Source organism: Rattus rattus, chromosome 4, assembly GCF_011064425.1.
Source record: "Rattus rattus isolate New Zealand chromosome 4, Rrattus_CSIRO_v1, whole genome shotgun sequence".
Classification (NCBI taxonomy): domain Eukaryota; kingdom Metazoa; phylum Chordata; class Mammalia; order Rodentia; family Muridae; genus Rattus; species Rattus rattus.
In genome coordinates this window covers 164,382,364-164,453,129 of record NC_046157.1, presented here as the reverse complement: position 1 = coordinate 164,453,129, position 70,766 = coordinate 164,382,364, and the positions used below count along the sequence as shown (strand labels likewise).

General features: G+C 48.3%; 2 protein-coding genes and 1 pseudogene across 2 annotated transcripts; all 3 read left to right on the top strand.

Moving 5' to 3' along the window:
* The first annotated feature begins 4,106 nt into the window (after positions 1–4,106).
* LOC116898269 (olfactory receptor 6B2-like) lies at positions 4,107–5,045 on the top strand. The gene has a single exon (XM_032899621.1). The coding sequence runs from the start codon at positions 4,107–4,109 to the stop codon at positions 5,043–5,045; it is 939 nt and encodes a 312-aa protein (XP_032755512.1).
* Positions 5,046–12,662: 7,617 nt separating this feature from the next.
* On the top strand, positions 12,663–48,380 carry Ndufa10 (NADH:ubiquinone oxidoreductase subunit A10). The gene is made up of 10 exons (XM_032901654.1): positions 12,663–12,803; positions 15,176–15,344; positions 16,097–16,312; positions 18,954–19,040; positions 24,309–24,430; positions 25,668–25,747; positions 26,445–26,499; positions 28,221–28,306; positions 36,252–36,360; positions 47,461–48,380. The coding sequence occupies exons 1-10, from the start codon at positions 12,729–12,731 to the stop codon at positions 47,527–47,529; spliced, it is 1,068 nt and encodes a 355-aa protein (XP_032757545.1). The 5' UTR covers positions 12,663–12,728; the 3' UTR covers positions 47,530–48,380.
* On the top strand, positions 16,347–18,632 carry LOC116899646 (annotated as a pseudogene).
* Positions 48,381–70,766: the final 22,386 nt, after the last annotated feature.

Genomic DNA, 70,766 nt, shown 5'->3' with positions numbered 1-70,766 from the left:
CCAGCTCATTACCAGTATGGGCAGCTTCATCAGCTGCAAGGGGGTAATTGGGCCCTGGAGACGCTGGGCTCAAGCTAAAAAGCCATAACTGTTCTTTTCCTCACTTGAGGAGCCCATGTCCTGATAGCCCGTCTAAGGCTCATCTGGTCACTGTGGCCATTCTCAGAGTCGCCAGCCAGGAAGAGATCCCTCCTCATTCCCAAAGTCTGTCCAAGTGAGGCTTCCAGAGACACAGGTAGGATGAGTACTTCTTGTGCCAGGATGAACTCACAGGGTAATTTTAAAGTATGGCATATAATATGCATCATAGAAGAGCTACGTATGTAGCATGTCTGAAGTCCCATCATACATGTCCATATTGAGGCTGGACTCTGAGGATTCGCCCCTCCCAGCTGCAGCACCCAGCATGATGGATGGCTCAGAGTGCTACAGGAAAGGCGCATTTGCAGCTTCTGTAAGTGCGATGCAGAGTGGTCATCTGCGGGTACCACTGCAATATTGTGGGTACTGCAGTATTGATGGGCACTGTGTGAATATGCATCTCTGAGTATCGTGCTGAATGTGTATCGGTGGGTTGGGTGCTTAGTCTGATGAGTACATGTTCAGGACTTCAAGTGTATATTGATGAGTCCTGTGTTGAGTAAGCATGGATAGGAGTCCTGTTGAGTACGGATCTGTGAGAACTGTACTGAGTGCACAGTGTCCAGGACCAGATGTTGAGGTTGCAATGAAAAAGCTATTACTGAGTTAGCTAAAGAGGTGTGGGCTGGTTGACATCATGGAGGTCATTCTACGTGCTGCTGAGGTCGATTCTCAGCCTTGAACTAGTGTTTTATGGTAGGAAACTGCTACCATGGGACAATCCACAGCTGTCACAAGTTTGGGTTGTTTCAGGACACTCACCCTTGATGGCGAGAATCCCTATGCCAACTGCCATGTCCCTATCCCTGTGCCATGTCGTTTCTAGATGTCTCTTTTCCATCCCTTCCTGTGAATTCCGAGCTTGCTGAGCCAGCCTTATAGACAGCCATGAAGCTATTCAACAAGCAATCTCCCCCAGGCAGAGTTTAGATATGGGGAAGCCACAGACCCTCTCTTACACTTCCATCACCACGATGACCTGGGTAGGCTAAGTAACTGGGCTCATCTGTCTCTTCTTTTCCTCTCCCTTTGCTGCTAGTATCCAAGTATATTGCCATTAAGGACCAGAACCTGTGGCTTAAAACAGCAGACATTTGTTCTTTGAACATTTTTGGGGACCAGAAGTTCAAAATCAAAATGTGGTAGGATCATTCTCCCACCTGACTTCTGGGGAGAATGCTCTCTGCCTCTTCTTCCGTCTGGTGACCTGCAGGGGTCCTCAGGCCTGTGGCTGCGTGGTTTCAACATGTGCCTGAGTTTTCACGTGGCCATCCTGTCCCACGTGTCCGTTCTTTGCTGTCCTTCCTAAAGTCATTGTCATTGAAGTGGAAATCCATTATCAAGAGGTCAAAACTTTGTGAAACCTTTTGCCTTGTGACCATCATGGGTGTGCTATGACAGCCAATGGGAAGGAAAGGACTCCTTCCATACTCACTGCCCAAGACTCCCTTATTGGGGGTCTGATGGCACAGCTTCCTAGGAGACACTATCCCTTCCCAGCAATCAAGGAGCCACTGATGTCGGCTAGACATCTAAGTGTTCATACGATGCCTTCTACTTTTGCAAACCAGATTTCTGGGGCTAGAATCCCAGTGCTTCAGGGAACACCCTAAAAACTGCTTCTCCAGACTTACTTTACCCACAGCCTATAAGCCTGCAGCTGGCTGGCCATCATTACTGGCACAGCTTCAGTAGCCTGAGCAAGTGCCTGTCCTTCTAGTCTGCCTTACTGTGAGGTGCCAGGGGTCATTCACAGACAAAGGAGAGATATGAAGCCTGAAATGAGAAAGTATAGCTGTCAGTGGGTGGTGGAGGAGAAAGCTGGAGACCAGACCCAGTCACTGGGCCAGAAGTCAGCAGACACAGCAGGATAGAAGAGCTGCCAGCCTGTAGTTAGGGAATGTGAATACATCGGTGTTTGAGAGTAGCTGTATGACCAGCCGACACACTCAGTCTTCTATCCTAGAGCTCGCATGTGTTTGGGATGCTTGTAGGAAACAGGTCTGTGCCTATGTTCGTTGCCACTCTGGCAGGTGCAAGAACTATCTGTGGCTGTGGGTGCCCATCTGGAACCAGATCCATCCTCCTGAATGAGCAGTGGCCTTGGCACTGGTTCCTCCATTGTTGTGAGCTGGTGGACATTTGTTGTTCCATAACCTCATGCTCAGGATCCTTAGCTGAAGGGGACAGAGCTCCTGACTTCCTTCCTACCTGCCAGTTCTCTAGAGCCTGAGTAGCCTCTAGAGTCTCCTTCTGCTCCCTGTTTCGTTTTGGATCGGCTTGATTGCCTGGTATCTAGACCTTGTACCAAAGCTTCCTGTCTGAGCCATAGGAATCTTGGAGGCCAGCACCATGTGTGCTCACGTGGCTATCTCTCTGTCGGTGTTCATTGTCCACCCTGAGTTCAGTCTGCTCTGGAACCCTTGTCCAAATCTCAGTGTTTCTGAGACCCTGGCCTGTGCTCTGTTCTTGGGAGTAGAATAGCTTCTGCAAGTGGCAATGCTTAGCCCTGGCTGACTTTCTTGCGTTTCCCTTCATTGGAGCTGCCATGGGCCAGCGTTTGCTGCATGAGTCCCCAGCTGCACCTCAGATCACAGCTCCATCCTGACCTATTCTTACTCCACCTAATGTTTCTGGTCACACCATGAGGCCTCCCTGCTCTAGGGTGCTGTACCCAGTCTCTCTCTCTCTCTCTCTCTCTCTCTCTCTCTCTCTCTCTCTCCCCCTCCTCCCTCCCTCCCTCCTCCTCCCTCCTCCCTCCCCCTCCAGCTCTCTGATGGGTGTGCTTCAGAACTGCAGCTGTTGCCTTGGAGAGGATTGGTTTTTGTTGTTGTTTGTTTGTTTGTTTTAATCTGCTAAGAGACTGATGCTCCCCCAAAGTGCTTCCAGGAACTTTCCTGAACCTCCTTTGGCCTCAGCTTTCCTATGTTCAAATTTAGTTGGCTACCCAGCCCCTTATGTTCAGATTAAGCCAGCTTCCTAGTTGCTGCTCCAGTCTGTAGTCAGGAAAGGCAGTGGTTCCATTATGAGCCTGTGGAGCAGTGGTTCTCAACCTTCCTAACAGTGCAACCCTTTCATATGGTTCCTCATGTCCCGGTGACCCCCCTAAAAAATAATTTTGTTGCTACTTTGTAACTGTAATTTTGCGACTGTTATGAATTGTAATGTAGGGATCTGATATGCAGGGTATCCCATATGCGACCCCCTGTGGGGGTCAAAACCCACAGGTTGAGAACCATTGTTGTGATGTGTCAGAGTGTGTGAGCAGATGTGAGTTCCTCCTGGGTTAGGCTGGGGAGGAGGTGGTCACACAGTCAAGGAGCCTTGGAGAACTCACTGAGTTACCGCAACAGCGCCAGAGAGGCAGAATCACAGTCCCTCTATCCTCTTTCTTCCAGACTAATGAGCGAGGCCCTGTCTGTATTCACCTCTACAGGACAGCACACCCGACCCTGTCTATGCCAGCTTTCTTTCCCAATGTTAACCATTTAGTGTACAAAAGCACAGCAGAGCAAACACTACTTTAGCACCTTGGATGCCAGGGAACATATATAAAATAAGCATTATCATGCTTGCCTTGATTGAACAGGGGGCTGGTGCTGATAGTGGCTGGGTAAAAAAACAAGCACACCCTGCCTAGAATATAAAAGCCAAACCCAGCACTACGCAAAGAGACCCATTGGAGATCCCAGCTATCTTCCTGATGGGCCACTGTGTAGGTTTCCTACAACTAAATAACTATCCTAGACAGTTCCTTTGTCTGTCCCCTCTTCAGTAGGCACCCAAACACAAGTGCACAGGTCTTCCCAGTTCAAGACCTGGCAGAATAAATTCCTGTCCTTGTTGCTCACAGGAACCAGAGCTGTCCGTCTGTCAGCTGAGATGACTAGCTGGCTCCCCGTTCTCCCATCAGCTGGTGCTTGGCTCTTCCTATTGGCCTCTCGGTCTTTTGCAGGTGCACAGGGATGAGAGGGGAGAACATCACCAAGGTCAGCACGTTCATCCTTCTGGGTTTCCCCACCGCTCCTGAGCTGCAGTACCTGCTCTTCCTCCTGTTCCTGCTCGCCTACCTCTTTGTGCTGGTGGAAAACCTAGCCATCATCCTCACTGTCTGGAGCAGCGCCTCCCTCCACAGACCCATGTACTACTTCCTGGGCTCCTTGTCTTTCTTAGAGATCTGGTATGTGTCAGACATCATCCCCAAGATGCTGGACGGCTTCCTCCTGCAGCGGAAACGCATCTCTTTTGCTGGTTGCATGACTCAGCTCTACTTCTTCAGCTCCCTGGTGTGTACAGAGTGTGTACTCCTGGCTTCCATGGCCTATGACCGCTATGTGGCCATCTGCCACCCCCTGCGCTACCAAGTCATCATGACCACAGGGCTGTGTGTCCAGCTCGTGGCCTTCTCTTTTGCTAGTGGCTTCACCATCTCTGTGATCAAGGTCTACTTTATCTCCAGCGCCACCTTCTGTGGCTCCAATGTCTTGAACCACTTCTTCTGTGACATCTCCCCTATCCTCAAGTTGGCCTGCACTGACTTCTCTACCGCGGAGCTGGTGGACTTCATCCTGGCCTTCATCATCCTGGTGTTCCCTCTCCTGGCCACCATCCTCTCCTATGGCCACATCACCCTGGCTGTGCTACGGATCCCTTCAGCCACAGGCAGGTGGAGAGCCTTCTCCACCTGTGCCTCCCACCTCACTGTGGTCACCTTCTTCTACATGGCCATGATCTTCATGTATGTGAGACCCCAGGCCATCGATACCCGGAGCTCCAACAAGCTCATCTCTGCTGTGTATACTGTCCTCACGCCCATGATGAATCCTTTGATCTACTGCCTGAGGAATACTGAATTTAAGGATGCTGCCAGAAGAACTTTGGGATTGGGAAATACTCCTCAGTAGATATCAGGTATTCTCAAGAGTAATTCAAATAAAACCTCTTTTACCACCCAATTCTTTTTAACATTTTAATGAGATTTAACAAACCTGTAAAACTACCTACAGTCATGAGCCTTCATCCAAATATGTTTTCCCAGTGTGGACTTGGGGAACTAACTCCCAGGTAAATCTATCATTAGTGACCCTCTCTGCCTCAAGAGAAACTCTATGCTGGTTTCTAATGCCAGGGAGTGAGTAACTTGGGTGTTTTGAGTTTCATTATTGTAATCATGAACCACTTACATTTTCATGTTAAGCTTTGGCTCCGCCATGTCTGGGTATCTCCTTGTCTCTGCATGTAGCAATTCATGCATTATTTCTCATATTCACATGCATATCAGCATGCAGTTTTATGCTTTGCTATTGGCTAACAGTATCATGGATACTGTCTAAGATGTGGAATGCTACTATATGAAATCCAGGTAGTATTTTTTTTTCTTTCCGATATCTACGCAGTTCGTTGAGCTACACAGAACTGTTATCTAGGCTGGACCTAGGTACATGTAAGGCTTATGTGCCTGTAACTGCTGCAACACAAGGTGTGTGTATGGCCGGGTTTAGTAGAAACTGCACCGCTGTTTTCCAAACTGCAGGCACCAGTTTAGCTCCTGTTGGTAGTATAGGAGGATCCCAGTGGTACCAAATCCTGGGCAACCCGTAGTTGTCCATGTTCTTGTTTCAATTCAGCCTCTCTTCTGAACTCCAAAGATATCTCACTCTGACTACAATCTGTATTTTACAAATGCAAATGGTTTTCTGCTGTCGTCAGTGGAGTCTCTCCCTGTCCATTTGGATATAAACTCTCTGATGAGCATCTTCTGCCCATGTTCATATGGAGTCTCATCATGCGTAGGCTTCTTACATCATCTGATTCTGAGCTCCCGTCAGATCTGAGCCCTCTGATGCAAAATTCCTCCAGTTAGCTGTATGCCATGTCCTCATGGGCCTTACAATAAAAAAAAGTTCTTTATTTTAATGTTTAATGTGTACATTTCACCTTATATAGATTTTCCTAAGAAATATTTGCCTCTGCTAAGTTCATGGAATGTTCTCCTGTGACATTCTAGAAGCTTTGCCTTTTAAATCTGTAATCTATCTGAGATTGAATCCATTCTCTGCATGGGAAACTGTTCTAGCCCTCACCCATTGTTTGGAAGATCACACTCTGCTCTAGGAAGTGTCACCCTTTCATACATCAAATCACTGAAAACATGATCCTTGTGCTTGGAGCCATCACCCAGTTGGCTCTTTGTGTCTACTTGTTGGAAACCAGATGGACCCAAGATTCTATCATAGACTCTGATGAAAGATCAAATGGAACATTAGTTCTGTGTCCATGTCCAGGAGTGGACTTAGCAAGGCTGGTCTGCAAGAAGTGTTCTTTAGCAAGCACTCAAGGCAGTGCCTTGAAGGAGTCAGGTAGTGGTTTCTCTTCTCCTTGGGCTATGGTTATCAGTCCTAAAGTAGCTGTGTCTGAGGATCCTGTGTTCTCTTGCCAACATGGTCTGATTTAGCTCTCTGTTGACTTTTGTCATAAACCCCCTGAAAATAATATATAAGATGCTATGCTTCTTAATAAACTTGCTTGGCATAAGCCATCAGCTTATGTAAGACCTCTTGGTCCAAGCTTTCATTTTCTCTATCGTTTTTAATCTTGCTCTCTCCTTCTCTTTCTTCTCCCTTCCTCCCTTCTTCCTTCCCCCTCCCTCCTTCCCTCCCTTCCTCCTTCCCTTCCTCTCTCTCTCCTTCCCTCCCCCTGGCACCTCTCTCTCCAGACCCTGTTACTGAAGGCAGACCTGGTTCGTGCCAGCCTGTCTCTTCCTGCACCAGTACTACAGGGCTTTCTGGAATGTGGCCTTTCATGTACCACGAGGTCAGTTAGCATGTCCTCCGTTCACCTGCTTCTAGTCTAGGTCACTTTTTTACTCCTAAGTCTTCCAGAAAGGAGGAGTTACACATCTTAGAATCTGTTTGTCAACATCAACCGAAGAAAAGCTTGTCGGTTCGTATTTGTGGGGCTGTGTTGAATCCACAGATTAATTTGAAGAGAAAAGCTTGTGCGTCCATATTTGTGGGACTGTGTTGAATCTACAGATTGATTTGAAGACGAATGCTATATTCACAATTTTGAGATTTTTAATCAGAAAACAACGAGCACCTATCTTCTGGTAGCATTTCAGCTTCTTAAAACTACCTTGTAGCTCCAGTTAACAGTCCTTCTTCCCAGTGCTTGAATTTCTAAAAATGATAACACAAAAAGTATTTCTCAAGTTTAAATTCTGAAATCCTGTTAGTTTATTATACTGCACACAATATAGTTTCAAGATTTCCTTTAAAGATAATGGTAGATTTACAAAAAGTTGCAAAGAAATATGCCAGGTAGTGGTCCCATGTGTCCCTTGCCTATCATCTTGCATGACTAAGGTACAGCTCAGTGGCAGGGCATTGACTCTGGGACACCCTGCTGCACTTGTTCCATCAGTTACACAGATTCATGTGTCGCAGAATGTGCACGTTTCTGATGACTGTGGACACAGTGTACTCAGGGGCTAGAACATTTCCATCACCGAAAGATGTCCTGTGTTGCTGGCTTGCAGTCGCATCCTCATACTGTAGCCTCTAGAAGCACCCAACTTGTTCTTCCTGTAATTTTATTTCAACACATAATACAGTACAAACCATGCCCAACCCTGGATTATTTCAGATGTGAAACTGTTTATATATTGTAGACACCGGTCTGTTGTCAAATACGTGCATTGTAATTACTTTCTCCACCTGTAGTTTGTCTTCCCAACCTAAGAATGTCTCTCCCAGAGCAGGCATTTCTGGGTTTGATATGTCTAGTTAACCTGTTTCCTCTTTTGAATTATGCTTCTGATATCAAGTTAAAAATATCTCCCTACTCCTAGGCCCAAAATGTTTCTTTTATTTTTTACCTAAAAGCTTTGTGGATTTACATGTTGTATTCAAATACAGGATCCATTTTGAGATGTCAAGCTTGTTTTTGTTGTTGTTTTGGGCTTTGTTGTTGTTGTCTTGTGGTGAGGTGACTGAAGGTTCATTTGCTTCCCCAAAGCTACCCATCACTCTCACACCGCCCGCCATGGAACTGTGTGCAGAAACAGCTGAGATATTTGTGCTGGTTCATTTGCGGAAGCTCTCTTTTCTTCACTGGTTCTTGTTCTGTGAATACCAGAACCTTCACTACATGTCCTTGATTTATATCAGCATGTAATAAAGCTCATCAATGGAAGAGTAATTCCTTTGACTTTATTCTTCTTTTTAAATTCATGGTGGCTATTCTAGCATCTTTGCATTTCTGAGACTTAGGAAATCTTGTCTCTACCCAGTAAAACATCCTTGTGGAGGATGTTTTCCTCCTTGGAACTCCAGTAAACTTAGAAGACTTGACCATTGCCTATTTCTTCTAATCTGTGATATATAGATATAGATATAGATATAGATATAGATATAGATATAGATATAGATGCCTTTTCTCCAGTCTTCTTTGATTTCTTATATCAGCATTTTAAACATTGCAGCCTACAGACATGTTATATTTAAACTCAAGTACTACAAGTTAACTTAGACCAAATATAAATTGAATTCCATTTGCTCTTCAGCTTTGACAGGATACTGTGTAATTCTCTTCTGTGTGTGCATGTGTGTTTGTCTCTTTTAATTTTGTTTGTTTTGGCAGACCTTGATATTTATTCTAGAAGCTTTTTTTGTCAACTCCTATGCGTTTTCTGAGTAAAAATAACACAATCTACAAATAGTTGTATCTCTTTCTTTCCTATCTGTATTCTATTTACATCTTTTGCACTTATGTAGGTTAGGAGTTCTATTGTTGAGTAAGTGTGGGGAAAGCAGAAGCCCTTTCTTTCTATTCAAAAGGCAAATCCCATGCTTTCTCTATTCACATGATGTTAGCTTTAGGATTTTGTGGGCATGCTTTAGGACGAGGAAGCAGTCACCCGGTAGCCTTTGTTGGAGCAGATGTGTTCTTTTATTTTAAATGAATATTGAGTGGTGTCAAATGCTTTCCCTGAACCAGGCAAGCTGGTTCCTCGTACTTCTTTTGCTTAGTTTTTTTTTTTTTATATTAGTTGATTTTAAGACATCAGGTACCTTTTCCTCTTTGGATGATATCCCATTTGCTTGTGGTGTACCACTCATCTTATGTGTTGCTGGATTCAATTTGCTGATGTTTTCTCGAGGCTTTTCCTGTGTAAGTTCTTAAGAGATACTGATCTATGGTGGCCTTAAATTGTCGTACTGTCTTCAACAGTTATGGCAGCATAAACATGAGTTGGTAAGCATTATCTCTTCTGCTCTCTGGAGGAGACTGTACATGTTTAGTATTATATATGTAGGTATTAAGTAAAATTCATCAGTAAAATGTATGTGCTTAGGAAATTTCTCCTTTCGGGTTGAGTGACTTTTGAATTACAAATCCAATTTCTTCAACATACAACTACTAAAGTTGTCATGTAACTCGAAGGCTTGGTATGATGTTTTCATTTTAATGATTCAAAAAGGCTGCATGCTTTTACACAGGCTACCTCACGAATGTGTGTGATATACTTTGAACACTCACATACAGACACCTCACTACCCTCTCCTCACTTCTTACATCTTATATCACTCCCTCTGTTCCCAGTTTCCCTTCTACTTTTATATCATTGGTACATACATGACTTTATCTATCCATGCATTCTAGGACCCAATAGGAGCAAAGCTATTTGCCTTTCCAACTTAATTTGCTTAATATGATGATGTCAGTCTGCAGCCCCCCCCCCCGCAATGATACAACTTTAAGATTCTTTGTGGTTACACAAAATTTCATTTGTATATCCAACACATTTTCTTCATTCCTTTATGCTGGACACTTAGGTTGGCTCCATAACTTAACTGCTGTGAGCAATGTCACAATAAACATGGTGGTACAGGTCTTTTTGTGGCAGGTTGACTTGGAAATTTTGGGTAAGCACCTGGACGTGGTATAGCTTAGTCATATGGTAGCTCTAGGTTCAGTTTTTGGAAAAAAAAATCTCAACACCGATTTCCATACAGACTAGATTACATTGTATATATAAGCGTTCTTTTTCTTTTTGTAAAGTCCACATCATCATGAGAATTTGTTGTTATTCGTTTTCTTCATGACTGCCATGCTGGCCGGGGTGAGGCGGAATCTTAATGTCCTTTGTACTGCATTTCTTTGATCTTTGATGTCTTTACGTTTTTCATATGTGCATTGGCCACCAGTGTTTCATTGTTTGAGAACTACCTGCTCATTTTACTGGTCGGTTTATTGAATGGGCTGCTTGGTGTTTGGTGAGTTCTCTGTATGTTCTAGACATCAGTCATCGGCAGGAATGGAGCAAGCAAAGACTTCCTCCCACTATGTAGGCCATCACTTCTTTCAGGTGTTTCTCTTGCTGTGCAGAGGGGTTGTAGTTTCGTGAAATCACTGTTTTCTGTCTCCTCTGCTTGTCCTCCACCTCCCAATGGATACCTTGTGCACATCTTTGAAAAAATATTATCATTATTTGCTTAGGTTTGGGGACCAAGATTTTGCATTTTTAGTGGTGAATCTGAGTGTTATAGTATGCAGACAGATTTACAACCTGCCGTGGAGCTGATTCATTATTCCTCATGCTGAATGAAACATTACTTTCATTTTGGCTCTTCTAGCCAGACCCCCCATTTTCTAAATATGATTGTTCCAAGTATTTCCTGTACACACATGAAGCACTACACTAATGATGCCACCGTTTTGTTTCAGTCACCAAATGTGAGTTAAAAACTCATTCGCCAAGGGCTAGATATGAAACTTCCATTCTCCATCATTCTTTCTGATCGTCCCCAGCCTTCTGCTGTCATTTGGAAAGCATCCATGACCCAACTCTTTTACAGAAGAGTCCCAATGGGGATGAGTGATACCACCCACATAGGTTTATTCTTCCTCTGAATAGCTGAAGAGTTCCTCCGACAGTTCCATCAGGAAACCCACTCCCTGGTCACAGCATCCAGGGAAAATGAAATGGGTGGAAATGCTCCCCAGGTGGCTTTGTTGAAGCCTATAGTATCTTGATATTAAGGCGAGACAAAGAATTCCTAACTAATATCCATAGACCATTATTCTTCATAAGTATGTAGATAATTCTTTTTAAAAGTTCAAGTACAATTCATTACTATAAGAATGACACATAATCAAACGGGGGGGGCAGGGGGGTGTGCTAATCCAGGGATTCAAAGCTCACAGTGATTAAGAGCACTGACTGCTCTTCCAGAGGTCCTGAGTTCAATTCCCAGCAACCATATGGTGGCTCACAACCATTTGTAATGAGATCTGATGCCCTCTTCTGGTGTGTCTGAAGATGGCTACTGTGTACTCATATAAATAAAATAAATAATTATTTTTTTTAAAAATCTCACGGTTAACTAAGAACAAAAGCTTGCAGCAAACTCGGGGCAGACGGACGGACTGCGGCTTAAGTAGTACCTTGACTTAATTACATGCACCATTTTTTTTTTCATTATGCCATTAGTAGAAGTTGTCAAACACAGAGGAAGGACACTGTCTTTCCTTAAGGGTGAGCCTGAGACTGACACCTAGTGGGAGGGGAGTTGAGAAATGAGGTGATCAGGTTGCTAGAAGAATGTGGAGTGGGTTCCCCCCTTCTGTTCTCAATGTACTGGAAAGGACTCAGGGATTTCTAGAAATCGAGAAATGCAGAGGTTTTGTGTCAACTACCCGGAAGGTAGTCCACACCCACCCAGAACTCCCCTTGTCTTGGGGATCCTCCCCCTATCAGCATTTTCCTGGCTTCTTCACACTCTTCCACCTTAGCTTCAGAGGGTCTTGGCACTGAAGAGCTTTTCAGGAGGTGACTATAATGTCGGTAGCTGTGGAAGGGAGGCAGGGAGCTCTACACTGGAGACATAGTGGTACTAGACCTGAGGCCACCTCAGCTCTCAGTACAAGAGTTCAGAAACCGGTCGTGAGCACCCACAGGGCTCAGGCCGGTAACAGGTCCTTCTCTCTGAAGCAGGCAGGGAAAATGTGCTGCCCATAGAACTCAGATGGGGAATAGGCTCTCTCCACAGCGCCCAGGAGGGCAGTGAGCAGATCCTCCCCTCAGTCTGGGAGTGGGTCCATGCAACCCAGGAAGTGAATCCTCTTGTCAGAGCTCGAGCGTGGAGCAGAGAGGCAGCAGGTTCTCACTGCAGAATCTGGGGAGCGAGCGAATCCACCCCACAGAATACCCAGAGAGAGGAGGGGGTAGTCACACTTTTGCCACACAACTCCAGCATCTGCGAGAAACCCGAACTCAAGACTGGCAGCCTCCGTGCAATTCACAAGGCTCAGGGTGGGTCTTCTCGCCCTTCCCCAGACTTGTACTGTATGGGTCGAGGAAGTAGCACGCTTCCCGCCCAAACAATCTAAACCCACCGGCCCAGAGCCGCAATCTAGACCTAAGCCCCGCCCCTTCCCTCTGGCTCCGCCCCATCTCCGGTAGTTTTTTCCGACAGGCGCCGCGGACACTCGGTTGTGACGTCATGTCAGCGCGCCGCTGGCAGGATAGGACCCTGTCGCGTTCACGTCCCTCTGGTCCTTGAGCCGGCGCAGGCAGCGAAGCAATGGCCTTGAGGTTGCTGAGACTTGTCCCGGCGTCGGCGTCCGCGCGCGGCCTCGCGGCCGGAGCCCAGCGCGTGGTGAGCGGCGGGTGGCTTTCCTCGCTTGGATCCTCGGCCTGTCCGAGACCTGACACTCCGGCATTGTTGGTCAGACCCTTGAGCTACGAGCTCTTGAGGCCTCCACCTACAGCTCAGGGTGCAGCGGGACTCACTTTCCCTGTTGCACTTGGGGAACCGAGATGCCAGAGCCGTGGAGCCTGGGCCCGCGTGCTCATCCGTTCAGTGATTGGTGAAGCTGCTTTGTCGAACTCCTTGTAGACTCGGGTGTCGTGACGTGGAGCAGGAACAGAGATTTGGGGTAGATTGGGGGAGGAGAGGACTTCCTAAGATGCATGCAGAATAGTGGGTGATAGTAAATGCTTAGGGGAACGTGACTGGAAACAGGACACATTTTATGACGACATCATAGTTTCTTTGCTTTCTAGTAGCTAGAACTACACAGGTATTCAATTATAAAGGGGTTGACAATCATGCTAAGGTTTTTTATTTTGAACAGGAGTGATCTGTGTGTGAGAGAGATATGGATGTGAGCCAGAAAGAGATGTGGTGTGTGTGAATGTCACTGTCAGCCTAAGCCCCATTATGAATTAGCACTGGCAGCATAAGCCCTATTAGGATCACACCAACTAGAGCACAGAGTATATTCACAATGCACTTTTGACCTTGACCCTTAGAGACTACACTCATCTCCCTTTGTCTTCACCACATCACCCCTTCAGTGAGGTTGTCTCACATATTTATATTTCGGGAGTTCAGTCACATCCTGTGTTCCATCCTAAGTAAGTTTTGTTTGCATGCATTGAGTTCGTTCCTTATGCTGTGAAGTTGTACTGTTTTGCACAATGAATGGTGTTATGTCTTGGCCTTTACAGTACCACACAGAGTAGTTCACAGCTCTGAAACATCTATTGTCCTCCATGTTCATTTATCTTCCACCCTCTCATAACAGCCATTGTGCTTTTGATGACGTTTTCATTTTGCCTTCTCTAGACTTGTGTATGGTCACTGTGCTTTCTTTACATATACTTTTACAATTACACTTACAGGTCATTTATGGGGGTGCACAGCTGTTAAGAGTACTTGTTTCTCTTTTTACATACACACTAAATCTTAATAATAATAATAAATCTTAAGCCAGACATTGTGGAGCTCACCTTTAATCCCAGCATGAGACAGTCAGATATGAATTCTAGGACAGCCTGGTATATAGGGAGTTCCAGGCCAGCCAGGGCTACATAGTGAAACTCGTGTCTTAAAACCAACCCCCAAAAACAGCAAGGGGGGAAAAAAAAGATTCACGTCTTTGTGGCTTGTTTAGTCATTCCCTTAGTTCCTTAGTTTGGTTATATTGTCATTTATCCATTTACCTGTTGAAAACCATCTTGGTAGTTTCCCCTCTGAGGCAATTATGTAAAAAAGCTGATATAAGTATGAGTGCACATTTCTTATGGGAATGTTTCTTATCATTGGGTGATGTGTTGGCTGGGTCGTTAGTGAGGCTATAGTTTTATAACCATCTGACTCTGACTGTCCCATTTGCACTCCTTAGCAGTGCAGAGCATCCTACTGTATGCTATCTTGCTGACATTGGTGCTGGAAGTCACTTGCATTTATGAACATCTAGTGAGCACACAGCTCATCTGGTTCCTGAGGGAGTATCTTAGGCACTTTTGTGCCTTCTGCATTACCTTTGCCCTTTCAATCATTTACCTTTTAATTATGTGTCCCCTACTGTCCCCGGATTGGTGATTTTCATGTGGGGAGAGTGGGTTATGTTAGCTTCAGTCTGAGACTGGGAGATGACTGCTGATATGGACGTCCCTTGCCTTGTGGATGAGAGATGTGAGGAGGACCTTTGCCTCTGTGCAGCAGGAGAGGGAGGTGATGCTTCTCTTCCACACAGCCTGGGCATTCAGCTTCCATGGGTGATTATGGAACTGAAGAAAGGCAAAAATAATGCTTATGTTGCTCTGTTTTGTGGATTGGGGACAGTTTCCACTGCTCGGGGCATCACACTTGCAGTTAGAGCATGGAAGCTGTACTTAAGCTCAGGTTTTCTAGCTTTCTCATACTCAGTGGTAGAGTAATTGGGTAACAGGCCGAAGACAAAAGCCTGAATCAGAGAGGTACTTTGATTCTGTCAGGTCCCCCTCCCTGCTGCCATTTGTGCCTATCCATCCTTCCGTCCATCTGTTCATCCATCCATCTGGTTTTCCTTAACAGAGAAAGCGTCCGTGTTCTGAGACCCAAGGAGGTAAACCGCCAGCTCTCAGAGAGCTTGCACTGGGGAAGAAGGGAGTCAGGCCATTAAACAAGAGGGCTGGCCCTCCTAGTGCTCTACATAATAGGTGTTGATGTCGCAGTAACCAGAGTGATGATGTGTTTTTCAGGGACGAATTCATACCAGTGCGCACTGCAAGCTGAGGTACGGGCTTTTGGCTTCCATTCTCGGTGATAAGACAACCAAAAAGCTGCATAAGTACAGCCGAGTGATAACAGTAGATGGCAACATATGCTCTGGGAAAAACAAGCTCGCAAGGGACATCGCAGAGCAACTAGGTATGCGCCGTACAGAATGGCCCTGGCTTGTCAGGCATGTGGCTGCATATCCCACTTAGAGTTTGCTGGGCTATTGACTAGGTAATTTTGACCTAAGGTAGGTCTTCTACATTTTTTTTAATTGTTAGTTATATGCTTATAGCATTAGTGCTTGAGAGGTTACAGCAAGAGGATTGCCATGAGATTTAGTACACTTGGGCTATGTAGTGAGTACTAGGCCAACCAAAGCTTCATGGGGAGACCCTGTCTCAAAAAGACCAAACTGGGGGAAGGGTATTAGTCTTTTAAAGGTGACATTAAAACAGCGTGGCAGTTACCAATTGGAGTTGGACTTTACCTGGGAGTGCAGCAGAACCCTCAGCTGAGGATGCCCTGCCAGAGGAGCTGTCACTGCACTTGCTTCCCCGTAGGGTGATGGGAGAAAGGCTGACCTCTTTAGTTCCTCATGCAGCCACCTGCCTGCTTGCCTTTGGGGATGTTGGACTGCAGCAAGCAGTGGGGTGAGGGTTGGAAGGGGATGTGCTGGGGCACCTGGTTGTAGAGAACGGAGAAGCTTTTTAGCTGTTATGCACAGCACAGATTGTGCTTCCTGAGCACGTGATGAAGTGTGGGCACAGAGGGGACTTTTCCTGGGATTCTGATGCCCAGCCCCGACAGTAACATTCAAATTTTCTTTGGGTTTCTGTCCAACCGCACACTTGGAGTAGGTGTGAGTGGTCTGCCCAGGCTTCATTCAGACCTTCTCTCCTTAGGCATGAAGCACTATCCAGAAGCAGGGATACAGTACTCAAGCAGCACCACGGGTGACGGAAGGCCCCTCGATATAGAGTTTAGTGGCAACTGTAGTTTAGAGAAATTTTATGACAATCCCAAAAGCAACGACGGCAACAGCTACCGCCTACAGTCCTGGCTCTATGCCAACCGCCTCCTGCAGTACTCAGACGCCCTGGAGCACCTCTTGAGCACAGGTATGACTCTGTCCTTGGTCGGGGTAGAGAGCCTTCTTCTTGATTATTTTCTGAGGAGAGGTTTTCTGAAAAGGTACTTTTAGGTAAGTTATGTGTTTGCAGTAAAAGCATAAGTCCTCAAAATCCCTGTTGATACAGGCTCAGAATAGCACAGCCTTATCATTCCTACCCACAGCAGGAAGATCTGCAGCTTATAGACGGTATGACACTGCCTTTGGAGGGCAGCATGCAGGTGACTGGGAGAATGTGAAGTCACACTCGTGAGGATGGACTGCATGCCTAAAAAGACATGGATGACAGCCAGCAGGTTTTTGGAGGGACAGTGGTCAGGTTGAAAGTTGCCATAGAGTAAAAGTTAAACCTTGAAAAGGTGGCAGACGTTGAGGTCTTGGGGCCTATTCAGTTAAAAGTGTGTCCTCAGATTTTCTCCAAGTAAATGTTTGGGCAAGCAAAGTGTAGAGTAGAAGACCGGCAGCAGGGACCAGGAAACAGTTAGGACATGAGAGAAGAGTAGATGACAGAACTAGAGTGTGTGTAGATGAGGTCAGAATATAGCCCTTCCCTGTCCTGGACCCAGAATGCCCTGAAACCCAATGGTAGATATCCCATTGATCTGTAGCCAAACTGTGTACCAGGAACTGTATTCACAGTAGTGTATTGTGTAGGGGGAGAAAGGATGTGGTTGGTATTTAAGGCTGTGTCTGGCTGCCCTGTGGTTGATGAGTGGATTGTGTGGAAGAAGTGTAGCTGGTGTGTAAGGCTGTGTCTACTGTGTCTGGCTGCCCATAACTGATGGACAGATTGTGTGAGAAAGACCGGGTGGCTTATATTTAAGACTAGCTTTACTTCCTGTAGCAGTGGCTTCCTTGTGTTGATGGTGAGTTTAGAAACAAGTTGAGCTGCTGCTGGGAAGTTGGCTCAGTAATTCTGAGCTGTGAGAACAAGAATGTGTTGTCAGCAAGGCCACAAGATAGCTGATAAAGCTGCTTCATAAATTTGAGATTGGGACCCATTGCCTGGGACTCTCTGGATTCCTGAGGACAAGGCATGTGTCCATAGACCCCAAGTCATGTTGAAGTTGTCACAGAAGTTTCTGGTTTTTATTTTCCAATTGTATTAATGATTATTTTCCTTTCTGGAAGCTCCGATCTTAGTGTTATTGCTAGAAATTTATGTTGTCTGGAATCTTCCTCTTGGGTTCTGTCCCAGGACCTACCTCAGGGAAACCCAAGCATTAGCTGGGAGTGATATTGACTTTCAGGGCAGTTCATTTTCTTCTAGCAGCGTATTCTACCTTACTTTCTAACTACTTGTTTCTTAAGTGAAAAAGAAACGCTTTACACGTTAAGTGCACGGTGATTGGTTTCATTTTATGTTGTGTTCAGTCACTAAATATTTTGTGACTACCTGTTGTGTGCTAGGCTTATTCCAAAAGCCAGGAACACAACTACAGGAAGGAGGCTTATATTTTAATAGGAGGATAAAGACTGACTGGAAATCTGCATGACAGTGAGTTGTGAGTGCTCTGGGGAAGCTTTTCTCTCTGCAGTGAGTGGTGCCCCAGGGCCCACTCTTCCTGAGGGGAGAATTCTGCCTGGGCCTGGCAGAATGGATTGCAGGGACTCTTGAGCATCTCGAGTGGCTATATTGCAGTGAATAGAGCAGACGATGCTGGCAATAAAGTAGGAAAGAAGTTGCCAGCTGAGAGTTTTAAACTTGGAAGTCTTTACTCTGAAGGAGAGAGGAGACCATTGGTAGGTTTGAGCACAACTTCATCAGGCTGAATTTGGAAGTATCCTGCTGCTGAGAAGGAAGGACCAAGATATAATTGTGAGATGGTATCTTCTATGGGCTTCCAGTTCACCTTCTCACTGAGTGTGATGGGTCCACTCACCTTTGGCTCCTTCAGCACGACCACCTCAAAGACAGGAGTGTCCCCAGGGAGCTGCACTGTCTCAGACCATGCTGAAAGATGTAGAAGACACTGGACCTAAAGAAAGAAGTGATCTGGGATTGTTACCTAACTGCTGGTCTAGAAAGCATATTTGATTGGAGTGTTAAGCCGTTCTCTGTCAACAAAACAGAATGCTCTGAACCAGGGTGTCCTTTGGGCCATGATTGCTCTGAGGCAGTAATCTGAAGCTGCTGTTGAAAGAGAACAAAACATTTTCTTTATTGGTGGAGATGGTCTCAAGAGTTCAAGGACTGTTGCTTTGACCCTGCTGTACAGCATTGTACCAAATGCTGGAATTCCTCATCTTGTGACAAGCCCATGAATTTGTCCCATTTCCAGACACATGAGATAACTAAGAGTTATTAAACTATCCTGAACATTTTTGTACTTAATTCTTTATATTCAGATGTTGGGAGGACTTGATGGCTGGGAAGAGTAGGTGGAGTGGAGGAGGTGGCCTGGGGTTGGAGAGGTCCCAGTGATCCTCAGGAGAAGACAGTATTCCCCAGACCAAAAGAGCACTGGGGTTTAAAGGGCTTTCAATTCGTAGATAACATGGTCTTTGAATTTATTTGGTAAGAACTGGGATTGTAAGTGGCTGAATATTTTTATTCTTGGTTCTAAAATGGAATTTCTAGTTAGTACTTTATCTGTTTGGTTCAGATTTTTCTTTACCTGTTTTGACAGGACAAGGTGTGGTCTTGGAGCGTTCCATCTACAGTGACTTTGTCTTCCTGGAGGCAATGTACAACCAGGGCTTCATCCGAAAGCAGTGTAAGTTGTTTAATACGCCCAATGGCAGAAGGTGAGGCCCTTATCCTGAATTAAATAAGTGCTTTGGTATACCATATTCCCCGAGGAGAAGGGAGCTCACCAAGTTCCCATTGTCCTCTTCTTCCCAAGTATCTATTGTCCCTTCACTTACCCTGTAAGCAAGGTGGAATCCTGATGCTCAGGAATACTCAGGCATCCCACAGCTCCCACAGCCCTTCCCTAGGAGACCCCTGACCCTCAGTTCAGCCTACAGCCTCACTAGTTTTCCTTGGCCTGGGTAACTAATTGTGCTGAACTCTCTGGTTTCCAGCATCTTGGGTTGTTTTCCTTCCCCCTCTGTTCTGCACAGTTGCCAGTGCCACTGTTCCCTCCAAATTGATGAGCCTATCTTAGGAGCATTGGCAGTGGTTGTGTCATTGGCAGATAGCAAAGGAGAAAGATTAAAAGGCTGTTGGTTAAAGTAGTCTGGCCTGGGAAACCAAGGGAGGTTGGTGTATCTGTAAAGTTTGGGCAGTGCTGTGCTTGGCCTGGATCAGTTTCAGTGTCTCGTGTGCCCCATGGCTGCATCAGTGGGCACTGAATTCTGGAGGTTGGTGTGACTGTACTTCATCAGGGAAACTGAGGCGAACAAAGGAATGGTTGCATTCTGAGACTCTGGTTCTTGCTGTGGCCCTGCTGGTGACTAGAGGTCATTACTTATATGTGTGGAGACAGAAAGAGTGGGCAGAAACATTTTGCTTCTGCCTGGGGAGAAGCCTGCCCTGTACGTGCCCAGCAGCTGTGGAGGTTGGTCAGAAGGTATTTCTGAGAGCCACTGTGTGAGCTCGGTTCTGGCTACTAAGCAAGATGTTTGCTATCCTAGGGCAGGGCATTAAGGCAGCAGAAGCGAGGAGTGGCAGAACAGCACCCCTGACTCCCCTCAGCTGACCCAGAGTGCTGTAGAGGAGCACCCCGCAATCTGGCTAATGTGTGGCAGGGGAAGGAGTTATTGCCAGGGACAGCTCCTGTGGTAAATGGTCTTCAGGGATCGTCCACTGAGTGCAGAAAGGAGTGAGGACAGTGAATCGTCAGCATTAGGCGAGTGCTGTTGTAGGGGAGCTGGAGGCTGGCCAGTGGCGGTGTTGGAGTGGTAATCAGGGTGGGAAAGTAAGGACTGGCACCTCATTAGGGTGGGAAGCTTGGATAAGTTCTGGAAGTACTAAGGGGCCACTGAGCATACAAGCGTGAGAAGGAAGATTTGCTAGTTAAGTGGTCACAGGGATGTCCGGAGAGAGCATGTGTGGCAGGGGAAAGTCTAAGGGAAGGAGGCCAGCTGGGAGGAAGTGGGAAGGGAGCAGGTGACCTAGGTTGGAGGACACTGGTAGTAGGAACGATCGACTCCCGAGGCTGAAGTTGACAAGAAGGGGACAGTGGTCACTCTTGCAGAAGCACAGCAGGAGTGCGATGGAAGACCACTTTCTAGGATGAAGAGGAGTCAGGAGGCTGCACGGTGGGCTTCTGTTTTCTTATGTTGGATGTAGATTCTCTGCGATGGCTCAGGATACACCTACAGACAGATTCATGCTGCTGAGGCCTGAGGAATGGGTGTCAGTACTGACAGTGGGTGGGCTTGTTTCAACTTGACAGTGCCCATGAGTGACAACAGGCAGCCAGGTCCTGGATACAGTATCTGAGGAGGTGGAACCCCAAAGGGTGAAGCTCCATGGCTACATGTGCACAGGATAGCTGAAGGGAGGGAGGCCATGCCGTGTGTGCTGTGCACAGGACAGCTGAAGGGAGGGAGGCCATGCCGTGTGTGCTGTGCACAGGAAAGCTGAAGGGAGGGAGGCCATGCCATGTGTGCTGTGCACAGGACAGCTGAAGGGAGGAGGCCATGCCGTGTGTGCTGTACACAGGACAGCTGAAGGGAGGGAGGGCCATGCCGTGTGTGCTGTGAAGGGGTAGAGGGGCCATGCCGTGTGTGCTGTGCACAGGATAGCTGAAGGGAGGGAGGCCATGCCGTGTGTGCATGCTGAAGGGAGGGAGGCCATGCCGTGTGTGCTGTGCACAGGGTACAGCTGAAGGGAGGGAGGGGCCATGCCGTGTGCTGTGCACAGGGTAGCTGATGGGAGGAGGCCATGCCGTGTGCTGTGCACAGGGTAGCTGAAGGAGGGAGGCCATGCTGTGTGCTGTGGGGGGCTGATGGGAGGGAGGCCATGCCGTGTGTGCTGTGCACAGGACAGCTGAAGGGAGGGAGGCCATGCCGTGCTGTGCACAGGACAGGGAGGGGGCCATGCCGTGTGTGCTGGGTGCTGAAGGAGGAGGCCATGCCGTGTGTGCTGTGCAGGACAGCTGAAGGGAGGAGGCCATGCCCGTGTGCTGTGCACAGGACAGCTGAAGGGAGGGAGGCCATGCCGTGTGTGCTGTGCTGCACAGGGTAGCTGAAGGAGGGGAGGCCATGCCGTGTGTGCTGTGCTGGGACAGCTGAAGGAGGGAGGGCCATGCCGTGTGTGCTGTGCACAGGATAGCTGATGGGGGGGAGGGCCCATGCCGTGTGTGCTGTGCACAGGGTAGCTGAAGGGGGAGGGCCCATGCCGTGTGTGCTGTGCACAGGGTAGCTGAAGGGAGGAGGCCATGCCGTGTGTGCTGTGCACAGGGGGTAGCTGAAGGGAGGAGGGCCCATGCCGTGTGTGCTGTGCACAGGGTGGCTGAAGGGAGGAGGCCATGCCGTGTGTGGTGACAGGGACAGCTGAAGGGAGGGAGGGCCATGCCGTGTGTGCTGTGCACAGGGTAGCTGAAGGGAGGGAGGCCATGCCGTGTGTGCTGTGCACAGGACAGCTGAAGGGAGGGAGGCCATGCCGTGTGTGCTGTGCACAGGACAGCTGAAGGGAGGGAGGGCCATGCCGTGTGTGCTGTGCACAGGGTAGCTGAAGGGAGGGAGGGCCATGCCGTGTGTGCTGTGCAGGACAGCTGAAGGGAGGGAGGCCATGCTGCTGAAGGGGTAGGATGGGAGGGGGCCCATGCCGTGTGTGCTGTGCACAGGACAGCTGAAGGGAGGGAGGCCATGCCGTGTGTGCTGTGCACAGGGTAGCTGAAGGGAGGGAGGGCCCATGCCGTGTGTGCTGTGCACAGGGTAGCTGATGGGAGGGCCCATGCCGTGTGCTGGGGGTGCTGAAGGGAGGGGGGCCCATGCCGTGTGTGCTGTGCACAGGGTAGCTGAAAGGAGGGAGGGCCCATGACAGGACAGCTGAAGGGGGGAGGGCCATGCCGTGTGCTGTGCACAGGACAGCTGACATGCCGTGTGTGCTGTGCACAGGGTAGCTGATGGGAGGGAGGCCCATGCCGTGTGTGCTGTGCACAGGGTGGCTGAAGGGAGGGGATGCTGCGGTGTGCTGTGCACAGGGGTGGCTGATGGGAGGGAGGCCATGCCATGCCAGCTGAAGGGAGGGAGGCCATGCCGTGTGTGCTGTGCACAGGGTAGCTGATGGGAGGGAGGGCCCATGCCGTGTGCTGTGCACAGGTAGCTGAAGGAGGAGGCCATGCCGTGTGTGCTGTGCACAGGACAGCTGAAGGAGGAGGGCCCATGCCGTGTGTGCTGTGCACAGGGGAGCTGGGGGGGGGGGGGCCATGCCGTGTGTGCTGTGCACAGGACAGCTGAAGGGAGGGAGGCCATGCCGTGTGTGCTGTGCACAGGGTAGCTGAAGGGAGGGAGGGCCCATGCCGTGTGTGCTGTGCACAGGACAGCTGAAGGGAGGGAGGGCCCATGCCGTGTGTGCTGTGCACAGGACAGCTGAAGGGAGGGAGGGCCCATGCCGTGTGTGCTGTGCACAGGGTAGCTGAAGGGAGGGAGGGCCCATGCCGTGTGTGCTGTGCACAGGGTAGCTGAAGGGAGGGAGGGAGGCCATGCCGTGTGTGCTGTAGCAGGTGGCCCTGAAGGGAGGGAGGCCATGCCGTGTGTGCTGTGCACAGGACAGCTGAAGGGAGGGAGGCCATGCCGTGTGTGCTGTGCACAGGGTAGCTGAAGGGAGGGAGGCCATGCCGTGTGTGCTGTGCACAGGACAGCTGAAGGGAGGGAGGCCATGCCGTGTGTGCTGTGCACAGGGTAGCTGAAGGGAGGGAGGCCATGCCGTGTGTGCTGTGCACAGGACAGCTGAAGGGAGGGAGGCCATGCCGTGTGCTGTGCACAGGGTAGCTGAAGGGAGGGAGGCCATGCCGTGTGTGCTGTGCACAGGACAGCTGAAGGGAGGGAGGCCATGCCGTGTGTGCTGTAGCAGGTGGCCCTTGGATTTCATCTAGTCAGTCCTGAGAACCAGGATAGGGACAAGCATATTAGCTAATGTCAGTGGCTTCCAGGGAGGGGGAAATGGCCTGAGGAAGGGATGTTGACTTAATAAGTAGGCAAATGGAGACGGGACAGAGGGAGCCAGCAGAGGGCAAGGCTGGTACATTGCAGGCCTAGCAAGCAGGGCAAGGCATGGCTTTGTCCCTATGTAGGTTTGGTCAGGGCAGTTGGAGCAGGTGCCCATGGGCATGCCTCCTTCATCACACTTTTCCTGCTCTTGCTTGGTTCTCCTTGGTCTCTGTCACAGGCCAGTCCAAAATAGCCTTCAACACAGTGACTGCAAGGGTCACTGGAATGTTTGGAAGGGAAGCGTCTTTCCATAGGCCTTAGTGTGAGCACCCACTTGTCACTTCTGGATGATTTACCATAGAAACAGTGCTTTCTCAACACTGCGTAGAGGTATCCAAGTGTGGATGCCCACTGTGAGCCTAGTGCATTCTCCCTGCTGGGTAGTGTGGATGGGGTGTGTGCGATGACCCTGGCTTGTTCTTTCTAATAACAAGAGTGCTCATCAGGACTGTGGTGTCTGTGTTGGGTGCCGAGGTGAGATGACCGTGGCAGTCACAGTGCCCCGCTTCATTTCTGTGTAAGTCCGCTTCTGTAGATGCTTACATGTAGTCCATCAAAGTCTCTGAGACATGCTGAACCCAGGTAAGTGTAGCCTATGTTCTTCAGCTGAATTCTTTGTGAAGTACTTAGAACTCCCTACAGAGGAGATTCTTATCTGTGTATTGTAAAGAAATAGCTGCTCAGTGGGTGTGTCATGCTTCCCAGGTCAAGCAGCATATGAGAATGCTGGTGTAGCTCTGGCTTGCCCAGGAAGTGAGGTAGACACACTCAGGGCCTGTCCTGTGGGCAGTGGTGAGCGTAAGTCATGACTTGGAACCTCATGTGCCAGAAGAAGCCTGTGGCCGTCTGGAGTGTGATGACGGTGGTCTCTCTTGTAGGTGTGGACCACTATAATGAAATTAAGCGGCTTACTCTCCCAGAGTACCTGCCACCACATGCAGTCATCTATATCGATGTGCCTGTGTCAGAAATACAGAGCAGGATCCAGAAGAAAGGAAATGTAAGCCATTACCCTTTAAGAGCCGCGTGCCTGCATGTTCTTGTGATCAGCATGTATGTGACAGGTGCCGGTTCCCAGTGGCCTTTATAGGTTGGCACACATGTCCCAGTCAAGAGCACACAACTGTCCCTGAGTCATTCTTGTGGGGAGACAGAGAGAGCACCTCATTTACCCTGCCTTGATTTTTCTCTCCTGTAAGAGTCTCATGCCCTCTTGTCCTGGAAATGAAAGTGATTTGGATGTCCTTCACATGTCCTGATTCTATAGAGAGGCCTGTGTGTGCTCCATCCATTTCCAGCTGCCTTTTGGTTGTCACTCTGAGAGATCGGTGGATGCTGCTCATAGAGAAGACCTGGCCTTTGCATGCCGTGGTGGAGATACAGACTGTGTTCACCTTCGTAGATAGAGTGCATTGCACTTCCTCTCTGCCCTAGGTGCCAGGGCCAAAGGCACTCAGGAAATGAATGGCTCTTTTCTTTTTCTGAAGAGCTTTAGTGAGATGTGATTTATGCACGCAGCTGAAATTTACAACTGAGCTTTAGCAAACTTATCAATAATGGCAGCTCCCATCACAGTCCAGTCTTAGAATAGTTTCATAGTTCAGTTTTCAAGTGTTTATTTTATAAGTCAAATCAGTAGGCCTAATCGTTTTCTTCGCACTTCTCCTCCTTCCCACAGTGTTTCTTGAGTACCTCTGTTCTAGGTTACAGGGTGCTAGGACTGTGTGCTCACTGGGAAGGGGTCCCCACTCCAATAGCTCAGGTTCTAGGAGAGGGGTGCATAGTGAGCAAGGAAACAGTCATAGAAGATGACCCAGGGTGAAAGAACAAATCTTAGCTTGGGGTAAACTGTCAAGTTTTAAATACTGAAATTTGCCACTCTTGATTGAATTTTCAAATGTTTCAGAATTGTCTTCAGATGACAAGGGAAGTGAGAGAGTGAAAGGATGAGTGGGGTTGGTAAGGAAGGAATGCTGGAAGTAGGGCAGCTGGAGAGAGCAGGTCTGCCAGTCTAGGGAGGAGGGTGTCCATCATTTGGTGGGGAGTAGCAGAAAGACCGGTGGGTTTTTCCTGACCCTGATCTGTGTAGAGGAGGGTCATGTCTGTAGTCAGGAGTCATTCTCACTGCCTATTCCCAGAGAAGAAAGAGTGCCTCCAGTTGTGGTCACAGTTTATATACATAACAATAAGAAAATGAGTCCAACACCTCCTGGGATGTTTTCTCTGCTTTCATTTAGCCACATGAAATGAAGGTCACCTCTGCCTATCTCCAGGACATCGAGGATGCCTACAAGAAAACCTTCCTCCCAAAAATGAGGTGAGCCCAGCACAGCGCCCACGTGTAAGACTCAGACTGCCTTGCGGAGTCTGGAGCTGCACAACCCAGAGCGCTTTCTCTCCACTCAGAGCCTCGGCTGCAGAGTCAGCAGGAGCTTTTTCAATTTGGGTTTTGTAAATTTATTTGGGTAGGGTTTTTGGTTTTTTGTTTTTGCTTTTAATTTTTTCCCCTCCTGTTATATCCTTGAAATTCTTAGTGCTAAAAATAAATCTGGGCTCAAGTCCATGGCAAATCTTAGCACTAAAGTCCAGTGTATTCTTACTCAGGTAGCGGGGAGATACGTAGAAAGAACACTCAGCTTGAGTACACAGCCCTGTAGGTCCTCTGAGTGCACATCCTTCAGCGAAGTTAGGGTCAGCGTCACCAGATGGGCTGTCTTCCATCCCTGTTATGTTGAAGCATGAGGGACGTGTGCCTTCCTCACTCCAAGGCTCTCTGCCCTTGGCCTAAAGTGTTTAACAGATTGTTTGATACTGAAAACCTTCAGGGTGTTGTTACTTAAATCTATGAATAAAAACAAAATGAAGTGAGTGATCTTTGCCTCCGAATTCCAGGACACCCAGGTCACAGATGGTGGGGACGCTTGTGTCAGAGCAAGGGGCTCTAGTGTTGCTGGGCATTTGTACAGACCGTCTACCTGGAAATGCTGACCATGTGCTCTCATTCTGTCTTACAGTGAGATATGCGAGGTGTTGGTGTACAGTTCCTGGGAAGCTGAAGACTCAACCAAGGTGGGGTGATGCCAGCCCACAGCTTGATACACAGGGTTCCCCAGAGCACATGGAATTTGATGCCTACTAGTTTACAAACATTGGCATTTCATAATCAAATGGCAAAATCTACCCCAAGAGCCCTGCTCGTCATCCTCCCTGAGCTAGGAAGCTTTGACTCTTTATAAAAACAACTTGGTGGACATGATCCTAACATAGACAACAGAGATACTAAATGCCCTGGGACTTGTATCAAAAAACATGACAGAACCTTGCATTAGTGTAGAGGAAAAGCTTATCATTTAAAGAGAACCATTTTCCTTAAGTCTGCATTTTGTGAAATTCCACTTAGTCTTGATGGAGTTTTCAGGGAACTTAATGAGTAACAACCAAGAAAATTCTGACAAAAAGTAATTCAGGACATCTGCGCTCCCATTTCAGAAGCGTACGGAAAAGATTGCGTCGTTAGTGCAGGAATAACGGATCATCCAGTCAGCGCGAGTTTGCTTTGGTTCACCAGACTCCAAGAACAGTGCGGGAAGACTACCACTATCTTAGTTTTCTCAGAGTTCCTTCAAGATAATAGTAATTAAAAAGTGAAATAAGAGGAGAAAGGTCATTTCTTAAATGGTATTAAGGTAAATAAATATCCATTTGGTGAAAAAGCAGAAACAAGTTCGAGGCCAGCCTGAAGTACACAGTAAAGTCAAGACCAGTTTGGGCTGCATAATGAGACTCTGGTAACAATAACAAGAACTAATACCCCACCCCAGACCCCATCCCCGAGTTCTGCTTTATATTTATTCATTGTATCTAAAGCTTCAATTACCGGCAAACAGGCCGAGGCTTGTTTGTAGTTCCAGAACTTGGGAAGCAGAGCAAGATTATTGCAAGTGTGGGGCAGCCTGGTCTACATAGTGAATTCCAGGCTAGCCAGGGCTACATAGCAAGACCTAATGTCAAACAGAAGTGAAGGTCAGGAAAGGGTTGGTAAACAATAAGAAGCATAGAAATTCAAAACGTGAGTGCCAGCTCAGGCTCCTCCTCCGACCTGCAGAGGTGTGTGAGCCGCCTGAGGGATCAGTTCCTCTGAGCAGAGGGCAGGAGGAAGGGGACCTGGTGTGCTCGGCTGTGCTGTAGTGTGGCTTGGCTGCTTCCTCCTGTAAGCATTCTTTTGAGTTCCTGGCTTGTCCTACTTAGACTAAAAGGCTAGTTTCACTACCTTCCTGGACCAACACCAACTTGTTCATATTCAGTTTATTTTTGTACCTTTGATTGGTGTTTAGACGTATGTTTAGATGATTTATCTTAGAATAATGTACCTTGGGCCTTTAAGTGAGGTTGGAGCTGGGCATGTTCTGGAGGAGCAGTGAGTGTGGGAAGATTGCCTCTGCCTCTGAAGGGCAGGACTGGAGGCCTGGGCTCCCCAAGCATATGTTGGTGTTCAGGTTCCTCTGCTTGCCTGTGTGGCTGTCTTCCCTTCCAGAAGGAACTTGTTTGGGAAGATAAGGGTTGGCTCTCCTCTTTGTTCCTGCCTTCCGTCTTCAGGTGGCTTCTGTCCCTTTGCTGTTTTGGGATGTTGATGAGGCAGGCTCATGCTGAGCCCACTCAAGTGCCACCGTTTTGTTCTTCTTTCATTTGTATGTCTTCCTGGTTTGTGTGATTCTGCCAAGGCTTTGTAAACTTGCAGTGCTGCCTCATTCACAGTTCTGAGCTGGGTCTCTCTGTTTCTATTGTTTTAGGTGGTAGAGGACATTGAGTACCTTAACTACAACAAAGGACCTTGGCTTAAACAGGATGATCGGACCTTTCACAACCTGCGGATGCTGTGAGTCAGCGGGGAGCTTTGGGGCGGGAACAAAGTACTCCTGGGTGTACACACTGCTGCGCGCAGACAGTTTTTAAGTAATGAACACTTCAGTTTAGTTGTCAACTGCGCCAGCCAGGGCTGATGTGTTTGCCCTTTTTCCTTCTGAACAACTCTTGGTGGGCTCAGTGTGTAGTGGTTTGTCATTATCAAAAAAGGTCCCCTTCCTGTCATTATTTTGCTTCTACTCTGCCAGGTTTGGTTTTAGTTTGAAAGACTTTAAGAGCAAATAAAATTTCTGCTCTTAGCATCTCGTGGGAGATGCAAGTTCACTAGAGCATGGAACCATTGAGTTATAAAGGCCACTCCCAAGTCTGACCCTGGGCAGCTTCAGACACAGGCTGAGTCCTGCTTCCTCAGACCCTTTCATTGCAAAGATACATGCACCTCGGTCATTCGCCCCCACTCGCTTCCTCCCTCCAGTTAGAACTGCTGGGAACATCTTCCTGCATCACACATAGCAGAGAAACTTCTGTACAAAATAGCCTCGGGAAGCTTCCCGGCTACCTTACCACACAGAGACAGACCCACTGTCTGTTACCACTGTGTCTGTTAGCAAGCTTGCAGCCCTCTGAGGGCCCACAGGCAGAGTTGGGTGCCTTGTATTTCAGTAGAGGATATGCTAGTGACTTCCAGGACGCAGGTTACTTTCTTTGAGCATAAGAATTGTTACTGGGCAAACTGTGCAGATAAGTACACTGTATAACTGCTGATTGTTTTCTTTTATTGCAAGATTATTTTGTAGAAACTTGGTAGTGAATATCTTTTTTTTTTTTTTTTTTTTTTTTTTTTTTTTTTTTTCTTTTTTCCGATTTTGGACCCGAACCCAGGGCCTTTAGCTTCCCTAGAAAAGCTCTGAGTAAATCCCCAACCCGTGAATATCTTATCTGTAAAGAAGCACAGTTAGGGTTGAGAGATAACCTAGTTAACTAGTAAGGAACCTGAGTTAAGATTCCAGGCACCCCCATGAACATCTAGGTTTAGTTGTGCATGCTTGTGTGGAGGCAGAGGGATCCCTGGGCCTTGCTTGCTGACCAACCAGTCAAGCCAATTCATTAAGTAAGAGACCTATCTCAAACATTAAGATTGAGAGAGAATGAGGAAGACTCAGAATTACGCTCTGGCCTCTGTACACATTAGAGACATAAACATGTGCACATGCATTTGCACACACACAAGAACATGAATGTGTGCACATAGATACACAGTGATGCAGTATAATTAAGTAAAAATCAAAGGAAACCACCATTTTGTTCCAGAGAAAAGTTGCCTTGGCGTGCAGTTTCTAAATCTCATTTACACTCCTGGTTGCTTTGTGCTTTGAGTCTCCTTCTGCTGCTGGTGACTGTCACATGGCCAGCTGTTGGTGTTCGTTGACAGCTTTGTTTTCAAGTGATGGTTTTCATTGTTCTCGCAGCTCTCTTCATCCCAGGGTAGACAGCTGAGTAGACCCTCTGTCCTCAAAGCCCAGGTCCATTCAGTTTCCCTTAGCACTGCTTTTCCTGCAGCCTACACATCAGATAAAGAATATTCTTAGTTTCAAGAAGGTAAAATATTTTCAGAATTCTGTCGAGTCTTTCCTTGTCTCACATGATTTAGGAGTACGTTATTTGGTGTTATATCTGGGGTTTCCCACCTACCATTCTTCCCCCCATCCCCAAACCCCACTGTCATCTGCAAACATTCTGCCTGTTTTTCTTCTTTCACCTCCATTCAGGTGTCTTTCTGGCTGGCATGCCTTTTGCCTTGGCACATGCTCCATTGAGCAGACAGTGTGAGTTCTGCTATGGGACAGGGATGCTAAGCCTGCCTGTTGATAGAGCCGAGGCCTGTGGTGACTGTGTCATCTGTGCCCTCTGTGGGATCTGTCAGCTCTGAAAGGGAGCTAAAGCCCAAGCAGTGCCTCCCAGGCCTCCATTGAGTCCTTTTATTTTGCCCTCCCTGTGTTTCGATTGTTGTTGTCAAGTATGTCTTCTAATTAGAAAATGTTCATCTGCATGTGCCTGCTGGTTCCCTTTGTTTTGTAATTTCCTCTGTCTGAAATGTTATATTAAGGAGACTTCTGCTCTCAGCAGAGGCATGGCATCTTTTTGTCCATTCTTTTACTTTTATAATCTCAATTTTAAGTCATTTTCTTACTCAGCAAGTAGTTAGGTCTTGTTTCTTCATATTGTCTGACAGTTGTATCTTCTATACTTGGACCTTCTATAGTAAAATGAGCAGTCCTCTTAGAATCCATTTCTCCATAGTCTGTGCTTTCTACTTATTATGTGGTTTTTTTTCCCCATCTCTGAATTCAACTGATCATTTAATATATTCTACTTTATATTATCATTTCATACTTTAGAAACCCTACATTTTCAGTTGCTGTGTTTTCCTGTCCTTCCTAGTTCATCTGGGTCCAGTGCTGTTCCACCGGAGGGCAGGTGGCTGACAGCAGGGTGCACCCTGTCCCTCACAGCATTGCTGGCCTCGTTCCATGCTGATGCAAGACATCATCTCAGTATGTTGTCACTGTCATCTAAGAAATGGGCAATTAGCCTGCTTTAGCCACAACATCAGCCAAGGTTGTTGTTGTAGTTTTGTGTTGTTTTGTTTTTTAAATATTGTGACTGCTGAGTATGTGGAGACTTCCTTCTCAGTACTCTTTAGGCATTGTGACATAACAGCTGTGTCTACAGAGAGGATTACGGAAAGTGTGTGGCTGGAAACATGGAGGCTGTGTGACATTACTGTGCTTTTTATATCCTTAGAGTTTGCTATCCTCCCTTGAATGGGGTGTGTGTGTGTGTGTGTGTGTGTGTGTGTGTTAGTGTGATTTATTAAATTGGTTCTGTTGTGATAATCGAGCAATAGCTCTTCCACCCAGGAGGGGCTGAGACTGGCAGGCAGATGTTCAGGCCACGAGATTGGATTTCTCTCTAGTCCCTGTCTGGTGCCGAAGGTCTGAAGGATCCTAGAGTCTTAGGTGTACATTAGAATCCTGAACAAGTTGTCTCTAACATTGGTGCATGAATGCTGCAACAACAGGATAGATGGACTTGCCAGCAAAAATGAGGACAAGCAGAAGGAAGCAGTCGCCTCCTCCTGGAGCCCTGACCATCCAGCCAAAATATTGTCCACAGCCCATAAATCAATATATAGACAATCACGCATCCGGCAATTTCTCCTTCCAAGTAAAATGTCCAACCATGTACACTGCCCATAGTGGTGCTCACTGTGAAGGTTTCCCTACCCTTTAGAGTTCTCCAGAAGGTAGCATGTGCTTTGAATCAACATTCAGTCTATGGTAATGCTTCCCCTATAGCCAGTCTAGGTCTCTGGGAATGGAAATGAGAATGATTCCACTCACTCTCACTGTTACCCCTAGTATCCCAGTAAGAAAAATTTTGCTTCCTGACTCTATGGCCTTATTCCCTGCTGTCCTAGAAGTTTGGGTACTAGAGAGTGGGCTGTTGCTGTGAAGAACTTGTTTTAAGGAACGTGGAAGGCTTCAGTGTTTTGGATTAGTAAAATAGTTGAACTTTGTAAGCAGAACTTAATGGACTCTTCTAGTTAGAACTTGAAAGTCAGTAGCACTGAGGGTCATACTCATGTATGGAGTTTACTAACAACTAGTCTGTGATATCTTGGCAAAGAAGCTGGCTGCCTTCAGCCCTTGTCCTGAGAACTTACCTGAAGTTAATTAAGTCTATTAAAAATTAGACTAATCTCTTTGGCAGAGGAAATTTCAAGAGAGCATAGCATTGAGTGGTTTGATTATTATTGATAACCCATATATAGTTCTACACTGAAAAAGAGCAAATGGAACAGAAAGAAGTAACAACATACATAATTTGGAGAAAAAAGCACTAGGAAGTTTAATGTTTACAGCCAAGGCATCTCTGTCCTTAGATCAGCTAAAGGAGAGTCCACTGTTCCTCATTGGAGAACTAATATGCCAGGGCACAACCTCATCCAGCTAAGCTCCCACCTTAGGAGGAAGCTTCAACATACCAATGTGGTCAAAGGCAAAGGGGGGCCATCCCAAGCTGGCTTCTGAGCTTGGCCGTGTTATCTAAATGGTATTGGCTCTAGAGGCATGAAATACACAAGAACTGAGGAGTCAGGAATTCTTCCATGGTTTCAGAGAGCTGAGTCCAGGCAGCGTGTAGCAGGGGAGTCCCTGCATGAAAACTGCCCTAAGAGTACAGGAGGCCACATAAGTTCATTGCATGAAGCTGAAAATGTCAAGGCTGGTTTGCTGGAGATGCCATGAGATGTTTGTCAGGAAGGACTCCAGGAAGTGGAGCTGCTGTGGCTCTCGGAGCCTCTGCCGGTCTTGCCTTACTCTGCCATGTGCTTTGGATTGAGTCTGGGGCTGTAGTACTAAGTAGGGCCCCTCCTGTCATGCTAACCTCTCTTTCCCCCAGTCTACTCTGAAGTAATCTACTCCCTTGCGCTTTCTCTCTGACCCCGTTGCTCTCTGTTGTCGTGGTTTGATGTCCTCATTGGACCTCTGCTCCTGGTCAGTTACCAAGTGCCCTCCAGAGGTTGGTCTGTTTTATTTGCTTGTTTTTAAATTAAGAGAGTTCCTCTTTCCCTTTATAAAGAGTGCTCCAAAGCACTGACCTTCTGTTCCAGCGTTCGTTTAGGAACTGCAACCTCCGTCCTGGTCTAGCACCCAGTGATCTGAATCTCAGTGTTGAACTTCATTTCTTCACAGCCTGCCTTGTTACCACCACGACACCTCCTCTTAATGCTGTGGGTTTGTCACACAAATGTCTTGTGATCCTTGCTTTTTAGGATCAGTTATGCTGAGCAGAGTACATAAGCTAGCATTAGGGAAGAGAACTGTCTGAGATCCAAACAGACTCGCTGAGACTAGGGAATATTTCTGGCTTTTGACCTCCCACAGATAATACCATGTCATTTTCTAAATGTGATCTGAAACACGTGTTGATCTGGCCCATGCTTAAAAATCATAATTTTAGTAATTACTTAGTTATATGGTTATCAGGGTATAGAGCTGTGTCCTGTAATTTTCCCAGAGTTTGTGAGTTACAACATCCAATTAATTGCTTTTATTTCATTTACTGTGGCTTTATCCTTTCCCTGTGTTGTGTCCTCTCCTCAGTTTCATAACAGTTTTCAATGGTAATTTTGTTGATCTTAATTTCTTGAGTGAAAATTACGATCTGTTTTTCTGAGACAATTACCGTAAACATACCACTTGCCAGTTATACTTACTTGCTCCAGAACTTGACCAGATTATTGCTTTAGAACATTTCTGTTTAATTTCAGTTACATTTGTCCTTGTACCCATCCCCCTCCCCAACCTCCCAGCCCCACCTGCTGCCCATGAGGCAGGCCCATTGCAGCTGCTGGAAGATCTAGTACTGTGGCAACAGATGCAAGTCCTCCACATAGGTTCAGGCAGAAGTGCAGCTCAGGAGGAAGTAAACAGACTGTGGAAGGTGGGAGAAGCGTGAGCTTTCTCCTCTTGGAGAAAGATTCAACCATAAAACCTCAGTTGCTGTTCTGTTCTTTTCTGTTGTCTTGGCTCAGCACTTCTGCTTAGTCTGTCCATGGTACTTCAGCCAGCCCGGGATACTCCATCACAACACAGTTGGACACTGGTGCTGTCTGTCTGTCCGTGGTACTTCAGCCAGCCCGGAGTACTCCATTACAGCACAGTTGGACACTGGTGTGGCTGGAGCATTGTTCTCAGCTGGGTTTTTCTATCTGCAGCGCTGAACCAAGAATGTATTGTATAAGCAGAACTCCTTATCGCCTTTGTGTTCTGAGTCATAAAAGGCTTCCCAGTGCCTTTGGTTTTTCATTATCTCTGATCAGGGATGTTATCTCTAGCCTACCCGACAAGTATGTGCTGAGGTGTACTGTGTCTCTGCTTATTCCTGTGAACCCTGCTAAGAGTTGTTTCTCCAGGTTTAAGGAAGGTAGAGAACGGATTACTTTTAAAGCCTTCTTGTTCTTTTGGGGCATGTGTAAATTGTAACTTTGGCAAATTAAACATAGATGGCGCTGTTGTTCTATTGTTGTTCTGTAGTTCACATACTTCCGGGACACCTCCCTTTGATATTTGTTAACATTTACCATGTACTTTATTTTTAGTGGAAATATTTTGTTACCACTTTCGACAAAATTAAACACTAGCAGGTACAGAGTAATTCTGTGTGTCACAGTAGAGATCTGTGTGCATATGCTACTGGATAGTCAAGAAGAGGTGAGAAGGTTGTCGTCTGGTAGCTGTGGAGAGGGAGTGCTAGCAGTAGTGCTGGCGACCGTCTATAGCGCTGTGGAATCTCATCCAGCAGCTAATCAGAGCAAGCTTACGGAGCACAGCTACTGTGTCCTTACCGACTGCACTGTTCCCAGGTTTCAGCTGCTTTTAAATGGTTTCTTTTCTTTTGGTAGAAAAAAACCAACTGGATAGGATATGAAAACTAAGAAAAGCAATCTTAATCTTTGACTGTGTCTACCTAAACCAGTGCAAACCACATGGGAAAACATGCAGGCAGGGCTACCTAATAGCTGTGCTTGGGGGATTTGAATCACTGAACCATTGTGGAGTGGCTCATTTGTGCTAAGACACTAGACTCTGATCTTCCTGCCACCCACAAAGTTCAGCCTGACACAGTCTTCATTTCCCTGTGGTTTCTTGTGGAAGCATGACCGGTGGACCATGCACCATGCATTCCTCTTGGGTGGTTATAGTTGTGTGGGGACCTGGCTGTCTGCAGATTTACCTAGTGAGCCTGGATACTTCCTAGGTCCAACCACCAGGAGTCAGATACAATTATAGAATCTATACTTGGAAACTGCAGGCAAGAAACATCCTCTGTTGCCTTTACAACTGAGGTGTGGTTAAGTAGTATCTGTTGAAAAAAATTACTTTATTTCTCGAGCTATAAGAATAAGAAAAGCTTTAGTGCCTTTTCCCCTCAGACAGTTGTCTGGCCAGGTAGTCCAGGCTGGATTCAAACTTGTGGTAGTTTATTTGAGTTAGCTTCCCTAGTATTAGGGTTTCTAGCATTCACAGACTTTAAGCCTGCATGACTATACCCAGACTTAATGGGGGGGAGGGGTGCTTAAAAGTTTGTCTCTTCAAGCATAGCGGTTATGTTGAGCTCAACTTTGGAGAGAATGAGCTGTAAGAATTGTATAAACATTCTTGAATCAGCAGAGTGAAATGGTAAAGTAAGGGGAGAAGCCTACAGTTAGTATTGTTAGTACCAGAAATGAAGCTGACCCTTGATAAGTATGGCCCCAGGTGCTACCTAGCAAAGGCCATGTGGTGCTGTCACATCACCATTAGTACCTGTGGAAGACACTGAGTGCCTCCCCACTGGCATTGACGTTATCTTTCTAATGAGGGCATAGTGTGCATACTGTGGGGACCTGCCATCTGCTGGTAGATTTCTCCCTGCTATTGTGTGTAGCACACATTGGCTCCATTTTCCCATTTCCCAAACCCTTCATCCAGAGCCCACTGTCTGAAGGCATCAGGGCTTCACAGAACTCCCTCAGGCCTGGAGCTGTTTCAGCAGAAGAGCTTCATGCCCCAGAGATCTGCAAAAGAAGTGGTGCTTTGAAAATACCTTCTTGTGAACAGCATTTATCTTAGTTTTGCTTTGTTTTTTAAATTTATTTTTATGTGCATTGGTGTTTTGCCTGCATGTATGTCTGTGTGAAGGTGCAGATCCCCTGGAACTGGGGTTATAGACAGTTGTGAGTTGCTGTGTAGTTTCTGGGAATTGAACCCAGATCCTGTGGAAGAGCAGCCAGTGCTCTTAACTACTGAGCCATCTCTCCAGACCCTGTGAATATGTGAAGAGTCAAAAATAACTGCTTGATGGTCCACACTTTGATGGCTGTCGTCATCCATGTTTGTTTTACTTTTCAGCGTCCAGGATAAGAGAGAAGTGCTGAATTACACGACCGTCCCGGTTTATCTCCCAGAAATCACTATTGGAGCTCATCAGGGTAGCCGGATCTACGACAGCTTCAGAGAGGTGAGCCCTACTCTGGCAGCAAAGTCAGGGATTCTGTGAAGAATTGGTCTGCTGCTGTCCCCTCAGCTCTAGTGATAAAGCAGTGCATTGTCCTGATGACAGGCGTCCTCCATTCTTTAGCTGAGAGCTCCGATGTCACTTCACTCCTTACAGTGCATCTAAGGCTCACCTTCCATTTCTATGGAATGTTCTCCAGCCACGTGGTACAGTGCAGCAAAGGCGGCAGAGCTCATGCAGACATGGAGATAGCAGTTACCTCTCCCCGTGCCTTTCTCTAATTTACACATCTTCTTCACAAGTCTTTTGTTCCTCCATTGCTGTCATTTCCAGCTGTGTAGGCAGGGTCAGGGGCCTAACAAGAATGGTAGCCTGCACTAAGCAGCATATTGGGATGGGGAGAGTGTCCTGTCCATGGTCTGCCACGGCATGTTGGTTACTGGAAAGTGAAATGCTCACCTGGAAGTGACACATGGCCGGCATCTGGAGGCAGCTGCAGGACTCCTGTCAGTTGAGCAGCAGAGGCTGTAGACCACTGGAAGCTTGGATTAAGGGTTCAGCGTGGCCACTTGTTTCCCCCCTCCTCTCCCTTGCTTAAAGGACTCAATATTTTCTTTTAAACAAATTGAAAATAATTGTATTCCCCATATAAATTTGGGAGCACATCCTTATCACGGTCTGTGTCTAGACTGGCATCTTACCTGAGTGGATATAGCCGCTCCCTATGGCAGGTAGGGAGCTCCAAGCACACACATGGTACACAAACATACATCCAGATCCACGCTCCTTGCCTCCCTCTGCCGTACAGTAGTAGCCTCATTCGGGTCCAGTCCACCCTCTGTCAGCTGCAGCAGGAGGGTCTACAGGATTGCTGGACCTGCCTCCCTCTGACAGCCGTGGCCCCAGAGGTTGACCAGGTTAGTGCTTTCCCTGCCGTGCCTGTGACATGACCGGCTGTATCCTTATTCACAGAGCTTGCCTTCAGGGTTCTGTTTATGAATGCTGCTCCAGCATCTCAGACTCTGTGCGTTCCTGTGTCTCCACTGGCACCAAGCATACACATGGTACACCAACATACATGCAGGCAAAATGAGCTAGGAACACCAGGCCTTTGGAGACTACAGGGTACTCAGTTGTTGACTGTCCCTCAGTCTGGTTTGTTGGGTGAGATTCAGGCTATAGTTTTTGTGGAGGGAATATCAAAGAACTCATTTCCACTTCCTAGACCATATAGATTCTCATTGGCCCTATAGTTGCTTAACCTTGCCCTTTGGTCATGTGACTAAATATTCTGTGACTCCTTCACTCTTCAAAATCAGGAAGCTCTGGAGGGCGTTAAGACTGCAAACATGCTCTTCTGACAGATTTTTATACCAAAGTTCTGCATCCATTGATTTTCTTAACTACATAGTTGCCACTTTGATGGTTTCCTAGTTGTTCTTTTTCTGTGTCCCTTGCACATCTTCAGCACCTGCTGTAAGGAAGCTATCTCCCCATATGTGAATCATTTGTATGTTCATCTGTGGGTGTTGAGACTCATGAGCCCTTAGCAGTTTCAGGCTCCCACCTCCTCTACCCGGCTGAAGGTGACTGTTTAGTCCTTGTCACATCCTTCCTGTCAGCACCTACAGGACCAAACCTGTGAGCAGCCCTGTGCCTACCCCACCCCTTCCGTTACCATGGTCTGCTTCAAACCCTACCCATGTCTGTCACCCCAGTTTTAGGGAGTCAATGTCCTATTTAGCCTTACAGGATGCTTTAGGTCAAACTTGGAAGGAAGGGAGACTGTTTTTGGTTTTTTAAGAAATAAATTGCACAGGGCAGAGAATTCTGAATTTCCAGCTTATTTTTCTTTTAACCAGTCTGAATTTCAGCATCTTAGGCTTCTGACCCTGTTCTAAAGAGCAGCTTGCTGCTTCTCCGATGAATGCTTCTCATCTCTCTTGCAGGTCTGGTTTTTGTCTGCTTTCTCATGTGCTCTTGAGCTTCACCAAGAAAGCTATGCACACCTGGGGGCCAGGCTACCTGCCTATGTCATCACTTGGCGTGGGGTCCATGAAGTCCTTTGTCCCCCTAGCTGGTCTCCGCAGTCAGTGCCAGTTCTTGGCTGTCCTCAGACTCCTAAGGGTGGTCGTCTTTCTCACACTGTGCTGGGCCTGTGCTCATCTCTTATGGCCATTTGGCAGTGTGCATCAGCCCGCACATGTTGTTCTGCTGCTGTCCTCCTAGCTCCTGGTGGATGGGCTTCCCAGCTCTTCTCCCTGCCTGCTGATTGAGCTTTTAATTTTAATCATGATCTTTGTCGTTGTTGTTGTTGTTGTTTCTAAGTTTACACTTTAATTTCAACTTTACAGAATAATTTTGCCATACATTTTTGAACCTTAATCTGTGCTAGAGCAATCTGATAACTGCAATGTGTGCCTTTTGGGTCTTCTTGGACTGCCTGGCTCCCTTCTGCTGTTTGGTCATCTCTCTGTCCCCTGGCAGGTGCTCCCTGTGTTTTGTTTCACGTATTCTCTCACTGTGGCTGTTATTTGTCACTTTTGATAGTATTTTATTAAGAATGTAAAGGTAGGAGACCTTCTGGTCAGCATTAAAGTGAAGGCAGACCACCAGAGTCCATTCTGATGTCAAGCTGTGGGCTAGCCATGTGTGAGTTCCGTGAGGCCTGAAGTGCAGCCTGTCCTGCCTGAGAGAGCTTGTTTAACGGGGCTTTGCTGTAGATTCCATCCCTACTGTCTGCACTGCTTCCAGAAGCTCTGTTTGGTGCCTCACTGCTGCTACTCCTGAGCCACTACTGCAGTCTCTGGTGGGCATTGGTGAGGTGGTGTTAGTCACAGTGTAAGGACCCACAGTGCAGTCTTGGGTGGGCGTTGGTGAGGTGGTGAGGGTCGGGGTGAATGATCAGCATTGCCACTGAGGACCTTAACCTTGATCGCCTGGCACCTGTCCTCTGCAGAGTTGCTCTGTCTCCTCCTTTCAGAAGTCCTGTGTATTCCTCAGGCTTCCTCTTTGCTGACTAAGAACTGTATGGCCATGTAGAGGAATGTTAGTTTCCTTTGTCTTTTAAAGAAACTATGTTGCTTTTATTTTTAAGAGACTGCTTGAAGTGAAGCCTGGCAAATGACTTTCTTCTTAGGGGCAGGATCCCCTTTGCTATTAAAGACGGCAGTGACTATCACAGCATTTCCCACTGGAAACTACTCTGTGGATGATTCAGAGATGAATGCATGAGGCCCTCAGTCCGTTTCCTACCAGCTGTCGATAGCCTGGGAATCTGCAGTTTTCACCAAGGCACTTCTTGGGAAGCAGAACTGGTTTCTGCCACTGTGCTCAAACCTCAGACAACTCTGACTTAGTAGTCTGCTCATACTGCACTGGCAAGCACTACTGTCATGGCTGTTTGAGAGCCAGCACTGCTCATGCCACTCCTGGGAAGGGCAGGAATGCTAGCAGCTGGCTAGTGGGTCCACCCAAGCACTTCAGAGGAGGATGTCAAGATGCTTCCTGTCATGAGGAACAAGGAGGCTAGTGAGAAGGAGCAAACTGGCTAGACATAAGAAGGCGGGTGCAGGAGCTGTGCACCTTGGGTACTCTGGGAAGGTCAGGATGATACTTTGACGACTGCATGGGGTCTACAGTGAACCTTGAGAAAAGTGTTATTCAAGACAAGAGTTTATGTGACTGGGTAGACAGAGTTGGATGCCAGTGGCAGTGGGAAGAGGGGTCACAGGAGACTTAAGCAGAGGACAGAATGGGATCTGGGGCAGGGCTCAGCACCTACACAGAGGCCTAGCTGTCCCACTGGAACCATGAGGCTTAGATTGTCACCGTCATTTCAGAAGACTTTCTAGTAGTTGCTTTTTTTTTTTTTTTTGTAGCTGCAACTAAGTACTTGACAAAAAAACAAACATATTTTCTGGGAGTTTCAGGGGTAGCAGTCCATCCAGGCAAGGGAGATGAGGAAGGAGTGAGAACAGATACCTCCCAAAGAACTGTCCACAGTGATCACTGCTTCCTGCTTCCCCACTTTCTACTTTTTACCACCTCCCCAGCATCTTGTCATCCTCCGTGTCCATTTGGCCTGGCACCCAAATACTCTAAACGCGCAGACAGGCGTGCTTACCAAGGCTGCTTTCATCCCTAAATTTTGCGTGACTCCACAGTCACAGTGACGGAACGCGGGGGGCGATCTCTTCATTCATGGCCTCTGCATTTGTCCCTAGCAAAGTCTTTGACCTCTGTCAGCAGCTGCCTTCAGGGGGACCTTGTCAGGTGGTGTGAGTCTCACTGTGGGAGCAGGGGTTCAAAATCATCACCGTTGGGTATGCACCTGAAGTCGGTAACTTCTAGAATCTGTCACTAGCCTGTAGTTCAGCACAGCTGGGTAGGGTCCCGTGAGTCTCTTGGCTATCCATGGTTGGCTGTTGACAGGCTTACTCTTGTAGGCACAGTGCAGGCAACTGAAGCTGCCGGGAGAGCATGTTTTTGGTCATGCCCTGAAGGTAGCAGTTTGCAGCCCTTTTCCTTTCTTCCCACTTTTGCTTCTTTGAGTTCCCCCTTCCAGGATGCTGTCTAATTAAGCCTAGAGGAGGTGTATAAATAATCCTCTGAGGGTGAGCACTTAGCTATCACTTATTCTTAGCACCTAGAGCAGACATGAGACTCTGCATTCAGTTAGTCACTCGCAGAGCAGCTTCTCTGAGTCATTAGTGGCGTTTATCTGAGTATAAATCCTAAGTATTTAGAAGGCAGTTTGGTGTCGTGTCGAGCAGTAGTAAGTTCCTTCTAAGACCTATAGTATCCCAGCCATAAGTTTGGGAGCAAAGATGTGTGTGTGTGTGAGGGTGTGTGTCCGTGTGTGTGGTGTGTCTCTCTTTGTGTGTATGCATGTATTACCTCCTGTGGTGCAGCCCTCAAGTGTATTTCAAGACTTGTGGATCACCTCTGATAGGGCTGCCACTATTGTACGTGTAAGCACATCTTGTCTCACAGACTGTGTTCTTAGTTGTAGGGTTCCCAAATCTTAAGAACTGATGCCTTTTCTCACTCTTTAGTCTGTACAGCACCTTCTAGCTGTGAAAGCTATCCAGCAGGGAAGAACCAACTGGCCAAGTTCCAGCTTGATTTCTCTGTATCTTGCAACCAAGATGCATGGTGTCTTATCATTTAGTTCTGGTGGGTCATCAAGAAGAATGCTAGAAATATATACCGGGGCCTCCATGACCAATAGCTTATAAGGAGATTTCACATTTGGCACTGGGATTTTTATTTAGCCTGTAGAATGGAAGAAAATACCCAGCAACTGTACATGTGACAGGACTAACATTTAGATGTACAAAGAACTTTAAAAAAGAAGAAAAGTAAAGAAACTTAAATAAAATGGTTCCATTTAAAAATGGGCTTTGGAACTGAATAGAGAATTCTCAAAATAAGAAATATTAATGGCTAATAAATACTTTAGAAAGTATTCAACATAATTAAGCCATCAGGGAAATGCACACTGAAACCACTTTGAAATTCCATCTCACCCCAACTAGAACGGCTATTATCCAGAAATCAAATGACAGCAGATGCTGTCGAGGTTATGGGGAAAGAACTCTTGTTCACTGTTGGTGGGAGTGTGGGCATCACTGTGGAAATCAGTGTGGAGCTTCCACAAGAAACAGCACATAGAATAACCATGTGACCCAGCTCTACCAGCCTGGGGATAGCCCCAAAGGATGTTACATCCCACAACAAAGACACTGGCCCATCAGGGTTCACACTGTTCTTTTCACAGTAGCCAGGAAATGGAATCAGCCTTCTCAGTGTCTTGTCAGCAGATGGATGGCTTAAAAATATGTGATGTGTACAGAATGCAGTTGTACTCCGATGTGGGGGAAAAATGAAATTTGAAGGTAAATGGATAGAACTAGAAAACAGAGATGACCCACCCAGGGCCAAAAAGACAAACACCATGTGTTCTCTCTTGAATATGGATCCGGTTTAGACTCTTAAGATCTGTGTGCTTAACTTGGAGCCAATTTAGAATCCAGGAGCTAGAAAGGGTTATCAGGGGACCTTGTAAGGGAAGGTGTCTGGTAGAGCACGAGTGATGAGAACATGGGAAACAGTGATGCCAGGCACAGATTGGTTCCAACCAGAATAAGGAAGACAAGGGTATGGGATGGGAGAGTTAACAAAGGCAATGGGTTTATGGGGGAAAAAAATCAAAACCTCCTATTTTGTAAGCCAATTAGAAAGTTTTAAAAGGGGAGAGAAGTCTCCTGCAAGGCAATAATGTTTCTAGAAGCCATTCTAGAAGCAATGTGAAGGAATGGCTTGGAAGAAAGGATATAGTAAACTATCTATCTTTAAGGACCTGCTTCTGTCTCCTCTCTGAGTTGTCATGTTGAGTGTGCGCCATTCTTTGGTTTGGACCCAGGTTTTGCCTGACTACCATAACAGTTTGTACATAAGGGTCTGATGGCAACAATTCCAGTGGCTGGCTTTCTTAAAAAATATTTACTTCAACTTAATCTGTGAGGTATTTTCAACTGATACAGGATTCTAACTTGATCATTCTCACTCACAACACATGGCAGACCTGTGCCTCGGACCTGCATTGTTTCTAGTGAGAAGTCTGGTCATTTTTCCTTCGGTCTTGGTGCCCCTGTAGCCTTGTGGGTCTGGCTACTTTCAGGATTTCTGAAGCCCATTTACGGCTTGCTTTCTGGGTTTCACTGTGATGTGCCTCTGTGGTCGTCTCTCTGTATCCTGCAGACGTTTACTGCATTTCTTGGTGTAGTAGCTGTATTTTTCAAAGCATTTGGAAAAGATTTAGGCATTACTTTTGACGATTCAGGGGACTCTGTTTACATATGCACTAGACAAAGGTTTTCATGGTCCCTGGAGCTGTGTGGCCCTTTTCTCTCTACTGTATTGGAGTCACCTCTCTTCAGTCTTCATGCTCTTTTCTACGCTGCTAAGACACGTGCTGGGGTCCCATTGTGTTCATTTGGCTCTTCAAGAAAACAGAAAACACCAAAGTGTTGAAGCAGCAGCAAGGAAGTATGGGAGAAAGCAGAGAAAGGCAGACTGTAGGGGCAGGGACCCTGTGGCATGGCTTACAGGCAGCAGGAGGACAAATCAGGACATGTGATCCAGTGAGAGAGGGTGCCTCTGGGAAGAGCCTATGGCCACAAAGCAGACTAGCAGTACTCCTGGGCACCCAGCAATGACAGGGAGGGTGTGGCCTGCCGTGGGCAGCACAGTGACTCCGAAGGACTAGTCCTTCATAACACATAACACTAGTCCCCCACAGAGCACATGTGCATGACTCCTACACCCACCAATAGAATTGTACTTCAGGGATCCTACTTTTACCCTCGGAACTCCTGCCTGTCCTTTGTTTTCCGGTTCTCCCTCATTTCTGTCATCTGTCAGTTTGTTCCCAGAACATAACAAGCACTTACCTAACAGATGCTTTAATATCCCTGTTCACTAATTCATCGCCTTCGTCATTTCACAGTCAGCCTGGTTTTCCCTCTGGTTAAGGGTCATAGTTTCCACTGCACGTGTCTGGAAATGTATTGGCTGCCATACGTTGTGAGTTTCATGGTTTGGAATGCTAGATTTTGGTCTGTTCTGAGACAAGTGTTAGAAGTTTTCTGGCTGCAGCGCAGTTACATGCACATCAGCATTAAGCCTGCTAGCACTGAGTTCCAGATTTCCAGTGCCTCTAGCATAGCTTGGGGTACAATATGGCCTGAGATCTCTCTGTGCTTGTGTGTGAGGAGTGGCTGTAGGCACCCATCTGACCCATAGCCTTCAATGAGTAGCCATGGATTCGTTCTGCTTACAGCTCCTGGAGGCTGTTTGTCCAGCCACACATGGACATTGACTTCAGCCAAAGACTAGTGGCCCTGTAACAAATTCTGTAGCTTCCTCTCTGCCTAGACTCCAAGTCCCTACCTTCTACACTGTGGCTTGTTCAGAATCAGACAGGGCGTGGGTCTCAGCTGTCAGGTTGGAAGCTCCGGTTACTTGCTGATGGTTAGTCTGGCAGCTCTCAAGTTCTCAGGCCCCAGCACTGGAGTCCAGGGCCTAGAGGCTGCTCTGTTCCAAGTTGACCCAAGTCCAAGATATGGTCAGGATAGGGGTGGGGTCCATGCTGAAGACTGGGGTATGCACTCAAGCTGGCTGTGGCATGTACAGGCTGTGGCACCTTGTACGACTCTCAGAACTCTTTCCTTCTTGTTGCTTGACTCCGGACTCAGTAGCTTCACTTGGTATCCACAAGCTTGCCACTGCCTCTCAGGCTCCCAATTAGACCTTGGTGAAGCCACCACAGCCAGCTTGCACACAGCGGGTAGGGGTGCCTTGTTTGCAGTGACCGTCAGTGGCCAGGGCTGATCCTGGAGGAGGGTCCTAGCAGTCCAGTGTCATGGTTAGGGTTTAAGGAGAGAGCATGCTGAGTCTACGCCCTTGCCTGAGCCTCCGCACAGTAATCCAGACCAGCTCTTCCACACTGTCAAGTTAAACCATGGAGGGGGCGCTTTCCACACCTGCTCTTCAGGCTGTTTTGCTACAGCAAGCAGTTCTGTATCTGGGAGTTTATCCGAAGCACGCAGCAAGGGGGAGCATTGTAAGGTGGAATGGGGGCTGACACAGCAGGGCTCAGCAGCACGGGTCCATCCTCAGACCGGGGGCAGTAGATGAGCTGTCTAGGGACTTGGACATAGGACCCACTCCAGAGTTGGGAGACTGAGATCTCTCTTGTGCTCATGTGTGAGGAGGGGCTGGTTCTTGCTCTGTGGATGGAATGGCTGTGTACTCGAGGCAAGTGACTTATTCTGAATGGAAAAAACAAATACCTGTGCATCCTATAGAGGGACAGAAGAATGTCCTGACTTTCTGTCGCCAGCTGCCCAGGGCCCTCCCCAAAGGCAGCTGGATCTTGGGCTTCCTTTGCAACTCCCAAAAACCTTAATTGTTGGTTTAGATTCAACATGGCCTCCTGCTCACAGACAAGCACAGTTAGATACTGGGAACTTAGCAGTGCTTTTATATATGTTCAAGTGCTGCGCTTTCTCCCCAGAACCTGAGAACAGAGCACCCCTCACTAGATTTTATACTCCAACCAAATGCCCCTAAGATTTCCAGAGAGTGGCTTTTATGAAGCAGTTAGTAGACTGTGGCGCTCAGCAGGTTGGTGCCTTCAGCTAGTTTTGACTTGCTCTTGTTTAAATTCAGGACAGTGGTGATTGGAAGTCCCAGAACACACTGACCAACTGGCCACTGTGTAATACCAACCTGTAGCTTCACTTGGTATAACAAGGTGACAGTTGCCACTGCCTCTCAAGCTTCCAACTGGGCCTTGGTGAAGCCACCGTGCCAACTTGTACCCTGTAGGTAGAGACGCCTTGTTTGCAGTGACAGTCAGTGTAGATATAATCCTCAAAGGGTGTGCATGTTCTGTTCCTCAAACATAACTGTGTGGATGGTTCAGCAAGGGAGAAGGAGTGGCCTCTCCAGCTGGGTGGCCGTTGGAGAGGCTCTGTTTCAGTGGCTTCTCCCAGCACACTGTACCCGCGCACCTTGCCTGAGGCCATTCCAGACACTCACCTTCTCTCTGCAGAGAAGCCTCCTGCCGCTAGCTGCCGGCCCACCAACAGTGTCCTGATAGGCTACTCCTGAGGCTGTGCTGCATCCTCCTGTTCTGCTAGACAGGTCCCTGTCACTCACTTTGTCTGTCTGTAGTTCTTTCTGTGCCCTTGTCTGTGCCATCAGCTAGGGAAGGACAAGGCTGCTGGCAGAGGGAGGCTGAGCTCTTCACCCTCTCACCCCAGTGACAGCTCCAGGCCCATGGCTGCCAGAGGACTTCTTGCCAATGCTCCTTCAGGCCTGGGCAGTTCAGTGGCTCCCAAGGGACCACAGCCTCCTTTTTTTCTTCCTAAAAAGGGGACACAGGAACCCACAGACATATCTGAACACATGATTACCCACACAACAAACTACTGAAACTTACAAAGATGATCTGAAGTATTTACAATAATAAATCCTGAAAAAAAAAAATCTCCAAGAAGGTTCAAATTAATATATTTCAAAATAAGCCATCACCTGAAAAACTTTTCAAGATTTTTCTTAGGTCCCTAAATTAATATTAGCTAAGATACTGGAAGAGAAAGTTACTTCCTCAAGTATTTTGAGCATCAGTGGTGCGGTGGGAGCCCTCAGTGAATAAGTATAGGAATTCATGAGTGAGTCAGCAGCTTTTTTTTAAACTTTTTATTGATTCTTCGTGAGTTTCACCTCACACACCCCAGTCCCACTCATCTCCCCTTATACCCTTATACCCACCCTTGACTCTTGCAGCCTCCCCCTATCAAATAAAACACACAAACCAGCATCAACAACAAGCAGCATAGAAAACACCTCATGGTGGAAGCTGCAGTATGTCGCAGTTCATCCCACAGTATCCCTCTGTCCACACATCTTCACTTGTAAATGTCCATTGCAATGAGTTGATGGTCTGAGGAGAGCTGGTCCTGCTACTCATCTGCCATGAGGTCATGTGGGGGTGGGGGTGGTTCCTGGTCCCTTTTGCCCCTCACTGGCTGTATCACTGGGGGAAGGGGAGTTAAACTGTAACTCTCTTGGGCAATACAGGGGAGCTGGCCCTGGTGGCGAAGGCATAGGTGAGCTAGCCCCTCCCAGGCTGCAGCACTTGAGAATCAAACCTTGACTGGGCAGTGCTGGCAGCAGAGCTGGCTGTGCTGGTGAGCTGGCCCCAAGGGCATGGGAACAGGAAAGCTGACCCTGCCTCCTGCCAGTGGCGGCTTTGGGTGGCCTAGCCAGAGTAGTGCGCTCTGGTTTTGTAAATGAAGAAGAGTTGATGGGCTGACCAGGTCAGCTGCTACCCAAGCCCAGATTCGGGCTCTGAATTGGCCTACTCCAAAATCTTTATCTTCTACATTGGGTCACTGTCCTGGACAGGACTTCTGTGGGCGAGGCTACTTTATTACAATAGATCCCTGTCTCCATATCCCTGGGACCAACCCCGAGGGTTGGGAAAGTGGTCTTTACTCTAAACACTGTTTAGTGCCTTTCCTCCAACAGCTGCCAGGCCGCAAGTACGCCCCTGGGTACAATGCCGATGTGGGTGACAAGTGGATCTGGCTGAAGTGAATGGTGGCCTCTGCCTAGCTGTGTCACAGCTACGAAGAAGTCTGCTCTGCCCAACTCTATGAACTCCAAAGCTTTACAAGACAACAGGAAAAAAGCAAATGATCAAGAAATTGCCAGAAAAAAGTGATCTAACAAGAAGAGTCTGCCCTATGCCTACTCAGAGTTTGAAGAATCAACTTCCATTGACAAGATTCTGGAACCTTCTAGCGTTTGGAATCATCTGGGGGAAAACCAAACAAAGCTGGTCTGCTGAAAGCCCAGCTCCCACTGGAAGCCCTGTGTCCCAGTGCTGTTTCCTTGAGCTCTTCCAACTTGAAGAAATAAAGCCGGCTCTGTAGCCCCTCACCCTGTGTCTGCGTGGCACACACGTGCCCGGGGGCTGAGGATGCTCAGCCCTGCGCCCCCCAGCCCTGCCCTGCAGTTTGGGTCACTCACACAGTGCTGAAGCGTTTTTTTTCTGAAGCATTTATTCTTTTAACAGCACATTAGAGCAGAACGGGAAAGAAGAATGACCATAGACTAGCAGAACCTGGTCTTAGAGCAGGCTCATTCCTGGCTGCCCTCGGGGCTCCCTGCTCTTGTCTCTGAAGCACAAGCTGAGTATAGAATGTGGGTACACATGCTCTTATCAAAAATGAGGGTGCCAGTCCCAAGTGGAAAGAGCAGTGGCGTCTAATTGTTCACCTGAGGAGGAGTCCTTAGGAACTGGTGTCATCTGCATTGCTGTTCAGGAGCTGCTTTAAGTTGTCTGTCCTAAGCTGCGAGTCTGTACCGCGAATCCTGCTGTGGCTGCTCTGAGCACGTGTAACTTACATTTAACTTAATTAAAAGTTAATGAAATTTAGCACTCAGTTCCCTGGTAGCACTGGGCTCCATTCAGGCACGCACAGCACAGCACATGGTTGGGGAACAGGTCAGTGTTAGACAGTACAGAAGAGAACACTTTGATCTTCCAGAAAAGCTAGCCTTATGGCTGTTGCCACCAACCTGCTGGCTGCCCCTCCCCCCCTTCTGAAATGGACCAGCCCTGGAATTTTGTGGTTTGAGTACCTTTGAGCCCCTGAGAGGGTTAAAGAAAGAAAGCATCTTTATCTTGGCCCTACTACTGCCCCTGGCCTGATGGTGCTGCTGCCCCTGAAAACCCACATAGCAGACATGCAGCGCTGTCCGCAGTAGCTGCTGGGCCACTGCCCAGAGACCTCAGCCATGGTGGCTAGCACGTCAGCACAGACTCCGTCCCTCAGAGTCCGAGTGCTTGTTTCTTTCCCTGGTGGCTACTCCCTGTGTGTAGTGTGACACTCGTGATGTGTGATGCTGCAGGAGTCCACCTGCCCACTTCCTGTGTTCACTCTCCAGGGGAGGATGAGGATTCTCTTCAGTCTCCAGGATGGAGCTCTTAGAGGACACTGGAGACGTGGAGCGGGGCTGGAATCTAACCATGCACTTCGAGCAGCCCACATTGGCGGCCTCAGCACTTTGAGGCTCAGGAACAGAGCACTGTCTCAACACTGCTTCTGTGTGTTTCTGTTGACAGAGGAAGTCCTCATGGACTTAATGCTCTCATGGTTTCCTCTGTCTTCAGCACAGCAAGGCTCAGCCTGCAGCCTAGTGGCAGCTGGCATGCTCCCCGGGCATCAGACTGCTGCCAAGCACAACCCACCACACAGCCACGGTGCCACGACACATAGCCGCTCACCAGGCAGAGCAGTTCAGTGAGGGCAGCATGTGACTAAACCGCCACTTGCAGGATGAAGGGTACCAGGGGGGTCCAGGAACCTGCAGTCAGGCTACACCTTGATGTAAGTGTCTGGCTGTGCAATGCACCAGGAATGAACAATGTTTCTCTTGGTTTACACGGGGCCCCTCTTCTGAAGCCTGCTGGCTCCTAATTGCTTGGAAACACCCTGTGTTCTGTTTACCAAAACGGACTTCTGGATTGGCTGTGAGCTGGTGAGGAGGCAGGCCTGCCCTGGGGCTGATCAGCAAGGGTAGGGCTGAAGCCACCAGGCTACACTGGGCTTTGAGAGGACACAGCTCTGAGCTGGGTGAAGGGCGGACGAGCCTGAGTCACCCTGGGCTTTACGTCTAATAGAAAGCCAGCCCTTAAGGGCAGTGCTTCTACCAGGACTTCAGCCCTCGGGTCCTTTCTTCCTGTTCGGTTTTTTTAGAGGGAGGCTCATCTGAAAGAAGGCAAAACTAGAGGATATGACAAGAATTTGTGCTGCATGGCTCTGGACTCCTGGTCGGGAGGCCTAAGCCGTGGGTTTTAGTGTGTCCTGTTTTCTCTGGAGTTCTCAGCAGACACCCTAGTACCAGACATTTCCAGTATAGGCGTACCCCAAAGGATCTGTAGCAAGGGATCTTCAAAGCAGTGTAGGTAGCATCGGCACCGTGAGCAGGTTGGAAGATGTCAGTCAAACAAATCTTTTACACCTGCATTTTCCTAGAAGGGGTGGAGCCAAGAACAGTTGGATCTTTTTCATTCTATGTGGATTGAAAGCAGAGGGCCCCCGTGTTCCTACCAAACTCAGTAGCCTCATGGCAGAGTGAATGGACAGGACTCAGAGCCAGAGCATTCCAGGGTGGGAGCATAATCCAATAGGATGTGAATGGGGCCTCAGCCAGCAGGTCAATGGCAAGAAATGAAATGTGTCACCTTGGAGCCAACCTGGGAGCCAGATTGAGACAAAGACGCACACACTGGCTTCCCTCCTCACAGTCCCGGGGGCACAGCCCAGCAGATGGTAAGATCCAAATGTGGGGATCCTCCATCTCAGACCCCTCTAGCACTCTCCGAACCCTTCCTTCAATCCTCTCCACTGCCTGCCGCAGGGAAATGCAAGATGAGCTTCGAAGTGAAGCTGTCTGTGCTTGTGGGCCACCCTTTGCCTGTAGGACACACGGGGAATCGCCCACAGTCCCCAATGGTTGGCATTCCATGCATGCAGCCTCACAGATCTGCCTGGCTCCATCCTTCAGTCTGACCTTTAGAGGCTTAGGTTGCTCTAAGCACAACGGAGCAATGGAGAGGTGAGGGGTGGGGCAGAGCTAGAGAAAGCTTCCTTGTGGGTAATAGCTGGCCGATGGAATAAACAGCACTGTCTTGAAGGACCCTCTCATTGGAAACTGACACGGGTGGTTATACAGGAAAGAGTGGTCACAGCTGGTAGGAGCCCGGCAGGTGCAGAGGTCAGGACAGATGTGTGCACCTGCCCTTAATCACCTCATTCTATAAGCTCTCCATCAAAATTTATTTTTGACAGGGGTCACTGTGTTGCCAACCTTTTAATGCACTGGCTGGTTCAGCTACCTTACTCAGTGACTAAGCTGGAGAGAATGGCTGTCCCCAGACTCTGTTACTGATGAAATTCAGGTAATGAAGGACTTCTCCTTCCTTATAAGAGAGAAGAGTCTGAAGTCCACACTGGGGTAGGAGAGAAGCCTTACTGATCAGCATCACAGCCAACTTTCAGACTCTGAGCCCCCTCTTGTCATTGTAGCCACAAAGAGAAGGAAGCTCCAGCATTCTTAGATAACCCTCGGCACACAGCTGCTCAGAGATCCTGTGTGATTTCTGTAGAGACACTTGAATATGGATATGCTGCCTGCTCTGTGCTCTGTATGCTGTGCCTTGGGAGGGACCAGGAGTCACTACTGATATCCCTGCCCCTTAGCGCTCACACATCTTATATCCGAGTTCTTAGAGTGTTGGGGGGTGGGGGCTAAAAAGGTAACCAACCCATCAGCCAGTTTCCTACCAACCATGTTACCTGCGTACAGGGCTCCCTAGGATCATTCTCCAGAGTCTGTTTTTGTTGTTGATGGTGGTGTTAGTTGTTTATTTGAGATAAGGTTTCCCCCGTGTGGCCTAGGCTACCCTGGAACCCACTCTGTAGACCAGGCTGGACTCAAACCCAGAGATCCACCAGCCTCTACCTCCCTTAGCGCTGGGATCAAAGGCATGGACCACCACCACCACACGGCTCTGATTCATTTTTTTTTTTCTTTTTTTCGGAGCTGGGGACCGAACCCAGGGCCTTGCACTTGCTAGGCAAGCGCTGATTCATATTTTTAAAGGCCAGGTGAATCATATTGTCACTCCGGGAGGTGAACACAGCTGGGTCTAAGGATGAACAGCCAGTGCCCAAACAGTACCCTCCGGTTACTGCCCAGTGGGAAGTGTCGGTAGCAGCACTGCTCAGCCCTTGAATCTATCCCGTGGGGGACTCTTGCTGCTGTCAGTGGACTCTTGCTTTCACACAGCACGCTTGGAGTCCTGAGACCTGCAGGTTGTGCAGTCTTGTGGACAGACCCTGAGGAGGGCTGGACATCCCGGCTGCTCAACCTGGAGATGGGCTCATGGCAGAGAGAATCTCAAGGTCCATACAATGAATTGGCCCCTGATGCCTAATGCAAGCAGCCACCCAGCTAACGGCTGCCTGTCGTCAGGTCTCTGCAGCCCTGAGGTGCCTTGTATCCAGCAAGGTGACCCTGGTCACCCCTGATGTCAGTGCTCAGTGCTCCCTAAGACTTGGAGCCACCCCTTTTCACTATTCTCCTTGGCCTAAAGTGAGTCTTGGCAGGGCTGGTTGGGAACCGGCAGCTGTTGAGAAGAAGGGACCATCTGGGAGAAGGGCGAGCTGGCTCAGTGAGCCCTGGACAATAGTAGGGGAAATTACAGGAAATAGGAAGAAATGGCAGATCCGGGCTCTATTTCCAAGCTGCCAAGCTTTTTGAATATACATATAACAGGTATAATTACTTCTCTTCCTTTAAACACTTCCAGATCATCTTTTCCCTTTTTAAACTGGCCAGCATCCCACCCTCTTGTCAGCAGTACCCAGGCCTCCTCTCTGGCCTTAGAGGCTCCCAAGAAGCATCCAGACAGGGCTAGCGGGAGGCCAAGAGAACAGAGCCTTTGGGTTGCCGCAACTACAGATGCCTCTGGCTTGTGCCAGGCTGGCAGAGCACTGGTCTCCAGGCCACCATGTGGTTGCTATGGTTATGTACCTATAGGTGTTTCAGGCTCAAGGCATATGAAAAGTGTGGTTCTCTAGGTACCATGTCCACACGGGAGGGACCAGAGTGCTGAGCATCTCGGAGTCCAGCTTTGACCTGGGAAGCGTTACAGACTGGGCAGTATCACCAGCAGGGAGATCAGGGGACCCGGGCCAGACAAGAGGGCCTCTTGAATCCCATCCCACCCCCATCCATCCATTCAGACTCCAGGTCTAAGACTCTCCATTGATTAAGCTCGCGAAAGGCCAGACAGAAAGGCATGGGATGAAACGGCCTGCCTGAGGTTTTAACGTCGCTGGTCTCAGGCTTCTCTGCTTCCTGACTGCAGATGACATGTAGGCAGTGGCCCTAAGCTGTTGCCACCACACCTTCCCAGCCGTGATGGGCTGTACTTGAACTGGAGCCAGAGAAAACCCTTCCGCTTGGGCTTGCTTTTTTTTATTTTTTTTTAATCACAAGAACAAGAAAAGCAACTACTACAGCAAGTCTGGGCATTTCCTGTTTCACTCGGTGATGATGGACTCCCTTTCAGAGAGGCCAAAGGAACCTCATCCTGGGAGATGGGACACGGGCAAGGTACTATGTGCACTAAGCTGCATGGGGGCCCGGGCTGTGGTGTTTGGCCTCCCCTCTCTGACTCTTGCAAAGTCTTGGTACTGGAGTTAGTTTGAAGCCATTGGAGACCTCAGGTCTTAGGACCCCTCCCAACAGTGAGGGCGCTCACTGGAGGCTGGGGGATGGGCTATGCACAGGGGCGGTGAGAGAGAGGAAGGGGCCTAGAACCTCAGATGCCTTGGACACCCTCCCTCTCCCCTACTCTGGAGCCACCTGTGCGTCACTTCCTGCTGTTACCAAGATGGGAGGGGACCAGCGGGGCTTCAGCCATTTAGCCAGCTAGGTCCACAGTTGGGTTCCAACTCCTGGCCTGTCTGTTGCCTCGAGTTTGCCTCCCAGATGTAAGATCTCATTATGGGTTCCTCCGAGACTGTTCAAGAGCCTTTTTAACTGGACAAAATGGGGGGCGGGAGGGATGTAGTGGGTTGGCCTAGCGCTGCTTATATTCTAACATTGATTTGGGTCCTCCAAACGTGTCCGAGGTAAGAAAGTCCCGGTGAGACAGGTAAATACAGAAGGCAGCAGCCAATAGCCAGGGAGAAGAGACAGAGGCGGGGTTTAGGTTTCCAGGGCTTGAGACCACAGGGAAGAGGGAGGAGGAGAGAGAAAGGAGCCGCCATGGAAGAGGAAGAACATGCAAGAGGGAGGAAGAGCTGCCATGGGACAGCTGAGCCATGAAAACACCGACATGTATGCGGGCTGGCCAGGTCGGAGTTAAGAGCAGCCCACACAAAGCACAGAACTTAACAAGTACGAGTTATCAGTAGGAAAGTGGATCCTAACAGCACAGAGGGTAGGCAGTTACCCAGCTATTGTGCTGCCTAAGGCATATTTAAAAATATAAAGGCTGTATATGTCTTTCACTTGGGAACATATATGGTCAAAAATGGGGAAAAAAAAACTGCACTGGGATTGTTTTTTAAAATATTTTTACTACACTTGACCTTTCTAGAGCCACTGATGTGATCCACGTGCCTTCTTGCCTTCCTGTCCTGCTCAGAGCCTGGGAGGACAGATGGCAGCCCTCTGTGACCCAACAGGACCTTAGAGCCCAGGGTATCCTGCAAAGATGACATCAGGGCTCAAGGCTACGTAGCTGACATGTGTTTGACTGAGGGTGCATGCAGGAGGCCACAGTCGTGCCTGCCATCTTTGACTCCAGCTCTGAACTCTGATTGGCCACTACCCCTTAGCCTCATGAGCTAAGAAGACAGGAGCTTCTAGGCTCAAGGAAGTATCTGTGAGGCTGGGCCAGCTGCCTGGGCTCCGATGGGGGATGGTTTTGTGCACTGTGTATTCAGATGCTGATTTCTATGCCCAGACATCTGGTCCCAGTCAAGCATCTCCGGTCTCACTGTTATGTAAAAATTGTTTTCCATCACCTCGGATTGGTTAATGGGGAGCTGATTCAGCTGATAACTGGGCAGAGGAAAAAGGGAAGGCAGAATATCCGATCCCAGGGATGGGGGTCCCAGGTGAGGGAAGAGAGGAAGGTGAGGAGAGATGAGGTGGAGGGACCAGGGGATGTCACCGGAGATACACATGGAACAGAGCAAGGCTGAGCAAGGCTGGGATTGCAGGTCGAGGACCATGTGGCTGGGAAGTAGCAGAGCTAGCCCTGTAGGGTTAGAATAAGTGGATGTCTGCCCAGGTAGGGCTGCCTGCTTGTTAATAAATCTACGAGGTCTCAGTGTTGTTCATTCGGGAGCTAAAACAGGCTAGAGTGGGCTGGGAACACTCGGTAATTATTTAGGAGCAAGGGGAGGAAGACCCCCCCCCAATTACTTTTACAGGGTTCTCTAAAGGTGTTTCCTCCCGTGCACTCGCTCCAAGGCCGGGGCTATAACAACTGGCTCTGGCACAGGACACAGGGCCCACACTCCCCCCGCCCCCCAGCCTGTTCTTCCTAGGCTCTGCCTTCTTGCTTACCTTGAGGTCACTATTCACAGCCTTGCTCCTGAGGCTAAGATCCTCCCAGTCCATCTGCTGAGCTGCCCTCTGCAACCTGTAAAGCTGGCCAGGCCAGGCTGAGAACAAGCTCTCTCACTGTAGAATGACCACTACTTGGTTTTGGATGGTCAGCCTTCGCGCCCCTGATTCAGCACCGAGACGCATCTTCAAAGGTCACCGCTGACAAACTATTTCTCCACCAGTGAAATGAGCCGATTCAAGCCAGATTAGAATATATTACAGGTGGGCTTAACGAGAAACTACTCGTTTCCCTGGACTAAGGCCAGGGAAGTCAGCACGGGGAGAGGGTGGAGGAGGGAGAAGAGAAAGAGAGAAGGGAAGGAGAAGAGAGGAGACCAAAATGTCCAGATTATATAGGGAGGAGCCTCTGGGAAGGGCAGTCCAGACCCTGGGCTGAAAAGTTCATGGTTGGGGACAGGATTTGCCAGGTAGGGACTAAGGGATAATGGGGGAACCAGGAGGCCAGGTCTGCTTTGATAGGTCCTGGGACCCAAAACCAAACAACCAGGATAAGGCTTTTGAAAGTATGTCTGCTATAAGTACTCTTCCCAGTGTCTGTATCAAATACGAATGGTTTTCAGATCACACAGTGAGCCTTTAACAGTGCCCACAGTCAGCTTTCAGATCACACAGTGGGCCTTTAACAGTGCCCACAGTCAGCTTTCAGATCACACAGTGGGCCTTTAACAGTGCACACAGTCAGCTTTCAGATCACACAGTGGGTCTTTAACAGTGCCCACAGTCAGCTTTCAGATCACACAGTGGGTCTTTAACAGTGCCCACAGTCAGCTTTCAGATCACACAGTGGGCCTTTAACAGTGCCCACAGTCAGCTTTCAGATCACACAGTGGGTCTTTAACAGTGCCCACAGTCAGCTTCCAGATCACACAGTGGGCCTTTAACAGTGCCCACAGTCAGTTTTCAGATCACACAGTAGGCCTTTAACAGTGCCCATGGTCAGCTTCACACTTGGGTTTGTGAACTTGAGGCCGTGGTTGGCTGAGTCCAATCTACTCTCATATTGGAACTTGTCTCTTGTTTGTTTATTGTTTGGGCCTGTTTATTTTTTCTTCCGTTTTAAGAAAAAGTGACATAAACCACTTTGTTGTTGTTGGTTTTGTATGATATGTTAAAGACAGAATTTGTAATAAAAATTAGATTTCTCTTGAATTTGTCTTTGGTAGAAACACACACATATATATATCAATATTGTCAACCAGAACACAGAACTTTGTTGACTACCCTGTAATCTGTTGTTTAAAAATAAAATCAGCATCGAAAACAAAATTCCCAAGATCTCAGCAACACGGGAAGTCCAGACACCAGAACTGTCTGAAGAGGAGGCCTAAGGTGGAGGAAGCTCAGGCCTGAGCAGAGGCCCGAGCGATGGCGGAGAGGCCAGGTACCTAAATCTGCCCAACGCGCCCTCATTACCAGGACCAGCGAGGAGGCATTCCTGACCACATTAATTTCTCCAAGGAGGACAAAGTGCCACCTCCTGTGCCCGCTGTCCGTGTCTCCCTTCTGTCTGCCACATCCTGTGTGGATGACTTCACAGTGAAAGGGAAGCGCGGTTCGATGCAGTGACGTGCGGTCAGCCACGGAGGAGATGGGGTTCCAGTGCAGCCGTTGGTTACACCATTGAAAGACGCTCTAGAAGCATGCGGGCGAGCGGGAGCAGAGCGGCAAGGAGGAAACTTCTGAGCCAAAGAAGGACAAAGGCAAAAAATAAGAAGGGGTGGGAGGAGGAGGGTGAGGAAGGACAGAATGAAGAGGAGGGGACAACTGTGTGGAGAGAGTGGGCACACTGGCACGGTGGAAGGGATCCTGAGACACATTTATGTGAAGCCTCTCCCTGCAAGGCACAGCTGTCTTCAGCACAGAAGCCGGAGATCAAAATGAAACCAAACCAGCTCTTGCCGGACTCAGAGCATCTGAAACCTGCTTTGCTTCATCGGCCTGGAGGTTACGACGTCTGCTTCCGAGCTTCGCTCTCTCCTCCGTTTACTTAACTTCACCTTCCAGTCTAGGGACTATGATAACCTAATCCCACCGTACCAGTTCCTCAGATTCCTTAGTCCTAACCTCCTGTCCTTTAAAAAGAATTCCAAAGCACCCGTGAACCTTAAGGGGCTGTACTGGTGTTCAGGGATCGCACCACTGTGAGAGCTTTGAAAGTGTCTGTGGCCTTCCCTTTCCCCACCCGCTGCTCCAAGCACTGTTTCTGTCTTAGCTGAGCACTTGAGGCCCACAGGAGAGGTAGGACAGTTGGATAATGTTAAGTGGTTGAGGGAATTCAGGGAAGACTTGGTTGAAAGTGACAGAGTCCTCACTTGACATTAGCCAAGAGATTGAGACATAATTTTAGTCTTTCTGCTTATTTGCAGAGTCTCTCTCTCTCTCTCTCTCTCTCTCTCTCTCTCTCTCTCTCTCTCTCTCTCTCTCGTGTGTGCGTGTGTGTGAGTGGGGATGTTGATGGGTGGGTACACAGGTTTGTGAGGGGTGGAGAGGGGTGCCCCTATATGCATGCTTGTGGAGGTCAGAGGATAACCTCAGATGTTTCTCAGGCACCATCCACCAACTTTAGAGCCGGGGGCCTCTCACAGGCCTTGAATGTCAGCACATAAGCTAGGCTAGCTGGCGTGATCCCCAGGAACCCGTGGGTTTTGACCACCTCCCTCATCATCGTTGGGATTACAATGTGGGCCACGGTGTCCACGTGCATATTGCTAAGATCACACTCAGTTCCTCACACGTGCATGACAAATGCGTTACTCCTACCAGCTTAATATTTTTTAATCGATCTTTTTATTGATGCTATGGTGAGACACCATTGTCACATCTGCATTTTCTAACTTAATCAAGGTTTTTTTGTTTTTTTTGTTATCTGAACATCTTCATAACTCATAATGACTATTTTAGTCTCTGGGTTAAACGACATTTGTTTGCCCTCATAGGCAGTTTCTATTGTTTGCATTTTTTTTTAAGATTTACTTTTAATTAAAAGAGCTGGAGGGGTAGCTCAGTGATTAAGAACACATGCTGTTCTTGCAAAGGACCCAGGCTCGTTATCTATGTTGGGCGGGTGACAACTGCCTGGAGCTCCAGTTCCAGGGGATCTTCTGGTCTCGTCAGGCACCCGCATACACCAGGTGCACATACGTGCACTCAGATACACACGTATATGCATAAAATAAGTAAGTACATGTCTGTTTTTGAGTGTATGCGTATGTGTGCTCCTGAGTGTCGGTGTCTTTGGAGGCCAGAGGCATCGGATCCCTGAAGCTGCTCACAGCCGCCTAACACAGGGTAAGGCCCTTTGCAAGAGCAGCAAGTGCAGAAACTGCTGTGCCATTTCACAGTCCCTACCACTTGTGTGTTTAAAATCTGTTCCTTTGTGTTCTCTCTGTGTCTCTCTGTCTCTGTTTCTGTCCTCTCTCTCTCTCTCTCTCTCTCTCTCTCTCTCTCTCTCTCTCTCTGTGTGTGTGTGTGTGTGTGTGTGTGTGTGTGTGTGTTAAAAATAGCACTTTAAGATAGTATATAACATACCAGGGTCACTTGCTCCTCTCCCACTGCCTACTTGAAGCCATACTGTGTACTGCCAGCATACCTCAGGGCTGTGTCAGAAACTTAAGAAACAGCCGCCCCAGCTTATGGCCAGCAAGAAATAGTGTCCTCCTCCGTCACACAGACACAAGGATGTGAACAAGGCCATATCCCCATGACCTGGACACATGGTCTTCCCGAAAACATCTACTGGGACTGGAGTGGGCCACGTCCTGGTCCCTGCCTCCTATGACCTGAAGCAGGCCCAGCCTGGCTGTGCTGAGCTTCTGGCTCTCAAGGGCTAAGCTATGGGATGCGTGTTAACTCCCAACCTGACAAACTGGCGTCACAGGGACAACGGGGCTCTGGGCATGCCTGTGGGGGATTTATCCTGATTGGATTAAAGGGGAAGGGAAGATCTACCCACTGCGGGTGGCACCATCACGTGGGTTGGGGGTCTGGACTGAGAAAGGAGAAAGAGCTGAGCCCCAGCATCGACCTCTCTGTTTCCTGACTGGATGCAGCCTGGTCAACGGAATCCTGCTCCTGCAGCCAGGCCTTCCTCCTTGTAGCCTCGGACTGTGAGTCAAACTGAACCCTTCTTCTTCAAGTTGATTTTTGTCACCACGTGCTGTACTTTAAACCTGTGGGAAAAGTTGCCAAGTTGAGGAGTGGTGAAAGAGGCAAACGGGTTCCAGGTGCAGAGGAGTGAGTGGGCTTGGGGAGGAGGGCTCAGACTCATCGTGACTACCACAGCAGGTGGTACAGATGACAGCCACCACAGCTCTCCGTGGGGGCACTGCACCCTGCTCACTACCGCAGTCTTCATCCACCTAACAGAGAGGACAACCAGTGACAGACAAACATCCTGTCCGAAGGTGCACTGAGGAACTGTTAACAAGCCAAGACACAAACAACCCAAAGACGATAGTCCTAGGTACCTTGCTGTGCTCCCCAGTCCAGAAGCGCAGAAGAGGACACAGCCCACTCAAGACTGTATTTGGGAGCACCGCCCTTAGAGTTCTGGTTCCCGCCTGCATCAAAGTGCGCGTGCGCATTCGTCCGCGTCGCTGCAACAAGTGCGGAGCAGAAAGGGGTAAGCCGTGTTCGGTTTTATGAGTGAGACAGAGCTGGGACTCCTCGGTCAGTGGGGACTCTACAGGAACAACACTCAAAACATCTGGAAATTAAATAAAGCATGCCAAAGTAGTAACAGATCCGCGTGCACGTGATGCGTTCCACAGAGCCCCATCCTACATGCCAGGTTCTCGATGTCTCCATTCTAGACGCCATGCATTGCTTGTACAACGACAATACAACTGAAAGAAAAAAAATCACATTTGTTTAGAAGGCAGAATTCCGGTTGTGCATCCTGTGGATTTTGGTAAATTTATTATCAATAAAGATGCTGTAGCTATATTGCCTGTAAGTAGGGGAAACTCAGGCGCCAAGCACCCAGTTATTCAAATTAAACGCGCTGCTCATACGCAGTATCCCGAGTTACAGCAAACTGTTTCTGCATGAGTCAGAGAATAATCACTTAATGGCAATAAAGCTAATCAAGTCATTTCAGCAAATGGAGAGGCCTCTTGCCATAGATCTAGAATTCAGAAGGAGGGGTTCACTGTGTGCATTAAGCGGGGGTGACTCCTGCCTAGGGTCTGGCTGTGTGGGTAACACTAAGTGGGGTTCCGTTTCTGTTCCTCCATGGGGATTTGAGACTTAAGATGCCCTAAATGGGGAGACGCATAAGCCATGTCTGTCTCCCTTTCTAGAACAGGGAAACAATCTTCTACCTAGAGTCTGTCTAGGGTTCTTGGCTTTAGGGTGGAAGGGGCTGTCCATCTATCCTAGACTCCAACCCCATCTACCTGGGTGCTCCTGATGTTTGAAGTCTGTCCGTCCTGACCCCTGTTGAAGCCTGTTCATCCCGATGGTTCTCTAATAAATCTCCAAATGCAGCATGAGGGCCCCAAAAACAGAGTATTCCAAATCTTCCTCTGTGAGCATCTCCCCAAGACCCGTCCTCTCTCTTGGAACCCATGCAAGTCTCAAAGCAAACTTCTCCCATCCTGCTAAGGGGAAGGGACCTTGCCCATGTCCTGCAGATGTTCAGCTCTGTGCCTGTGATGTGGGGGCTCCTCTGATCTGTAACCTGAGGGGCCATCCTTAAACTCTGCGGGACACAGGGTCTGCATCAAGGGTTGGGTAGGCATCCTTTCTTCTTGGTGCAGACTGGGGACATGACATGTGACATTTCCCCTTTCTGACTATAGCAGGGCTTTCACAGTTTGGGGTTCCTCCTGTGAAAGCATTAAGGACCACCCCCCACATCTGTTTTCCGCAGCTGATTCTCCAACACCTCCCCCACCCCACTCTCACCCCAGTGTACATCTAGGTACCTCACTTGTCCATACCCAACCCATTTTTCCCACAGTCCTGCTCTGTGTTTTTCTGATGAATTTGTCTTGTAGAATTAGGAGCTTCACCACCAGCACCCCTGCACCCCGCACCCCTGCCCTCCCTGGGATTCCAGATGTGGGAAAGCTCCCCTCTCCACAGGCATCCGATGCTCTCTCTGTTTTTCAGAGCATCCACTCCGCTCCCCTCCTTGGTTCCCCTGAGGACAGGAATTTTCCCTCAGAGCGCTGGCAGTGCGCTCGGGGCTGTTCCTTGTCCCTCGGATGAGCCCCGAGGGAGCGTGTGCCAGCTGCTTGATTTGTCCTCTGTGTAGCAGGCAGCCTGGATCTTTCAGGAAATATCAGCCATCAGCACAATTTGTTTTAAATGCTGAGAATTGTCTCCTTTCAGTTCCTTTGTAGAAAGGGCTCACATTATGCCCAGAGGTGGATCTTTCTAGGCCCTCGCCGGCCTCCTGCTTTTGTGTTTCTGAAGCTGATTTTCCCCACAAGGAAACTAGTATCATGAAAATTTGTTTCCAATTAAGCTGAGCTTCTAAAACTGCAGGTACTTCGGGGCCACTTTGTCTCTTCAGCACGAACCAAGATGACCTCACCTCAGGGACACAAAAGCCCACAATGCTGCTCCACACAGTAGCCAATCCCAAGGCTGCCAGAAAGCTCTGTTCCCGATAACATACCTCAGAATCAGTCTGACTCAGAACATCGCAGAGTGTCATTGACTTTACCAGGGTCCTGAAGCCCATGCAGAATCTCTCAGGACCCTGCTGGCTGCCACGGAGACACTTCACCCTGAGTCAAACAAGTGTCAGGCACCAGGCAGCCCTCTGAGCAGGGAAGGAGGGCAGGGCAGGGATGAAGCTGAAATCTTGGGATGTCTGCAAGGTCCCTGGAATAAACACTCCCCCTGTGAGCTGCAGGCTTAGAGTGCAGAAGTCCAGGAGGACCTTCTCATTCATCCTCCCAACTGGAGACTCTGGCCCTCCTGCTTATAGGACCCCCAAGGCCTTCTGGGGTGAAGCCCAGAGAGAGTTTGGAGGATGCTGCCCAGCCATTTACCTTCTGATTTAGGTGGAATTTTCTCACAGGCCCGGATGCGTTCCTTGGCATTCGCCTTTGGAAAGTTGACTGCTGGCCAGTTTTCCACCACCGTGGCACATAGAGAGGCCGTGTTAAAAGGAGGAGAAGCTTGCCTGGGCTCACATTTTCAGGGCCTTCAGGCCATGGTGGTTGAGAGGGTATGGCGGAGTAAGCCATTTACACCGTGTGCCCAGGCAGCTGAGAAGGAAAGACCTGTACTACAGGACCTCCTCCTCTCCCCTCCTTTAACCCATCCAGGTCTCCAGCCTGTGGGATGGTGCCATTCACACTCAGAGAAGGTCTCCCTGGGCCTCTCCGGAAACCTCGGAGTTGGGGGTGTGCATTCCCACAGTAGCAAACAGGGCCAGTCTTTGCTGCTGACATCCAAGGCCCACATGCTGGAGTCCAGCTGCTCCCTGACCTCAGGTTGGGACCCCTTGCCCTTCTCACTATAGCAACACAATGCGCTCCCCATTGACTTTGTGTCAACAGCTTCTAGGGCCTGGGCAAATCACTTGCAGTATACAGCGGGGGCTCCCTCTTCACTTGGGCATAAGGGGGTTCATATGCAGCATGGATGGTCTCTATTTTTTTTCTATTTCTGTTATATTTTTGTTGAGTTTTGGTTTTATATTTATCTAATTCCTGATGCTTATTTGAGGATGCGTGCTGCTACTCTGAAGATTCTGGAGGTCACCTACTTCAGTGACAGACCGAGCCTCAGATCCCCCCAACGGTTGGAGGAGCTGTGCTGGGAACACTGGTGTCTTGTGTTGTATTTTCATTCAGATCAAAATGCTAAGTTTCCTCTTGACTCTTTTTTTTATTTCACCTGACAATTGGCTAAAAGATTCTATTTAGCTTCTAAATATTTGGGCGTCATCCAATATTCCGCCGCTGGTATAAGTGTGACTTGTGCTCTCACGGGAGTGTGTGTGTGGGGTGGGGTGGGGGGGTCCTGTAAACTGGAAGCTCAGGTGGTTCGTGTGTTTAGTCCATCTTTTTACCCTTGTTTTTCTTACGGCTGTGACACTGATTATGGGGAGAGACGTGTTAGCTGTGGCTGAGATGAGGGTGCATGTGCTTTCCCTTTTGCTTTATCAGTTGTCTGTGTGTGATCCGAAGCCCTGTTCTAAGACTGTCTATAAAAAGACTCGTCTCTTGGTTTAGTGCTTGCAAAATTAGGGCTCTGACATATCGCTCAGGAATTGAAAAGAGAATAAGAAATGTGTATAGGTGTTTTGTCTGCACTGATATCTCAGCACAATTCCCCTGAAGGCCGGGAGACAGTGTGGGGGCCCCTGGAGCTGGAGTTAACACCATGCGGGTGGGGAACCAAACCCAGGTCCTCCACAAGGGCATCCACTGGTCTTAACCACCGCGTCATCTCTGCAGGTCACGGTCCCATTTCCAATGGCCGCCTCCCTCCCCGCAGATCATCCCTGTGTAACAATAGTAACCCCATCCCTTCAGCTCAGCCTTGGAAATATTATTTACCTGATGTGACTTTCCCGTCCTTTCCTTTTACCAGGATATATTTGGGCATCTTAAGATCCAGTTTGATCATTTCTGCTTTCTGTTTGGAGTTCACATCTTTTAACTTTACTGTGACGTGTTCCGTTTTGTTCTATTTATTTTGCCCCCACCTCCCTCTCTCCCTCCCTCCTTTCTCTTCCTTCCTTCCTCCCCTCTGTCTCTCTTAGTATTGGAGATAAAGCTCTGAGTCACCCACAAGCTATGACATCAGCCTCAAGACATCTCATCTACTGAGTGGATTTCATGACATCAAGTGCTTTCTCCGTCTCTGTCTCTGTGTCTGTCTGTCTCACCCTCCCTCCTTCCCCCTTGCTCCCCCTCCCAAGTGGCTCTAGCTCTCACACATGAATTTAAATACATTGCTTTTCATTTTCATTTAGTTCAATGTATCTATTTTTAATTTCTCCTGAAACTCCATCTTTAACCCGTGGACTATTTTTTGGCCTGTGCTATTTAGTTTCCAGTTGTCTGGGAGAATCCCAATGGTATTGATCTTTGGGTTGATTTCCTCTAGTCGGAGAACACTGGTAGTTGATTCTTTAGGTTCGGTGAGGTTTTGCTATGGTACAGGACTCAGTGTGTCCTGGTGAATGAGCCCTGGGCTCTTGAACCAGAGGCTGTGTTCTACAGGCTGTGATGGCACAATGGCTCATGCCATGTGCTTTCCCGCGGCCTGGCTGACTTTTTGCTCCATTTTTCTACTGAGAGTTGAAAGGCAAGTTTTTAAGTGACTGCTCTGAGGATTTGTGGGTTTCCCCTTTCATTTCTGACAGTTTTCACCTGATGTCTCACTACTTAGGGGGACACACACATTTGCCATTGCCCTGTCCTCATGATTGGGTGTCCTTTTGTTGTTCTGCCCTGTCCCTCTATCTTTGGTCATTTTCTCTGCTCTTTAGTACTTAGTACGCTTCGATATTTGTGCAGCTGCTCCTGACTACATGTGACTGACATTCGTGACGTTGTCGGCCTTACCTTCTCTACACCACCCCGTGTCTTAGTTACTTTTCTATTGCCGTGATGAGGCACAGGCAACTTACAGAAGGGGCTTGTGGTTACAGAGGGTTAGAGTTCATAACTGTCATGGTTAGGAGCACGGCAGCAGGCAGGTAGACAGCCCTGGAGCTGAGAGCTCACACCCTCATCCACAAGTTGACAGAAGCACTAACTAGAAATGGTGCCAGACTTTGAAACCTCAAGTCCATCCACAGTGACACACCTCCAACCAACAAGGCCACGCCTCCTAATCCTTCCCAAACACTTCTGCCAACTGGGGAACCAAGCATTCAAATCATAAACCCATGCAGCCATTCTCATTCAAGTCGGCACACCATGTGAAGGGCATTTCATGTGACTTAGCCACTGTTCTAGTTGGCTGGTCTTTTCCTGTCTGTAACTGGTATGTTTGAGCCTTTGACTGTGCTGTAGAATAGCCATGGGAATGTGGAAACAATGTTTTCTGCATTCATTTTTTTTGGCTCCTTGTTCAACCTTTTCTCTCTCCAGTGTCTGTTGGCCCCTGGACACGTCTAGCATTCCGTCCTGATTGCTGTGCAGTGTTGCCCGTGTCTTGCCTCAGATGTTACAGGGCACACATGTCACTTGTCATGGGCCATGCGTATCTCTACTTCAGGTGAGGTGTGCCATCCTCCTTGTATGTCCCATTAGTCCTCCCTGTCCCCGATGCAGCTGGGAATTCACTGCATCTTCTGTCAGGATGTTCTATTTTGTCTGCAGGAATGCCCTCGTTTTGCCTTTGTTTTGAGTTTACATCAAACACATTTACATTTGCTTGTCGAAGCGTCACCATGACAGTTTCCTTGCAACCTTGATGGGATTCTGAATTCTTTGCCACTTCACTGTTGTCATGTTCTGCTTTTCACTCAGTTTCAAATCCCCCTGGGTCTTGGGATGACAAGTGACCGTCAATGACACCCATATGCATTTCCATTGCATTATTGAGCTCTGGCTCCTACTCAGACCCTGTATTGATTAACTCCTTAAACAGGAGACCGATTGCCCCATTACTACGGGTGTGGACGGAAATCCATGTGCCCTCCTTATCCTTCATTAATAACCTTGGCGAGGGTCCTTGTCACTGCTAGGTGTGATGGGACACCTGGCTCCTCACCAGTCTCCAGGGATACTGCTTTGCACTTGAAACTTATTCTCAGGACTCTGCAGGGATATGAAAAGAGTGGCCCTTGGCATGAGAGACAGCACAATAAAGTTGGAGAACCTTATTGTGAGTCCAGATACACCGTCAAAAAGCCACGGGAATCAAGATGATTGACATTTAAAGGTGGCTGTGGATTGCTCATGGGTGATATTTCCCAGATGTCAACCGTAACGTGAACTCAGCCCATGGTGGGCCTGCACAGGGACCCAAGGTCCTGCATAGTAGGCTCATTTGGCACCTGGAAAGGTAGTTGTACTGGCTGGTTTTGTGTGTCAACTTGACACAAGCTGGAGTTATCACAGAGAAAGGAGCCTCCCTCGAGGAAATCTCTCCATGAGATACAGCTGCAAAGCATTTTATCAATTAGTGATCAAGGGGGAGGGCCCAACCCATTGTGTGCAGTGCCATCCCTGGGCTGGTGGTCAGTCCTGGGTTCTATAAGAAAGCAGGCTGAGGAAGCCAGGGGAAGCAAGCCAGTAAGTAGCATCCCTCCATGGCCTCTGCATCAGCTCCTGCCTCCAAGTTCCTGTCCTGTGTGAGCTCCAGTCCTGACTTCCTCTGGTGGTGAACAGCAATGTGGAAGTATAAACTGAATAAACCCTTTCCTCCCCAACCCACTTCTTGGTCGTGATGTTTTGTGCAGGAATAGAAACCTTAAGACAGAAGTGCTTTCATCAAGAGGAGAGTTGGCATAATAGCTCTTTCTTACCCTACCCATAGGTATCCAGGCTCTGAGATTTACTGAGTGTGAGGGAGATGTGCCATTCTCTGGGATCCAGGAGATTTCCCCACTCATTTTAAAAACATACTCCCAGTGTACAAGATCATGGAGTTAGGGGGCAGAGCTTGCAGGCAAAATCTCAGGTGCCTGGGCAGCTGGAGCTGAAGGTGAGTCCAGTGAGTGTGATACTCCCAATACCAGCCAAGAAGACCACTGCCCCCACATGAAGTTTTCTGTGATCACCATGACCAACAGAGTAATGACCCAGGAGAGGCAAGAAGACAGTTCAATTCAACATGACTGAGTCCCCTGGTGTTGGTTCAAACATTGGGAGTCTGACCCGAATAGCTTATTTCAGGCATAATTAAGCACAGCACAATTTGATGAAAACTTTCCTGGTGATAAACAACTCAATCCCATGCACACAATAAAGCACACATACATCTGCTTACAAGCAGATACAGACTGGACGTGACTACATTGAAACTCTTTGTAGAGTGCCACAGACCACACCAGCAGAGTACACGCGACACCTTCCATAAAGGTAACTTCTATAGATTGAATGAGTAAAGCAAACTTACAATAAGGGTGTGGGGAGGATCCTGGTGTGGTCCCTGGCCCCATGAATGACACAAAGGTCACCAGGCTCTTAGCTACATCTGCTCCCAGTGTAACTGTGCGTTTTGGATATTTATTGAGTTCTATATCTACCCCTCTTCTCTACCTCAATCATTTCCAATCTCCCAATACTAGGTAGAAGAGAAAGGATATTAAAGGCGAAAGGGGTGTAGACCTCTTTAGACTACTTCCTGCTGATTAGAGACATCGAGTTCCTTGGGGGAAGTCCAATCTTTGTTTGTCAGAATATCTCTAGCCAGCAATCCAGCAAACCCACTATATTGAAACTGTGGGTAACAGGCTGTGCATTCCTTCCTTTGAAGGACAATTCCAGCAATCCAGCAAACCAGCAAACAGCAAACCAGTAATTCAGCAATTCAGCAACTCATCAGCAGGAAGAACCAGCAGCAGCAGGAACAAGCGACAGGAACCAGCAGCAGGAACCCACGGCAGCAAGGGGAGCAGCAGCTGCCATAGGCACCTCGGGGCTCTCTTATTTATATCCTCTCAAGAATCCCCAGATTTCCAAATGTAAACTATCTGCAACTGGCAAAATCATGCCCTGCCTAAAGCATGAGACAAATCATAGTTAGTGGCCGTGGACGATCTGAAGCAATCCCATACCCCACACCTGGGATTAAAACAAAAACATTCACATGACATAACTGGGTTTTAAAGAAACAAAAATTCTCACTATGTCCCAGCCTTCTGGGTGGGTAACAGGCTGTGCATTCCTTCCTTTGAAGGAACAATCCTGAGTGTTTCACATTCTAGGTTCCCCTAGTACTTACCTGTGAACACAAGAACCTCGTGCCTCCTACCATGTTTAACACTGTGTGATGGCTATTCCTGGTTGTCAACTTGACTACATCTGGAAGGAACTACAATCCAGAGATGGAGGGCACATCTGGGATCCAGACCTTGTGGCTGAAAGACACAGGTTTCTCACCTGAATCGTGGCATAGGATGACAAGTGCTTTTGAGAGAGATCTTGAGGCGTAGTGACCATGAAAAGCTTAGGCCCAGGTAAAGTAGCACACGCCTTTAATCCCAGGAGACTGAGGCAAGCAGATCTCTGAGTTCAAGGTCAGCCCAGGACAAAGCAGTTCAAATCCAGCTGGTAGGAGGGATGCTGCAGCCTTCTCACTGGTGGCTGGCATGCATTGTGTGAAAGAGTCAGCTCTTTTCAGGGATGCCAACCCCAAGAGGTTACCCCCGCTCCAGTAAACAGTCGTATATGTGCAATTTGTGTACATATAAGCAGCACAAATTGGAGTCAATAGGTGTTTTAAAACAAGAGCATATGGAGGTGGGAGGGAAAAGTAGAGAGGGGGAACATTGAAGAATTGTAGGGAAGAGTGGGTTTGATCAAAACATGTATGAAATTCTCAAACAGACAAACAGAGATACCAACATGGACCCAGGGAGGAGACAGAAACCGTAGAGCTATGTGGATGGGACCTAGAAACTGAGGGTCACAGGAAAGGGGTGTCTTGCTTCATATGTGGTAGACACCTCTGCCCAGCAGTCCGATGATCAGAGCACACGACTTCTAGGAGCTGTGCTCACAGTGAGTACACAGCCACCCCACTGTCCCCAGACTCCCGTTCCCACCCAGGTTTGACTATAGGACAGCCCCCCACAAGTGTTAATGTAAGATACTCTTCATGTTAAGTCCACGGGGCCATGTTAAGTCCTGCAGAGTGAAGGCAGGCAGAAGTCTGTTAGTAACCACCCATCAATTATTCCATAACTGATGAAGAGTTACAGAAGCTGAAGAAGCTAGCAGTTAATGAAAGCTGTGCGCTGGCCCCAACAGGCCATATGAAAGGGCAAGAGGTGGCCTAAGAAAGGAAGGAGGACAGTGTCACTGTGGGTGAAACAAGACACCGCTTACCTGTGGCCCTCAGCTTTTAGAGCCAGTCAATATGGTTCTATAGTTCCTGTCTCCTCCCTGGGTCCATGTCAGCATCTCTGTCTGTCTGTCTGAGAATTTCATATATGTTTTGATCAAATCCACCTCATTCCCTTCCCCACTGAGAATGATGTCTTTTTGAGATTCTGACCCTGTGACCTGTGTCCTTGGTTAGCAAGACTCCTGCCCAACTTTATGGCTGTTCCTGTGGCTTTGCACATGCCTCTGAATCAGATCATGCTCACACAGGGATCATGCTCACACAGGAATAATGCTCACACAGCAATTATGCTCACACAGGGATCATGCTCACACAGGGATCATGCTCACACAGAGACCATGCTCACACAGGGATCATGCTCACACAGGGATCATGCTCACACAGGGATCATGCTCACACAGAGACCATGCTCACACAGGGATCATGCTCACACAGGGATCATGCTCACACAGGGATCATGCTCACACAGAGACCATGCTCACACAGCGATCATGCTCACACAGAGACCATGCTCACACAGGGATCATGCTCACACAGAGACCATGCTCACACAGGATCATGCTCACACAGGGATCATGCTCACACAGCGATCCTGCTCACACAGGGATCATGCTCACACAGGGATCATGCTCACACAGAGACCATGCTCACACAGGGATCATGCTCACACAGAGACCATGCTCACACAGGGATCATGCTCACACAGAGACCATGCTCACACAGGGATCATGCTCACACAGGGATCATGCTCACACAGAGACCATGCTCACACAGGGTGCTCACACAGGGATCATGCTCACAAAGAGACCATGCTCACACAGGGATCATGCTCACACAGGGATCATGCTCACAAAGAGACCATGCTCACACAGGGATCATGCTCACACAGGGATCATGCTCACACAGCTTCGGAAATCTGTAGGCTGTGAGTCTTCCTTCTCCCCATCCCTGTCCAGATGCTCTGGGAAGTGACCATTAAGGCCACATGGGCCCCACTTCACAGCTGGATTGTATCCCACATCCCACGATGTTGGGCACAGACAGTTCTGGGATTGAATTTTGGCCACATGAGGTTCCCCTAAACCTACTCATAAAGAATCCACTGTGCTTCCCACTCTGTACTGACAGCAGTGGTGGAGTGTGCACAAGGTCGTGTGTTAAGCTGTGATGAAGCTGGGTGTCCATGTCATCCTACACTGTGCAGCTATTGCTCACTGGGGGAGGGAGAGCAGTCTGTGGCCATCACGTAAGTCTGTGGCCTTCATGGGTGCCCCTGTCACTGCAAACTCCCCTACTACCATCTAGAGGGCGGGTGTGTCCTATGAGTGACTCGAGAATCTGCCCACTGTTCAGATGCAGCCCCGTCTCCCGTCACCCATCATCCCGGGAAGCTCACCTACTGAGGCACCAATGCTGAGGTTTCCTCATGGCTGAGTAACCCCTGCCTGTCAGCTCACAGCACTGCATTCAGCTAAAACAGTGGAGGAGCCTCAGGCTTGGAGCCCCTTTCCTCCTGTGCTTGAGGTACTGCAGCCTGGCACCTCCTCCTTCACTTGTGATAAGCTGCAATGCCACGTGGAGAGAACAATTATGCTTCAAGCCAGCAAGAGAGAAGA

What these genes read in the sequence shown, in the direction of transcription:
- LOC116898269 (XM_032899621.1), top strand. Translation starts at nt 4,107, where the DNA reads ATGAGAGGGGAGAACATCACCAAGGTCAGCACGTTCATCCTTCTGGGT.
- Ndufa10 (XM_032901654.1), top strand. Translation starts at nt 12,729, where the DNA reads ATGGCCTTGAGGTTGCTGAGACTTGTCCCGGCGTCGGCGTCCGCGCGC. An exon ending in GGAGCACCTCTTGAGCACAG is followed by an intron (nt 16,313 to 18,953) that starts GTATGACTCTGT and finishes CTGTTTTGACAG; the next exon opens with GACAAGGTGTGGTCTTGGAG. An exon ending in GGGCTTCATCCGAAAGCAGT is followed by an intron (nt 19,041 to 24,308) that starts GTAAGTTGTTTA and finishes TCTCTCTTGTAG; the next exon opens with GTGTGGACCACTATAATGAA.